General features: G+C 42.5%; 2 protein-coding genes across 2 annotated transcripts; one reads left to right on the top strand and one right to left on the bottom strand.

The window, feature by feature from the left end:
• Window positions 1–24,013: 24,013 nt before the first annotated feature.
• Window positions 24,014–48,900, bottom strand: RDH10 (retinol dehydrogenase 10). The gene is made up of 6 exons (XM_082479040.1): window positions 48,493–48,900; window positions 48,035–48,270; window positions 28,201–28,299; window positions 26,660–26,805; window positions 26,187–26,318; window positions 24,014–24,264 (listed from the first exon to the last, which is right to left on the bottom strand). Exons 1-6 carry the CDS (start codon window positions 48,779–48,781, stop codon window positions 24,141–24,143), a joined length of 1,026 nt encoding a protein of 341 aa, XP_082335166.1. The 5' UTR covers window positions 48,782–48,900; the 3' UTR covers window positions 24,014–24,140.
• A 1,899-nt stretch (window positions 48,901–50,799) lies between these two features.
• On the top strand, window positions 50,800–58,935 carry RPL7 (ribosomal protein L7). The gene is made up of 7 exons (XM_082479125.1): window positions 50,800–50,852; window positions 51,765–51,867; window positions 52,356–52,522; window positions 53,174–53,311; window positions 53,688–53,797; window positions 55,692–55,902; window positions 58,859–58,935. The coding sequence occupies exons 1-6, from the start codon at window positions 50,839–50,841 to the stop codon at window positions 55,898–55,900; spliced, it is 741 nt and encodes a 246-aa protein (XP_082335251.1). The 5' UTR covers window positions 50,800–50,838; the 3' UTR covers window positions 55,901–55,902; window positions 58,859–58,935.
• The last annotated feature ends 12,831 nt before the right edge of the window (window positions 58,936–71,766 follow it).

Here is a 71,766-nt window from a genome sequence, read left to right as displayed (position 1 = left end):
GTTGCTGAAGAACTTCATATCGCTTTTCTTAGCAGATCTCATGTCCTATACAAGGCACTAATTCACAGCTCTGAATCCAAGTACGAGAGGGCATTCCAGCTGGGTCTGGGAAAGAAAGAAGTATTGACATTATATCACTTCAAACCACTTCATGTAGAGCATTTCCTCCACTAGCTCTCCGCCACCCACCATCCCAGCTGGGTTCAGATTCATCTGATCAACACCCAATGGAATGTACAGAACACACAACGCTCACAACGTGATAAAATTCAGTTCTTATCTCCATGTCAAAGGGCCCCAGGCTGTGGATCACAAATGTAAATGAGTGCAGCTGAATGCTTTTCCATTTTCACTTTTGTTTTTACCATGGGGTTTGAAGTGTCACATTCTGTAATATAACTTCCCTTTTCTAGTCACAAACAAATGACATCTGGCCACTTTCAATAATAAACCTGAAGAGAGGGGACATTTCCTTTTAGCTTGTTGAGCCCCCTTCTTAACCTTCACATTCTTACGAGAGCTGGGGAGAAGGAAAACTTTAAAAAAAATAATCCCCTAATGATTAAACTCACTGACAAAAAAAACCAACTTTCCTTCGAGCCTCTGAGTACCGTTTTCCTTGCACAGTCTCAAACATCCCGACACAGTTAATGTTTGAGGAGCTGCTTGCTGCTCCCACTCTCGTTCTTACATCATACAGGAAACCCTTGCAGGAAATGAACGTTCAGTCAGCCTTCTTCTCCCTCAACACCTTGGGCTTACAAGCCTAAGGCAGAAAGCATACAAGGAAGAATTAAGGTGGGGTAAGAGCACCGGAGAGGCAGGCCAGACGCTGATAAATCATACACCTTGATTTTCCTGCCTGGCACAGCGCACATTTTTCTTTCCAGAGATGTTTCTGTCAAATAACCTGGGTTTCACTGAGCAGGAAGGTTTCGCTACCTATCCCACACGGGGGCTTGTCATTCAGGGTTGTGTAGGCTGAGTCTGCTTTATGTGTGTCATCTCAGAGGGCATTGTCAAAGGAATACAAAGAAATCAAATACCTCTCTTCCATTCCATGTGAAAGAATGGGCTCCCGGCCCTTGATGTATCCCCAGCCTGAATATTCTCATCACTGTAACGATGTGGTGCAGCTCTTTGTCTGGGCAGAAAGAGTGTGGTTTCGACCAGACTCGCCCAGCTCTTCTTCACCCAGGAGCAGAGAAAGGCCGAGGTTATCAAGATGACTAAAAACTGGGGGAGGTATTGTGAGCAGTGGTAAGGAAAAGCTCTTTTCTTCTTTGGTTCTTAGTCACCAGAAATACCAGACACCTCATTTTAAAGATTAGATTGTTCAGGCCAAACCACTGCCAATGGTGCAATGCGTAGTAAGTCCAGAAGTGGCAATTTAGTGACTGTATAAGGAACCACATGTCCTCCTCCTGATGAGCTACAAGAGCTTCTTTCAGAGCTAATTCTGGACAAGGGAAATATATGGTTTCTATGGTTCCTATGTTTCCTTTGGCCCAAAGAGTGGCACCATCCCTGCCACCACAGCTAGTTAGAAGTTTTCTAGATAAATGCTTTTTTCTTTCTGCTGAAAATACGAATATGCTGGAACAGATTTCTGTTGAAAATATCGAAATGCTAAATGGAGATGTACTCCATTTCGTGCCTACCCGCCCAGCCAGTTGCTTTCTCAGCTCCCTTCTATCTCCCTTGGCAGGTGCAGGACTTCTGTCTTGCAAAGTGCTCAAAAAGCACCTTTCGATTTCAAAACACTATGAAGCGCCACAGCAAGAGCAATCTGTTTTTGTCAAAGCAAATGAGGAGCTATCGCCAAAGTAAAGCTAGTGGTGACTGCAGGAACCAGACAGAAGTTCAAACCTCTGGCCTGTCACAAACACAATGTGAAACCAGAAAATATATTAAAAAAAAGTTATTAGACTCTCCCATGAACCCACAAGACAATAGAAGGCTCTCAAGGTTTCTGTGGAACAAGAGGACGGTTTGTGATTTTCCCTACTAAAGGGCACTGGCAGGCCACACCAGCCTGGGTGAGTTCCCTGACACGTGTTGCTTCCTCCTCAGGCTGCAACAGGCACAGCAGCTCTGCTGAGCTGTTGTGGGGTGCAGCATCTTCCAGATCTCTTTAAATGCAGCCCCCTCCTTTGCAGGTAAGTTGTGGTCCCCCCAGGACTCACTGGGAGCACATTTCTGTCTGGGAAAATCATAGAATCATAGAAACACAGAATCATAGAATGGTTTGGGTTGGAAGGGACATTAAAGATTACCTAGTTCCCACCCCCCTGCCATGGGCAGGGACACCTCCCACTAGACCACGTTGCTCAAAGCCCCACCCAACCCGGCCTTGAACACTTCCAGGGACGGGGCATCCACAGCTGCTCTGGGCATCCTGTTCCAGTGTCTCACCACCCTCAGAGTAAAGAACTTCTTCCTGAAATCTAATCTAAATCTATCCCCTTTCAGTTTAAAGCCATTACCCCTCATCCTATCACTACACTCCCTAATAAAGAGCCCTTCCCCATCTTTTCTGTAGGTCCCATTTAAATACTGGAAGGCCACTATAAGGTCTCCCCGGAACCTTCTCTTCTCCATGCTGAACAACCCCAGCTCTCTCAGCCTGTCTTCACAGGGGAGGTGCTCCAGCCCTCCAATCATCTTCGTGGCCATCCTCTGGACTCGCTCCAACAGGCCCATGTCCTTCTTATGCTGGGGGTTCCAGAGCTGGATGCAGTACTTCAGGTGGGGTCTTATAAGAATGGAGTAGAGGGGCAGAATCATCTCCCTCGCCCTGCTGGCCATGCTTCTTTTGATGTAGCCCAGAATGCAGCTGGCTTTCTGGGCTGCAAGTGCACATTGCTGGCTCATGTTGAGCTTCTCATCCACCAACGACCCAAAGTCCTTCTCCCCAGGGCTGCTCTCAATCCATTCTCCGCCCAGCCTGTATTTGTGCAGGACCTTGCAATTGGCCCTGTTGACCTTCATGAGTTTCACACAGGCCAACCTCTCAAGCCTGTCCAGATCCCTAAATGCAAGTGAACCTCTTATGGTGCACAAAGGAAATTCTCTGCATTGGTCCTGTCCTGTCCAACAGAGATGGCGAACTTTGACCTGTTGCCAGCATGTGTCCTCTGGGGCAGTACTGGGCTCAAGGGCCGTTATAGGTGCTCCTGTGACTAGCGGTGTGGCTATGCTGGTTTGGGTAGTCCTTAAATAATCTGAAACACCCACTGTAGAAGGTAGTGAGCTGGCAGATCTCCTGATGCTAACATCACCAGGTCACATTTCAATGCTCTTCCCCACCCATCTTATCTTGCAATGGTCCATTAGGAAGGAAAACTCACCCTTAAAAAAAGACAAGGCAACAAAACCAAGTAGTAAGAGTAAGAGAGTCATGTGCTGCATCAGCCGAGGTGTTTAAGGAACACAACAGCCATCGCATGAATCACAGCAGTATTGCGGGGATTGTAACAGTGGGGACAAGTTTATACCCAGCTCAGCATGTAACTCTCCAAAGCAGTGGTGAATTGTCTGTGCTGTTGTGCTGTCTGCAAGATTTTGGAATACTACCTGGTAATAGGTGAGAAAAAATATCTAAAGCAGGGGTCGTCGCACCTTGGCTGCCCTTGCTACAACCAGCCACATGATGCTCTGCCAAAGAGTGACCAGACCGCCTCTGCACCAGCCCCCCAAACACTGTTGTTGTACTCTGATGGTGTATATGTAGCATTTGGAAGTGAGGAAAACAAGCTGTTTGTAAATATCCGTGTCCACCTACAGAAATGTCCACAGCAGAAAAACACAACAGGGCTGGCAAGCCTACTGACATTGCAAGGCTCCCAAAATCACGCTTCAAAAAAACCCCTGAGATTTAAACCATTATTATAATGGACTGGTCTCGTCCTTTGTTGCCTTCTGAGGTTGTGATCCTCCAAGGCTTGTGCTTCTCACAGCTTCTCTCTGCCTCAAAGACTTCTAGGAAAAATAGTACGGGAACTGCCAGGATGAGTCACAGCACATGGCCATGCTGACTTCTATGGTGACATGAAGGAAAACACAGTGACACTGGTTAGAGACAGTTAACTGTAGCCCCCTGCCTCTGTCTGGGGGCACAGGAGCTCAGGCCATGTCACTGAACGTGGGTCACTGACTTCAGAGCACTTCCCATCTCCAGTTCAGAGGTGATGCTCTGGGAGTCAGCTTAGCTTTCTAGTCCATGAGAAGTTCACCCATGGTTTACATTTTCCAATATTTTCATGGTGACTAACAGTGTTATTGAACTCCAAAGAGGACGAGCTTGTTTTACAGGTCCCAACCTTGTCTCTGGCTCTCCCCGCTTGCAGCCTGTTTTCTGAATGCTCTCCTCGTCTGTGAAACCCCGTGGTCCAGTGCTCTACAGCCTGTCCCACATCTCCTTGACCTACCACAAAATCTCTCTCCAAAATCTATCATTCATCAGTTTGTTCCAGCTGAGAGTAGTTGATCAAAGCAAAAATGTGGCTTGTTGTACTTGCCAGAATCGGAGAACACCACAGCCTATCTGATGTGAGCACCCATCTTCACGGCAGCTGAGCTAACTGGCATTGCGATTAGCTGCACACTGCCTCCAAAAAAAGGACTTGGCTGGGGCTACCAAGTTAGCTGGGGGAAAAGACTGACCTTGCATGGAGAGCAAATGAATGCAGAGCTGACCCCAGCACTTCTGAAGCCTCTGAGAAGAGCCCAGAGCAGAGAGAGCTGGTAGACATGCAGACGGAGCTCCCTCCCACCCACTTACGGTGCACAGGTGGCAGAAATGTTGCCTGGCTTGGAAAGTCACGGTGCTTGTGCATTGGTTGACCAGCACAGAAAAGTTTCTGTGTTTATGGTAAAAACGACCAAAAGCAAGGCCTGAGAGGATTCTTTTATAACCAAGATCATTTTCTATCCCACAAGCAGGAAATCTGAGGGGCATTGCAAGAGAGGGAGATTTTGTTAAGCGGATTAACATATTAACTAAAAATAAAGATTGGACATATTTGGAATTCTAGGATAATCTTGCTTTTCTGGTGACAAAAGAAACCACTCGCGCCTCTCTCCTCTGCTTTCTGTAGTGCTCAAATTTGTACTAGCCAGTTAATTGATGAGTTTATCTATGTTGTGCATAAAAAGGATATGTCTATGCCTAGAGCACATACTGACATTTGGGCCCAGAGCTAGTGATTGGCATGTTTTGATTCAGCAACTACATGCTGAACAGTTTACTAGAAGATTTATTCTTAAATACAAAACTGGGTTATTTTGACTTAATTACTTCCCCCCCTTTTTTTTTTTTTTCCCATACAGCATCTCCCTTTCTTTTTTCCCAACCAAACTCACAAACCTGATCAGGCAGATTTTTAAAAACCTCCTATAGTCTCCATTTAGCCTGAAATGTCAAACCTCTGTGCCCTTCCAACAGCAGTCCTGGTGCTGTGTCTGAGCCCAGCCAGAGCCCAGAGCAGTCTGAGCAGTGGAAACATCCCTCGGGGATAACGGTGTCCGCCCTGAGCTGTTGTGTCTCATCTTCACCAGTTTCAGGCCCGGAGGTAACTCATTTCAGCTAGCTTGGGTACCTATCTGTGAGCTGTGACTTTCACGGTGTTCACTGTACGATGACCAGGCATGCACAGGCTTTTGCCTTTCCTCATGATCAAGGCTCCTGCTCAGCTCTTTCTGCTGCAAATACATGTTTGGTTAAGCAAGCTGATACATGGACCTCCATTGCACTGGTAGACAGTAAATTATCCATGGCCCAGCAATGTGCCCTTGTTGCCAAAAAGGCCAATGAATCCTGGGCTGCATAGGAAAGAGTGTGGCCAGTGGGTCGAGGGAGGTCATTCTCCCCCTCTACTCTGCACTGCTGAGGCCACAACTGGAATACTGTGTCCAGTTTTGGGCTCCCCAGTTCAAGAGGGACAGGCAACTGCTGGAGCGAGTCCAGCGAAGGGCAACTAAGATGATTAAGGGCTTGGAGCATCTGCCTTATGAAGAAAGGCTGAGAGAGCTGGGACTCTTTAGCCTGGAGAAGAGAAGACTGAGGGGAGACCTTATTATGGCGTACAAGTATCTAAAGGGGGGGTTGAAGGAGGATGGAGCCAGGCTCTTTTCAATGGTTCCAAGTGACAGGACGAGGGGTAATGGGCACAAGTTAGAACACAGGAAGTTCTGTTCAAATACACGGAAAAACTTCTTTACGATGATGTTGCCAGAGCACTGGAACAGGCTGCGCAGGGAGGTTGTGGAGTCCCCTTCTCTGGAGATTTTCCAGACCCTCCTGGATGCAGTCCTGAGTAATGTGCTCCAGGCAATCCTGCTTTAGCAGGAGAGTTGGACTAGATGATCTCTAGAGGTCCCTTCCAACTCTGAAAATTCTGTGATTCTGTGTGATTCTGTGAAAACAGAAAAGTCTTACAGGATACTGGAGGATCACCCCAGGACCTTGGCACCGGGTATTATTGCCTGGAGAAGAGAAGGCTCTGGGGACATCTTATTGCGGCCTTCCAGTACCTAACGGGGGCCTACAGTAGAGCTGGGGAAGGACTTTTTACTAGGGCACGTAGTGATAGGACGAGGGGGAATGGCTTTAAACTGGAAGAGGGCAGGTTTAGATTAAACATTAGGAAGACGTTTTTCACTTTGAGGGTGGTAAGGCACCGGAACAGGTTACCCAGAGAGGTTGCCCCATCCCTGGAGGTGTTGAAGGCCAGGCTGGATGTGGCCTTGGGCAACCTGGTCTAGTGGGTGGTGTCCCCGCCTATGGCAGGGGGGTTGGAACTCGATGATTTTCAAGGTCCTTTCCAACATAAACCATTCTATGATTCTATGATTATCTATGGCGTCCACTTAGAAGATCACCCAGAAAGCCCACAGCCCCACAGGGGTACAGGGACTTGGTGCCTCCACTACCTGTGTTACTTCTGAGATGTGTTAATGAAGGTAACTGATGTTTTTCCCGTCTGTCAGCCCCAAGGGGAGCCCCTGGGTGGAAACACTCAATGTGGGCTTGGTGACCAGTTTTACCACTGCAGCTCAAAGTGGTGGGGGCTTCAGACCTCCTTCCCCCAGTCCATTAGAAAGCACAAGAAGCCCCGTGGGGGTTTATTTTGGCTTCCCACCAGTGGCAGAGCCTGGGTGCAGTGTGTCTGCCAGCCAGTGAGTGGCCATTTACCTTCATATAGGGGCAGATCTATCCCACGACTCCTATCTATACTACTCTCTTGCAACTTAAAATTATTTCTTCTTTCAAGGCGCAAAGACAGCTGAAATCTCTCAAGAAATAATGAAAAATAAATGCCACAGCATTCTTCTGTAGGAACCTGCCAATGGGTTTATATGCATATGTGTGTGTATTTATGTATGTACACATGCACACACAGATTGCACCATTTCAGCAGGGGACTTTCTATTTTACATTCTACTCGGGCTAACACTTGCACGTTAATACCAGATATCACTGTGAGACATAATGAGGGTCATTAAATGTATTTATTAGCTTATTAAACTGAACTGCCTTCACTGTTGCAGCTGGCCTGTGTTTTATAGAAACCCCAGCAAATCCCCAAAGTCACACAACAGGAGCCCAACGCACTTTAGCTGATGACAGTGTAAATATCAAATTTACTAGGGCTAGCAAGTGGCAAACACAGCTCTGGTATGTTATTTAAAAACCTGCCATGAGGCATAGTACGTAATTCTCAACTCATAAGAGTAGAGTTGCTTTGGAAGGAAATATGAGAAGAATTTGATGGGATTTAGTGATATTTTCAGAGATTCTGTGATTCTGTGATTTCAGGGATACAGTTTAATTATAAGCAGTCAGGAAGCTCTTAGATACTAGCTGCAAGTCTGATCCAGTGGCCGTTGAAGTGAAAGACTTAAGGCGGTTATATGGGTTGGTCTAACAAGGGTTTTAATCATAACACACGAGATAGATACACTTAAAGTGCCCACATCTTTATCAAAATCTATGTGGAAAGTAAGTTTCTATTTTTAGTTATGTTTAGGCAGAAAGAGAGAGAGCCCAGCGGGTGCTGGTTGTCTGAACGGGGTGTATCTGTGTGTGCACAGGTAAATGCACTTACAGTTTTCCAGTGGGCATCACGCCTTTCTCACAGGCTCTTGACTGCAAATCAGCTTTCTGCCTGATTTTTGAGATGTGAATGTTTCTTCTTTCACTGGGGTTCCTCATCCCTCATTTCAAACATTTGGGGGACTGCAATAGCGGCGTCTTCTGGAGTCTCACCATTCTCAGTGCCCTAGATGTGGGTGGAGGCAAGTGTGGTACCAACGTGGGATGGTGTTCTGCCGTTCACCACCTCCTCCCAGGGGCTTGGCTAAGGGGAAACCCCACCAAGGAGCCTGGTTGCTGTGAAGCCCCCCAGCTGTGGGGATGGGCAGATTGAGCAGAGGGCTCTGCCCCCAGCAAAACCCCGGGAAAGCTGGGCTAACATCTCCCAGCCCTGCTGATGTCGAAATGGCCGGGATCCTGGAATTACGCAAGGGTCATGCCACCCTTTAACCCTCAGTTTCCGGTAGTCCCACACATGTGAGGACAATGGGAAAGGCTCCAGCCCTCTTGGACATTTCTTGAGCTATTCCTCCAGGGCAAAGACAAATGGGCAAGTCCCTGGAGCGGTTGGTAGATACAGTATCAGCCACAATTTCAGCTGGCGATAGCTCTGCATCACCAAAAAGAAATCACAAAGGGATTAGTCACAAGGAAGTACACTTTGTTTTTAAAAGCTCCTCTCATTCAAACAGCCCTCTCAAACCTGGTTGGGAGGAGAGCCTCCCAGGGCCCCGGATGAGCAATGCAGCCAGGTGAAGACAGAAGAGCTGCTCAGCTGCCGTGAGATAGCTGTGACTAAGAATTATGACCTCGCAAAACCGTCATCTGCCTTAATAATAATAAAAAAAATATATCCTGTGTCCCTTTTCACTCCCATTACAAGGAACTCAGAATGGTTTTGTATCATTTTCCATAAAGCAGAAGGAAAACCCCTGCTGAAGTATTTTTACTCTCGCTCTATCTCACTGTCCTGCTCTAACACCCACAGTTCTCCTGAAGATACAGTCACTGCTTATTCAAAGTTCAAGTGTAGGGGGACCTTGAGCTGTTCTTCCAAAAGCTTTCTCCTTCCCCCACCACCCCCGCCTGAATCACTGGCAGCAAACATAATGGCAAGGGGTGTCACATTCTTCTTACTGTAATTCTGTAAAGCAGACTGGGATATTTTCCGAGATTTCTTGTAAAGCTGGATGCAAGCAACTCTGTGTGTGTGTGCGTACGTGTGCGCGCACCCAGTTGCCAGTAAATCATCTTATACTCCCATGTTTGGAAAATTAATGACCAATTTGGCTCTTTTCTTATAATTAAGAGTGTGTATTCAAATTGTAATTGAAGATTTACTTCTTCAGGCTTTGTTCTTCCATGCTCTTTGTTAAATTTCATACACAAACAACACAAAAGTGTATCCCAGACAGCTGAAAGGAATGAATTATAAGTACCCCCACCCCTATACACACATTTTTATAATGGCTTAGACTGACACGAGCCAGGAGGTTCAGAGCTCGGACTCACATGGCCTTAATTCATACCTTTGAACACACAAACTCTTTTCTTTATAGGGCTATATTTTAAAAATAGCCTGTGGGACTTAACCCCAAATTTCTGCGCAGCCCTGATTATATTGGCTCTTCCTTTTTCAGCTTTATCTTTTACTGCCTGTCTTGCTCATTTTTCAAAAGATAACACTTAGAAAGAGGGATTGAGAATGGATTAATTAGTTCTCTAGAAGACCAATGTTATTTTGGAAGTAGTGGGGTATTTTTTTTTTTCATTTTAATATATCTTAAGCATGTGTATATTTTATATGTTCTTATCAACACAGTGAAAAATATTGTAATAAAGTGACCCAAGGTCTCAACACTTAAGAAATGCCGGAATAAATTGCGTGCACAAGCCCATTCACTTCTCTTATGCTTACGTACAGGGAGATGGCTTCCACTTAGGGTCAATCCCCGTTCACTCTGGCACTTGCCCTTATCAGCTCTTTCTGCCCTCCCTGTCCCCCAGGGTCCCTGTCACCTTGGCCAGCCAAGCCCAGTCCTCCAAAGCGCTCATCAGATCATGCAGTTATTTTGCATGTACACAATCACAGAATCACACAGAATCACAGAATCACAGAATTTTCAGAGTTGGAAGGGACCTCTAGAGATCATCTAGTCCAACTCCCCTGCCAGAGCAGGATTGCCCAGAACACATTACTCAGGACTGCATCCAGGCGCGTCTGGAAAATCTCCAGAGAAGGGGACTCCACAACCTCCCTGGGCAGCCTGTGCCAGTGCTCTGTCACCTTCACCGTAAAGAAGTTTTTCCGTGTATTTGAATGGAACTTCCTGTGTTCTAACTTGTGCCCATACAAATACACCTTCTATCAGCAGCTCTCCCACACACTTCATCTGCTGTCTGCCCAGGTCAGTAGAGATTACAAATAGCCCCAGTTTGCAGATGGAGGCAAAGAAAAGACATAGGGGCTAAAGGCAAGAGATGAAAGAGTTTAAAGCCAACCTGGCAGGATAGGACATTTGCTTGAGCTGAGCAGCCTGGACACACAGGACACCCAACGCCTCCACAGACCTGACTGCTCTTGGACAGCAAGCGTGGCTGATGTGCAGCAGCCATTTGTTAGGGAGCGGTGGACATCTGGTTGCCTGAGCTGCTCAGCATTTGGGAATGAGAAGATTGCTGGTCGTATGGAGGAAAAGGCTTACAGGTCGGGCTGGCCTGACTTAGGCAAAAAGCAAGGAATCAGACCTGCAAGCTGCTCTCCCCAGCCACTTTGTCCCTTGTGCTTCAAAATGCACTTGTCCTCTCCCAGCTTGCTTTGAAGGTTCATTTGGAACATAGGCCAAGAAAAGAAAGAAGAAAACTGAGTCCCTGACAAAGGGTGGGTCTTTCTTCTAGGAAACAAACCTGAAACATTTCGACTGAAGAAGGAAGCAGTCGTCAAAGCTATGCCAGCCCTGCATGAGAAAGGACCTTTCCCCACCACGCAGCTTCCCAGAGCTACCCTTGGCTGAAGCTGGGCCAGAAGACTCTTGGGCCAGCAAGGCAGCATGGACAGGACTGTGGCTCCGCAGCTAAACATTGTGGGACTTGCCTGGAAAGCAGCTAAATTCTAGCTCCTTCTTGTGTATTTTCTTTTTTAAGTCAATGACCAGCCAGTTTACAAAATGCACAAGCAGTTTAAAAAAGACTCCCCCAAAACGGGGCTGCGGTGTCATGCCCCTTCCTATGCTGCCTGGGCGATTCTTGCATTGCTAAATTTGTCCAGAAATGTGATTCTGAGAAAAGCCTGAGGAAGGGCAGTACACCGAGCAGAGCTCTGGCTGACAGCGACGTGAAACAGGGAGCAAAAGGACTGTCACCTGCAGCCTGAGACCTCCAGGGAAAGCATAGTTTCTGAATTTTTTTGTAAGTAAACAGGATTGCCTCAGAGAGACAGCTGACTCCATCTTCGGTTTCCCGTGCAACACCTGCAGCTCCACAGATTTGGCTATAGTTTGGGTCAAAAAAAGGGTAACATTAATATAATCAAAAGTACTGTAATGAATTTAACCGAGTGAATGGTTGCTAAACAGCTCAAGGTCTTTTGGACTGTGGACTGCTGGGATTCTGGACCTGAAAGCTTGTTAGTCTTTTCCAGAAATGCCAGCGGGTGTTAGAAAGGATATTGAGTATATCCTCATGGACAGCTTGATTGACCCTGTGTTTCTGGGGTGCCTAGAAGGGCTTCCACCCACATGGACACAGTTTTAGTGTCCTCAAAGGTGGTGCTTTAGGGTTCCAGCTCTGGTTCCCTCCCTCTCCCCCATTTCCCACCTGGAAGCATGGGACCAGTGCTGAACACCACAGTTCTGGCATTGCCCACTGTACAGTTGAACATAAAGAGTATGCAGGTTTCACACCCCAAAAAGAAACATCTCCTAATCATACCATGAGTATTCCCTTAACTCTGTTCTGTCTTATGTGCTTTGTCTAGTTCCTTAAGATGCATTTTTATTCCCAGCTTTGCTCACAGCATCTTCCAGATTTCTGCTGGTTCCTCTCCATCAATCCGTTCCTTAGTTTTCATCTCTCAATACAGATATTCTCCTCGGCTAAAAGGATGTCCCCTCCTCCCCCAACCCCACACCTTCTCATAAATCTTTAAAAAAACCCTGATGATAAAGAGCAGCTTGTTGTTTTTTCTCACTGCGTTGGCAGGTAAATCATCCTGGAGGAACTTTCTGCCCTCGTGCCAATGGAGGCACAGCCTCCCCTCCACCACTGCCAGCAGTCTCCAAGAGTACAGAAAACAAAACAAGTACCTCTAAAAATCCTGGAAAAAGAGACAATCTGTGTAAATTCAGGTAAAAGGTTTCTTTACACTAGTTGCTTTGTGTGGTCAGGAACACCGATGGGGTAGAGAAGCCATGGAAGCTGTTTTCTCGCCTTTCGGCAGAGGCAGCATCAATTGACCGGGTTTAATATAATACCACTTATGACAAATATATGCAAAAGTGCTGCAAGCAGTAGAAAATTGCTTGCCACGTGGACAGATTTTAGACAGAATAAGCTGTGTGGTTTGGATGCAGATTCAGGGTACTGAATGAGAGGAGGCGAGGCTGAGAGTTTTGTGGTGTGGGGGTGTGTGTCCATACCAAGTACCTCTCTACAAACCCCACACTATAAGCTGTATCATTTCAAACTGAAGAAACTCAGGAAAATATTGTCAGAAGCAACTGGTGTGTGCAGGAAATCACAGTTTTAAAAACTAAAATCTCTTTTTTATTCTTTACTTCTAGCACACTCAAGTTTCAGTTGTTTCAAAGGACCAAAAAAAGAAAAAAGGGAAAAAAAGCCTGAGCAGCAATTTGAGCTTATGCTTTGTGTAGAAGTCTCAAGCTTGAGCTTGTGAAAGTATTTTGCTTTATCTTTGACTCAAGACACAAGCTGCTCAGTTCACTAACACAGCTCGGAGCCCACAAGTTCTCACGTGGTTTGCTCCTGTAACCCAGGCAGTTAGCTGAAGGATCCATCCCACTGAGCTATTTTTATTATCCTGTTTTTTTTCTACTGGGCTCCCAGTAGAAGAGCTTTTTGAACTCATTGATACAGTTCTTGGGTGTTAGCCATTGGGACGCTGAGTGCACAGGTGCTCTGAAAGACGTGCAGTATTAGGTTACAGAATAGCTCTGATGTGATCTTTGACTTTTGGGTCTGATTGTTAAAAAAAAAAAAAAGAAAGAAAAAGAAGAAAAAGCAGCAATTGACTACGTTTCATTAGCGCTTTCTGTCCAGCTAACAGACCAGAAGAATTTCTTAATCCTATATGTTTCATTTTGGGACCTTATGTGTAATATCAAACAGATTAAATGAATTGCATCACTCCCTGATTCAGCATATGCAGACCCTTGCCGTTGAAGTTTCCCAGTCAATCCATCCTCTTCCCCCCGGCCATAAATAAAGTCGGGAGTGGAAGATTCCCTTCAAGGAAATTTATCTCTTTGACAGTCAAACAGGTGGCGAAGTTAATGCGAAGTCTCAAGAGAACTTGGTTGGTAAGAATGGCTCTGCAATAACTAACCGCAATGATTTACAAGGGACTAAATTGCCAGATTAGGCCTTGATAATTTTTCAACTCTTGACTTCATTATTACCTTGTGGATCTGGATCTTACATCACCTCTAGGAATGCCTGGGATCAAATTAAAGTGGAAACACCTGGTTGAAAGTCAGTTCAAAATACAGATTTAAGAACTAGGGGGCTATTTTCGTGTGCTGGGCCTGCTTTTCATGCATGGTAGACAGCTATAAAACTCTGTTTCCCAGTGTTTGAGCTTTGTTTTCAAATGCCACTCTGCCTTGCGTGTGTGCTTGCTAATAACCACTGCTCTTTGCAAGCACACTCACTGCTTAGACGTCTACAGATCTGACATTTGAGGCAGATTTAGTAGTTGAATGAAGTGTCCAAGTGAGGTAAACTGCAAAGTCAAAGACTTAGACCAGGATGTAAATCTGTGGTTTGATCTGACACAGCATGACTATCTAGGGAAGAAGGCAGAAGTACTCACGCAGCAAGGATTTGCGAAGAAGCGAGATGACCAGTAATTAAGATGACATGCAAACCATTGCTTTTTAGTAATGTGCGAGATCCAAATAACAATTTTTACCAGGATTTTGGAGCCTGAACAATCCAGTGGGGCGCTCAGACGCAGCATGGGCAGTGATTTAATAGCACAGTATAGCTACACAGCACTGTTAGAGAAGGGTCTCCTGCAAGCCTTTATGCCATCCTCCCCTTTGCATCTCGATTGTCCTTCTCCAGCTCTTCTGCTCGGCTGGGGAGCTGCAGCCTGAACTCGTGGCTGAGTTTATGTGAGCCAGGGACATCAGCGCTGGCACAGGATTGGCACGAAGCAGTATGACAGAACGGCAGTAGGATCCTTTCACAGGACACCAGGTGGAAAGTCGACAGTTTGTCTAGTCCAGGCTGCTGCCAGGCCATCTAATGAGAAGACGGCTATTTATAGAGTGAAGAGAAATCCTTTGGGTTTGTTCTGCTGCTGCTGGCACACAAGCAGTGGCCGTTTCAGCAGGGAAAGCCTCCACCTCCCAACTAGTTCCACTAATTTTAACTGGAGCCTGTCTGGATGGCTTCAAGTGACAGATGTGGCCTAGCAACCTTGATGCTTGAAAAAGTAAGCAGTTCAACCACGATTGGTGTGTGGAATGGCTTAACTTGATCTGGAGTCATCCCTTGAGGGTACCACTGCACATGGCTGATAGCACTGGTGGGCATGACATGCCATTCAGAGACCAGGGCACTGGTGAGGACGGGAAGGCCTCATCTCCATGTCTCAGCATTGCCTTGTCCTTTTTAATGGATGCGGTTCGCCCACGTGTGGTGGCTTTCTGTTTGAAAAAGCTGCATCTGCAACTGGCTCCTACCTGGGGAGAAGTCAAAGTTGCTCGGCAGAAAACGACTGCCCATGGGGGCACTGGAGCTACCTGCAGCCACCGCTCGGCCTGAGGGGTCAGGGGTTCCTAACCTTCTATGTAAACTCCTGTTCACACACATATATTCTCCCACTCTCTTTTTCTGCCGGGTGAAATGGGTGTTAGGATATGTGCTCTTTGCCTATGGCTTTGTGTTTTATTTTTCTGGGTGTGGAGATGCTTTCCTAGGGCTGCGGGTGGCTGGTGCAGCACAACAGCTCACAGGGCAAGTCCTTCAAACCTGGAGCAACACCAGAAGGTTGGGCTAGAAAAATCACCACCATGTGTGGTCCAGCCTGCAAGTAAGTGGCAACTATCTCTCCCATTTTGTTGTGGGCACTTGAAATTTCCCGGTATAGGCTGGAATAGAAGCAAAAGTATGAAGATGTTGGTAAATAATTTCCCTTTTCCCCTCATGAGAGTGACACGACAGATGGGGAGCTCTCACATTGCCCATGTGGTTTGGTTCCTGCCCCCATGGGGTCAGACCCATCACCCCCGACAGGGAGAGGAGGAAAGGATGCAGCACCTCAGCAGGTGAGAAACCTCAGAGCCCTGACCGTGACATTGGAATGGTCTTCAGGGAGTGGGACTCGAGGAAAAACTCCAGACAGTGACAGAACAGGAAGTTACAGCAGCTGTAGGAGCTGCGGTTAATGAATTTCCCAGTGGGGCTTTAGCTTTTGCTCTGCCTTGCTCCCTCTGGCCCAGAGTGCCGTATTAGTTTCTCCACTTCCCAGCCATCCCGGTCCCACAAGCTGTTTCGTGTAAGAATTTTCAAGGCAGCAGATTGTGTTATGAGTCCCCAGTGAGAGCATAATTTTAAGTCCGATTCCAAATATGTAGTAACAAAGGCTCAGCTTCCCAAGGTGAATCCCAGGAACACTGACAGCATCTCCACATCTGATCATTCAAGCATCAGGAGGAAGGCAAAAATGAAAATACGCATTTTTTGAGAAAACAAGAAACTTGGGTCCCACAAGCTCAAGGGTCATGAAATTTCATGTGCAATTTTGCCCCTTCAATAAAAAGGGACTGCCTTGGCTGACCTGACCATTCTTCTTAGATGCTCTAGGTCTTCAGAGGGGAACCTTCACAGGGGACTGCAAATATTTATAATACCAAAAAGCCAGGGAGAGTTAGAAGCAGCTTATTGAAGACTCTGGGAACACTTACCTCCAAATCTATTGTACTAGCTAATTTCAGCTAAAATCTCGTGTCTTTTCCAGAAGAATTTGGGCACAGCTTTTCTTCCAGTCCCTGTCCCAGTCCCAGCCCCAACCTAAGCTAGACAGTGGCTTGGTTTAAGTTACTACTGTTCTCTTTCAGTAAAGGAGAAACAAGTTATTTCCTTGAGAAAACACCATCTCACCAAGAGCTGTGGCTCAGAAATGCTCTGCCTATAAATAAGGATTCCATATTAAAATACAGTTCAAATTATTTTTAAAAACTTATTTCCAAACCTTATAACCTCTTCATAGACCTGGCATTAGTGCAGAGAGTTTGGTTTGTTCTCCCATCTAGTAAGGACAATTACACATCTTCCAATTGCTCCATTTGTTTTAGTTTGCTACACAAAATAAACATGTGAAAGAATGCTACACCGGACTGAACTATTACTTGAACAACCTGCATTCTCAGAACCACCCTAGTATTCCTCAGAAATTCCCATTTTAGCCCTGGGACTACCAAAGTCCGTTATTTCACACGTGCTAACAGATGATGTATTATGTAAGCGACACGTTATTTTTAAATGTCAAAATTGTTGGTTAAACAACCAGAGAAGTGGTCACTTCTGTAAGTTCAGAAATAAAATATAGAGAGCAATTGTTTAAATGATTTTTATTTTGAGTCACTGCAAGAAGAGGAAAGCTGGCATTTCTTATCAGGTTGTTTGGATTGTGCATACAAGAGAGAGATGAGAAAATCCATGTATCAATGTTTTTGCTGGACTGTTCTAGTTTATCATCCCTCCACTGCAAGCCTTGGTCTCATCTGCTTCGCGCTCGTTTCCCACCACTGTGAGCACTTGCTAGACAAGAAGCTGGCAATCCTCAGCGTCACAAGCATTGCAGTTCGCAGGCAAGCCCTGGGAAAGCGGAGGAAATGCTGGTCCCTTGGAGCCGTATCTGCATTTGGGCTCCCACTGTCCCTACCAGAAGTGAGGTTGAACTAGCGGGAGTAACAAGAACTGGTGATGAATCCTCCGGGCAGACACCCATAAAATGAAGAGCACCAAGGCTAGCTTGATTTGGGGATATTTGGGAGACCTTAATTCCACCCTCTCCTCCGATCCTCCTATTGACATGAAACTCCGCACCTTACATGCCAGAGGTTTAACGAGCCAGGAACTCCTTTCTAGAACAGCTGGAAAGGTCAATATTCCTGGCTTTCAACGTGGCAGGAAAACCTAACATCCTAATCACCCTGGCACGCTTCTGCCTCCCCATTAACTACTGACGTATGTAAAGACCTAACCCGTATCAAGTAAGGTTTGTTCTAAACAGTGGCTCAAAATGTTCTTGCCTGTTGAGAAAATAGAACAAGCTTAAGCTAGCTTTGCTTATCCGTAGCTTAAGTGGCTGCGTCCCAATGAAAGTTTGTAATTATCTTCTAAGGGCTTGTTTAGACGTGATAGTTGATGCTGCTGAGAGTACGACAGGCATTCAAAACGCACTGGCTAGTCCCGAATAAGTCCCAGAGCACAGAACTTCTCCCTCCAGGGCGTTGTTCTTGTTTAAGTTAGGCTGAACCAGCCTATGCTTATTGCAAAATACAAGGGTACGCACACACACACGCACGCACAAACACAGGCACACACTTAAGCGTGGTTACTCCGGAGTAACTTCTGAGCAGGGATGTGTGTAGACGAGCCCGAGTAGACGAGCTGGGGACTATGGCTGCCTGCAGCTGCGATGGGAAGCGGGGGCTGGATGTCAGCAGCCGAGCGGGACGCTGTGCATGCACACGCTCTGCAACAGAAGCTGCTAGCGCGGGGTATGGAGGGGAGATCCCTAGAGCCATCTTAGCACCCCATTCTTCCTCCCCCACTAAAAACCTGTCCCCGGATACAGCTACTAGCTTTCCTAATGGCTCAGCCCTAGCTGTTCCCCGCGTCTCACTGCCACAGCAGCTTTTATCGGTAATTGGATTAGGAAAGGAAGGCTCCAGTTATCCCAGTGCCATAGACGCTGGCCCAGGCACGTTGTTTGCCGAAATGTTTTCAGTCAAAACAGGCTAATACTTTGAAGGCAGTTTGGTCAGGCTGTGCAGACAGGGATGTGTTTAAAGGTTTCGTTTTTTCAAAATACATTGTGGCTCCTTGGTCAAGAGCTACAACTGCCCTGTTTAGGAAGAGAGAAACAAACATCTCGACAATTTAACTTACGCACACACACACACACACACACACACACACACGCACACTTGATCCTGACTTCTGCACATTCATCATCTAGCTCAAAAGCCTTTTTTTGTGGAAGAAATTAATTGTTTGTGTATTGTCAGCATTAAGCAGATAGATAAGTATGTAAGCTGGAATGTTATTTCTGCAGTTATTTTAAATATTTGGGTTGTCCACTTAAACTATGTATAAATAAAGTCAGTATGAATTTCTTCATTTCTTTGATGGCATGATAAAGCCATCCTTTCTGTCATTACATACACCAGCATTTAATGGCCAGGCTGAAAAATGACAGGCTAATTAGGATACCAGGTTTTGAGGTTTTATGTAACTACATTTCTAACTTTGCCATGGACCATCCCTAGACTTCCCAGCTTTTTTTTTTTTAGCAAGGGAGAGGAGCAGCTGTGTGACTAAACACTTGGAATTTAGGGTTAGGAGCGTCATGACAAAGCAAGCCTTAAATCAGGTGCCCTCATCAACCAGTTCTGCTTAATCCGCTGTTTCGGGGGCTGTTAGAAGACCTTATCTCTGTGATGGACAGTTTTGTTTCCTGTTTGTGGGGTATGAACTTGGCAGCAATGGAAAACTGAGCAGAGCCCCAAAGCCTCTGTACTTGGAAAACTTGGGTTTAAAGCATTCACGGACAGAAACAGACTATGAGGCTAAATACCAGATTACCGTTTGCATTATGATCATCTGGTTTTGTTGAACAGATGCTTAGGACTTGTCTACTCAGAGACACGGAGGAAAATTAGGAATCAAACTCAGAGGTGAAATTAATGCTTTTATGTGCATTAAACTTTTGCACAGATGCACACATTTAGAACCATAGTGGTCTGTAACTTAATCTTTTAATTTATGTGTGTTCGCTACACAGCTTTGATTCCTCTGAAGCTTCCCAAGTTGCTCCTGAAGTCAAGGCTCATCAGGGTTTTTCTACACACAAAAGTTACAACAGACTATGATGGTGTTTGAATGTAAAGAATAATGCATGCTCCCGAATTATTTATTCATTATGAAGCAAAAGGGTACTGTTCCTGATTAGCTACCTCATGTAGAGGTCTTCTGCACAAGTCATTATGATGTAAGCTAAAGTACGCACTTATTGTGTGTTAACAACTCTACGTACAGCACCCAAACAGGCCTAAAGTGGTGTGGGGGAAAGGACAATTTCTTCTGTATTGGTCATCTAGCTGAGGCGCTCCAAGCTGCAGCTAAATTAATACATAAAATAACCAACAAGTACATGGTACAGGAAACTACTAACACCAAGAGCAAAGACAATTGAAGCCCAAACTTGTCTTATCTCACTCCAATTACTTAACGGGTACACCCAGTTTAGGAACCTGGCAACCCCAGATTGCTTTTAAAGACTAGGGAATGGAAGAGAAGAAAGACTCGCTCTAAGAACACCTTAGATTTTACAGAGTTAAGTTTGTTCCCCCAGACACTTCTGTTATATGGGACAGAGGGAAAGTCTAGGATTACAGGCTCCTATTTATCTATATGACATTAATGAGATTAATCCAGGCTCTGTTACCCATTGGGACTGTCCATATAGGAGGTTGGTATAGGAGATGTGAATTCAGATTACTCTACATTTCCTTCCTACACGGTCAAGCTTTTGAGACACTAATTCACTTTCATAGCATGCCAACTAACCAGAAATCAGGCTCCATTTTTTCTTCAAGAATCACACAATCACAGCATGACTGAGGTTGGACAGGACCCTTGGAGGTCACCTGGTCCAACCCCCCTGCTCAAGCAAGGCCACCTATAGCCAGTTGCCCAGGACTGTGTCCAGACAGCTTTTGAGTATCTCCAAGGTGGGAGACTCCACAACCTCTCTGGGCAACCTGTGCCAGTGCTCAGTCACCCTCACTGAAAAACTGTTTCATGATGTTCAGAGAGCACCTCCTGTGTTTCAGTTTGTGCCGTTGTCTCTGGTCCTGGCACGGGGCACCAATACGAAGAGCCTGGCTCTAAAAACCTGTTTATGTAGACATTTACTTGGGAACAACACAGACAAACTCTCAACACATAAGCCCTGGAGGAAGCTACCACAGGGTAAGCCTGGTTGTGAACACACTTCTGATGTACCGGTTATATTGCAGCAGCTGCCCATGCACATATACTTACCACAGGGTAAATGTGAGGAATTTTATTCCTCAGAGAGGAGAAAGCTATCTCAAACCTTCTGAGCTTTGGTTTAAACAGAACACATGTAAACCCTTAAGGTACCATTCCTCTGACCAAGCACAGGCGATAATGTCTGAACTAGTCATCCAGACATCTTCTGTAGCAAGGAAGCAGCCAGCCTGTGTTGTGAGAGTATCTAATCATCAGATAGGAACACAACCAAAACTTGCCAAAAAACCCCAAGTCTGTAAATCAGGTATTGCCTCTTTCTCTCCACTGACCGTTAACCCTAGAGCACCGTTGTAGATGCTTCTACGTGCGATCTGTCCTGCTTACTGGGAAGTACAATGCTATAGAATGATCCTCAAACCTTGTTTACGTGATTATAAGCTTAGCACCATTAAGACAGGAGCTTTCTGAGAAAACCTTCATCAGCTGCCTATCCCATTTGATTGCTACAGCAAGACAAAGACAGGAAGGTATCGAGAGGTGCACCCATAGTGGCTCATCTGGGTTTAATGGTGAACTTTTGTGGCATCATCCTACAGAATAAAGGAAAATGTTCCTACGCCAAGTTACTAGTTTAAAGTATTAATTTAAAACTTTTACCTGAGCTACTTAAACTAAACTGGCTTTGTCCTGAAATAATGCATTCTGTCAGTTAGCCACAACCCTGAAGGGACACAGTAAGTCTCATAGTTTCTGATCACAGTGTTAAAGGAAACTCTCAGCATCACATGGTATTTGCAGCAGTTTAGGATAATCTAAACAGGGGAAACTCCAGTTCCCACTCCATTCTCAGTCACAAATCTTCTCTTCCTCCTTCGTAGGAAACACCTATACAGCTGGGAAGCCATTAAGTCAACAGAAAACCCTCGTGGACAGGTGACCAGCTTCTTTATGTGCTGTTTTTTTAAGGTGACAAGTTTCAGGATTGTTTCTAAAACAGTTCATCCGTATCAGGAAAAACTCACACTTTGAATCTGTTTCTCTGGAGGCTTGAACTGAATTTAAGCTCAGTCTCCCATTTTGCAAGAGAAGCTTTATACTTTTTGTTAAGTTTGGAGCCATGGCTGTCTCCAGGGATGTTGTGTGCAATAACTTTGATATTACTTGACAAACTAGAATGATATAAGATTAGCCTCAAAGATTCTCCCCACGAGCACTTAAGCAATTCTCACCAGATCTATGAGGTATCTAGTATCCCTGTTCTCTGATTGACTTTTGAATAGCAGACTAAAAGTTAAAGGTCTGAACAAGTTTTAGAAACACGCTCGCAGAATGCACCAGCCATGATGCACTCCTCAGCCACACAGTTCAAGAATTGAGATGGACCATGATATTTCTGGAATGGTAGTGAATTCGGAGAAATCAGGATCACAAGGTATTTGATAACTAAAGTATAGCTCCACAAGCCCTGAAACTTGCTTTTTAAGTAAGTCTGTAACCACTGTAAATTGGCATGAATGCTTTATAGAAACATGGTATTACTGGTCAGCATCTTATTTTTTCCTTTTCTGTCAGGCTAATAACTGTCTTGAGTATCAATATATCAAACTTTAAAAGTTGCTCCTTAGTCTGAGACAGCAATATAGATTGAGACATCTTAGAAAAACAAATGTGCGTTAAAATGATGCCATGTAATAGAACGAAATTTGCTGTACTTGCTCTTAGTGACTTTGCTGTAAGAACATGGGAGTTAATTTGGCCCTGGGGAAGTCATTAAGAGGCTTTTTCAAAAGAGCATGGAATTTAGAGTAAGGGTTAATGTAAACAGTTTCTTGTACTTTAGATTAATTTCTAAACAGGCTTAGTTAACAACACTATTCTCCACACAGATACCCATTTTTTTTAATTTTATATGTATGCACTATATATATATGCAGTAATGACCACAGCTGTACTGAAACTACAATTACTTTTAAATTCATTAAAACTCCCTCCACACCAGGTCATTTTTATGTAGATCTAAATGAAGCTCCATAGAAAACCAAAATGAATATTCTTCAAAAGCTTTTTGACCAGTTAATTCATCAATGAATTCAGAAACTAGAGAAAACTGTCAGTTCCTAAAGCTTAATTTCACAGTACTTAGTGATAGACTTAAGAGATGACACTAAACCACGCAGCTGACAAAGTGGATACAGGAGTTGAGCAATAAATATTTGAACTGTGTTGATACTAAAGAGCTACGGAACAGGCACAAGTAGTTTGCATTAGTTTAGTCTTCAAAGGAGGCATTCCAATCACTGTTTTAAGGAAAAGGTGGCTCACTTTAATAACCACAGTCACTATTTAACAAGACATTCTAAAAAAGTAATCACAATTTGTCCAATAGTAGTTTACAAGTGGATGGTATACATTAAGATACAGAGGTAGAAGTTCACTTTTACAATGCTTCACTAATACAGATTACCAAATTCAAGGCACAAAATTGTTCGCTTTACAAAAAATACTGTAAAAATGTCATTTGCTGTTCTACGATGTGAGTACAACTCAAAAAAATCTTTACACCCTTCCATATTCTGCATGTAGAGTTGCATCAGGCATTATTCTATTTTTCCTTTGCTAATAATTGGCATATGACCAGCACTTACATAAACAGTTTGTATCTCAGCTGAGTTGCTTTGTCTTTTAGGCACAAGTCCAGTTACAGAAATTTAATACAACAGCTTCCTCGGGGGGTGGGAGAACTCAGTCGGAAGTAAGAATGAGGAGGAAGAAAAGAAACATACAGTCCATAACGGTAGGTTGGACTCTGACATATAGAGGGAAACATAACAGAGCATATTTCAAATCAAGTGACTTGAAAAAAAGTCAGTTTAAGTCATTGACCGCATTCCTAGAAAACCAGATGCCCAGTACAAGTTTGTTTTGAGAGTATTTGAGACGTTCACTCGCCTCTGAATCGGCAGAGATTTACAAATTTCTTTTTTATCTTTGTTTAAATAGAACACACACAGTTGCTACAAAAGAGTATTACACCACAATTTGGCCATGTGTCCTTTAGAGAGCTTGGGTGAACAAGTGAAGAGATGCATTCAGAAATTGTCCTTGAATTTGCTAAAGGGTCATGAGCAGTAGCTTAAATCTCAAGATTTCCCTCCCTCCTTCTTCCCAAATAACATAGGGAAAGACAAACAATTTCTGAAACATTCCATCTTCTAGTTGGAGACAGCTCTTATAAAGCCTTGGCAGGCTGAGGAAGAGAGATCACACAGTGCATCCCTACAAGAAGTAGTATGACTAGTTTACTGTACATACAGTGATATTCTAAAGGACAATGGTGGCAGCTACATTGTAAATTCACTTTGCTTACCTATCACATTTTCCAAGTACTCTAGTCAGTTTTATTTACAGTATATAAAAAAACATTGATTTTTAGAGTTCAATACACAGGTTTAGGACCCAAGAGAATGCCACAGTAAGATGTTGACATTTGCATCTGTTAGATGCAAGTGCACTTTGCAATTCAGTCATGTAACTATCGTATTCACCCATAAATGTTAGTCCATCCAAAACAGTGTTAAATTCCGTTTTTTGCTTCATTGTTGTTTGTAGCCTGTTTCCTTTGAGCGATGAAAGGGTACATACACTTGTCTGCTCCCAAAAATCGGTACATGCATACAACTGCTTCAAAGGGCAGAATACTGTGAGAAAGAGGTTATAAAATTATTAGAAGACAACATAAAACAAAACCTCAGCTTACACTATGTACTTGGTCTCCTTAAAAGCAACATAATAGCTAGTGGAGAGGCTTCTTAAGAGACTTAAAGGATTTTTATTTCACAGGGATACTTACAGACAGAATTGAAATTCTCGAGTTCCAACCACACAGGCAAGCAGAAAGGAGGAAGAAGTAACTTATTCCCATCCCTCCATCTTAGACCAGATTTTCTGTTGCTTCTTCACAAGCAGTGTGATAGCTTGTTTTAGAGGGGGGGAGGGCAAGGGCACCACAGAAGGCCTACTATAAGTAAAGTGTCTGCTCGAAGCCACATCAGCAGAGGTCATCAGACATTTAAGATATTCTTTAATGTGGGATTACTGTTAGTTAATGCCATTCTTTGATCACCAGATGCCTAACAACCTTGACTTATATTCTAAACTTAATCATCCATCCTCAAAAAGAGAGGTCTGAAGTAAAGAGAACAATTTCCTTTTTCCCCCTCCTGATAAAATTCCAAGAGGTGACTATGTGATGGATACCTGGTTGCAGACCTTCCCCTCCTTCCCACATCCACAAAACAGTACTTTTATTTCAAGTGCTCAGGGGCTTTAGTGAAGGACTAAGATGGGATTTCCCCAGACCCTGGAAATAGCATCAGACACTCATTCAGCGGAAAGCAGTGCACAGAATCCAGCCATTAGAAGTAATGACCACTGAAGCACTGAGAAGTAGATGTCACTGGTACAGGTGTCCTTGCTGCCAGCAGGACTGCTTGTGCAGTGGGGACTGGAGGGCCTTTGATCTAAGTGCTGCTGCCTGAGGCATGGATTATGCAGAAGCTTTGATCTCCCTGTTGGAAGCTAAAGTGTTGAACCAAGACAACCCGAAGGGCCTTTGATGTGACTGTTGCTGCATAAGGCACTGCTTGTGCAGAGAGCACTGAAGCACCCTCTGAGCTTCTGGATGAAGAAGCTAGTTCTTAAAGATGCTGACAGTGGCCTTTATTTGGTGGCAGAAGAGACACATACGTACTCTCTTCCAGGAAAGAGGTGAGCGATGAAGGGTCCTCTAGTCTTTGGCAAGCCTGTCCACCATGAGACTTGAGGCAGAAGAGAACCACTGCCTTGCAAGTGGAATAAAAAACACCAAGATTCTCAGTTGCAACCATCCCTAACAGCAAGAAAATAAGACAACGCTATATTTTAAAGGCTCCTCCTACACACTACAGATTTTAAAAAAAAAACCCACAGCTGTGAAACTGTTCTTTATAAACTAGAACGCAACTGATGTTACATTAGTGGAATTAAGCCAACTCCCGTATTACCCTGCACCATTGAAATGTCAGCCTGGTTACAGATTAAACAAGGTTCCCATCCAAAAAACTGTAGTCTGTTGGACAGGACAAAGGAGGTAATTCCTTTAAATAGCCCGTCCTCCAAACTGATACTTTTAAAATTGGTTCTGAACGTGCAGATTTTCAGTTTATCTACTATAGCTGTGCAAGTCCTATAGAATCTGCAGGCAGGGCCTCCTACACGCTGGTTCTACAGATAAACAGCTAGAGCTTTCTTTGCTGGAAGCTGCCTCGTGCCCCAATCCTAAGGAGGAACCCAAACAACAGAAATAAAAATCTATTGAAAAAAATAGGAATCTAAGGAGGATGTAAGATACCAGAAGGGTAAAATAAGGATACATAATACACAGAATCTAGTTTTATGAAGCTTCCCAAGCATGCAACCTATACTCATGCAAGCCAAGAAAGAGACCTATAAATTCTAACAGAACAGGACCTATGGCCTGGGTGGGTGGGAGGGTGTTTATGTCCAGAAAGCGGACAAGTTCGTGTATTTTACTAGTACTCAGTAGACTGTATTGCCAACCAACAAGCATTTCAGCTCTTACCTTTTCATGAAGGTGACCATATACATGAGGCGAGGTGTGCAGATCATTGGCTGGTCTGTAAGGATAGCTCTCATAGCCTGCTTCACACAGTATTCTGGTTTCAAGGGTGGAAGGAAAGGCTCAATTTCTTTTCTGAAATATTTGGTTAAGACAGATTAATAAGATACATAAAGGACTGTAGATGCCAGTGTAGAGTTCATTAACTCACTTTCTTTGGAATGCCTTAGCGGGGACAAAGACTTCAATTTTTTCTATATTCACTGTTAAGTTACAAAGCCTATAGCTCAAAACTTTTGCTGCCTGAGTACAAAAGGACAGAAGACACTCAATAATTCAGAAAGTCTCTTTTCTGAGTCTAAAATATATTAAAGCAGGTATAATACTTATTTTAATATTTTTATGGTAGCAGTTTAGTTACCTTCAAGTACTTTTATGGCACTACAAACACAGAGCAGAAGGAGAATTTTACTCACCTGATCCTGCACCCTCTAAACATTCCTGTATCTACAAGATAAGGGCAGACTAAAGTTGTTTTAATTCCGTCCTTTTCAGCAGCCTTCAATTCATGGCTCAAAGACTCATGGAAACCTACAGCTCCAAATTTGCTGGCGCAATAATCCTGTGTTGGCAATGAACAAAGCAAAAAAAAAAAAGGCAACTTAAAAAGGACAGATATGAATCATGTTCAAAGCCAAAGCATATCTGAGGTGATTCTGCACAGATTTTCAAAGCAACAACAAAAGACAGCCACTGAATAAAGCATCACATCAACTCATTTATCACTTTACTTTTGAGGCAATTAGCACGGAATCATGAAAGCAGGAAAGCTGAATGTAGGAGGATATTACCTTGGATTCAAGTCTTTGAATCAGGCAGGCTCACATGGCAAGTTACTCCGATTACCAGGTTGCTTAATATTAAATGTTACAACAAAGGACTGAGATACCTAATACTACCTTGGGTCAGATTTGAAAAAGCTTGGGCAGTTGACAGGGCATAGGTGTAAAAATCTTAAATGCTTTATTTTTTAAGGTTAGTCTCAACAGAAGATATAATGGAGATTTGAGTGTATTATTTAATTTTCAGAAGATGACATAGCTTGTATATCTCACAAAAATACTAAGTTCAGCAATATTAAAAAATAATTGCATAGACAGCAACAGCATTTGAGTTTTCTGCTGGATGTGTCCACCTCTGCTTGTGGCCACACCCATGGTCTTGGAAATTCTTTGTAGTTTTCTCAAGACAATAAATACTCTAAAAAGCCCTCCGTTATATCAGCTTCATTAATTTCTGTTATGAAACACTGCAGTTTAAAGTCCTGGATTGAGCCTTACCTATATGCAAAGAAGCCTGTGCTTATGGGGTAATAAGACCATTATTCCGTTAGACACATTAATTATTTTTCACAAACTGAATGCTTTTTGTTCACACCTGCGCTTGTGCTAATGACTCCAAAAGCAAGATAATAGGCTCTAGTCCTAATGTAGTTTGATGTAGCAAAAAACTCTCACAAACTGGCGTCCTCAAACAGCTGCTAGCAACTAGACAACCTAGTGCTTATAACTGGGAGCCTAGTGAACCAGGTGAGCCATATATTCTGGAAGGAAGGCTGGCAGCCATTTCCTCACAGAAACAGGAAACAAAAAACATTACTTTTGAAAATCCTTGCCTTTGGCTTCAAGCTTAGCATCGAAGATCTTGACAGCAGTAGGTAGGTGGTCACCTTTCAGGTTCCTAAATTTATCAGGTAATTCAAAGATCATTTAGCACGCTGAAATCTTGAGCCATCCTAGGCTTCTACTCTAAGCGGCAAGTCCACTTGCAAAGTAGGTGAATGCAGTGGCTGCCTGAGTCCTGTGGATCCCACTTACCGGGAGCCATGCGTTGGTATGGTACTCAGCACCATAGCTTCCAAGTATCTTTGAAGATTTATTTTCTCTAGCTGATAATATAAAAAAGCTTATCCTAAGCAAGAAGTGCCAAATTTATTGTTAATTATAGTCTAACAAACCTCCACTCCAGCAGTACTGAACAATCCCAAGGAACTTGCAACTGTCACGATGTGTCCATGATTCATTTCCAGCATCTTAGGAAGGAATGCTTTAGTGGTCTACAAAGTTAAAAAAAAAATAATAAAAAACCTCACCACAAACATGCTACATTACTGCTAAGTGTTCAGAACCTCTATCAAGAATTTAGAAGTACAATCACTGTACAGATGTTGAACTCCTGAGTTTGTCAAAAACGCCAACAGAAAATCTACATCTTGTTTGTGAATTCAGACAGCAAGGCAGCAAGGGTTATATCTCCAGAAATCCTAAGGTTAAAGGATCAATTGAGCTCAGACATGTTTATTTTTCTGCAAGAGACTAGTTATCAGAAAGAGATAATTTGACCCTAAAATGGAAGTCACATTTTTTTTTTAAGACAGAAAAAGGAATGCAAAGTGTTTAATTACACCATCCAGCACATCTGTGTTAAGACCAGTGCTGATTATCAGTTCAAATTATTGACAGTGTGTTTTGTAAGTTAGATATGGCTAGTTTTATCCAATTAACTTATCATCTTGGGCATTTTACATTAAAAGAAATACTAAAGGCAGAACTTTCACTGATGTTACTTTTTACATATAATACAGTAAATATCTGCTAGTCTAAATTACTTTCCATCTTTATTAGTCTCCATAAGCATTGCTCTAACTGAAAGGACAAGATACACATTTCTAGTATCAATTTCTTACTTTAAGAATTTCAAAATAAAACAAATAAAACAAAAGCAAGTCTCAGGATGAAACTTTAACTGTAACCTCCAGTTTTCATGCTTTGATTATAACAAAGTTTGTTTGTGTTTAAAATCCCAAGTCAGAGTTACCACCTTTAAAAAAATTAAATTTTAAGCAACAAAGTAAAGGCATTTGCTAGATCACCCCCGCTAGAATACCTACCTTTGTCATATCTGTTTTCTGAAACTGACTCAACACTTTCCTTTTTAAAATAAGTATTAAGCAGAACACCATATACGCTAAACAAAAATAAAATCAATGAAGTAGTAAAATAGTATGTGTAGTTATGATTTACTTCAGCTTCTAGGCTGTCAGTGTACTCTACGAGATCACTTTTAAATTGCCAAAAACTTCAGACATTGCTTTTTAATCACAAACATGCCTAGTTAATATATAAGTCTATTAATGACAGAACTATTATTCTATTCTAACTCACTCAGTACCTCAAATCCTTCCAAAAAACTGGTCTTCCCATGTAATTTGGATCCAAACTCAGAGCATGCAAATGCCTCTTAAGTATTTGCTACTTGCTTAATTGTTGGTCTGAGTCGTGTCAGCTGCATTCTTAAAAAGACATGCAAGCTACAGCTGAATCCATCTAATTCCATTCTTATGCTGTCTGCATTTTCCAATCACAGACGTCAGGACAGTTTTGCTCTAATGATTTTCACATGTTCTTGTACAACATTTTTGCCTGCAGGTGTTAAATGACTAATCCAGACCTCCTAACACCACACAAAAGAGTGTTTTCACTGGACAGCTGGCAGATGATAGAAGATTAACAGACCTCCTGACTCCTTGCCTTTTCTACTGTTGATTCATACAACTCCTAGATTCTGTCATAACTGCATAACGAAGCTAATTATAAAAAATAATCTGAGAGCAAGCTGCCTTGCATTTGTTTCTTTCCTCATGGCAGGGATCTCTAAACCTCTTATATTGAGCCTTGGACAAGAATTTAGTTCACTGTTAAACTAATCTGTGCCAGGCACACAAAGTTTCAGCCTCTCTTCCCATGTTGCATGGCAACAAAGCCCAGTCATCACAGGGCAGCGCCGCCTGAAAAGGTAAGAGGCTTCGCTTGGACGGCACTGAAGTTTTACAGTGTGTTATTTCTCTGCAACCTGCCTTACGCACCCCGACACCAATGGTGTGTATGCTATCCCTGTAAGAGATCCATGCTCCCAACTCAGTCCTGCTAGCAATTTACTCCCCTCCGGAGCATTAGTCAGCTCCATCAGTTTCCACTTACGTGTCAGTTATCTGTCCACATCACATCGGAATGACTGATTGCCACTTCCCATTGCCAGAAAGCTTGATAATGCAGACTGAAGCTCTGGCTGCAAACCACAGTAACTACAGAAGGGAAAGGGCACTCGCCTTGGAGTTTGTTTAGGGGAGGGAAAGAAGTAGCAAGAAGGCTTTTTTCCTACCACTTTCAGGGCATGAATCAATGTTTTCTTCCAAGAAATAAACAACAGACAAGTGCACCAAGCTTTATTGGACTGGCTTTTCTATTATCTTTACTATGGCACTGCTTTTTCTTTTTTTTTTTAATTTAAATATGATGAACTATAACGAGGTGTCCATAAGTGTCTGTTTTTATCTACAGCTGAAGAAGACAATTTTCACAGGCGTATATATGGATACGGGAGACAACCAGAACAACTGCAGAGCAGTAAATTTCAGAAAGCCCACTCAACTATGCTACACTCCTTCAAAGCGTAAAGATTACAAATACTGAACTGTCAGAGTTTGTGGCTAAAGTAACCCATTTTCAACCAAGAGGAAATTGGCACATGACAAATAAACCCTGTTGAGGACACTTTTGGGTGACGCCTTTAGCAATCAAATGCAGACCAAACAACTCCCAGCAGCGGAACTACAGTCACTTCATGTAAGTCATCTCTTAAAAGGCCATTTATGGCCACATAGGAAAAAACACAGCTCATCTGCTCTGAAGACAATTAGCAATTCATGGAAATCTTTGCGTGAGACCTCAGTGTTCTGAAACAGCCTGTTCAGAGCAGGCCTCTGTACTTTGTCATAGGACATTATCCTGCAAATCCACTTAAAACCTGAAGCTGAGGCAGTCTATAAAGATAGCACAACTATCATATGTAGAAAACTTCGCAGTCAACTATCAACGTCTCAGCTAAATGGATATCAGAGAAAGCCATCTCGGTTGCTGCCATCCTCCAGCCATCTGCTACAGCTGGGAGACAGCACTTGAAAACAAGCCCCGTCAGAGGCAGACACACCCTATGGGGGGATGCATTTCCAGGCTCAGAGTAAAAGGCTTGCCCACTGCTCCTCCCAGCCTCCTCTTGCTGGGAAAAACAATCCCAAAGTGAAGTTATTCTCTTTCGTGGTATAAGCAATCCCCAAATAAATCAGTGTTCTTACTGAGCTTCTGGCACAGCCCACTTCCTTGATCAAAGCAGCTTCCTCCATACTCTGGTCCCCAGTTTTTCTGCCTGTTACATAAACCAGATCAACCTAGTTTCTCGTTTCTAGTTTCTTTCAGCTTCAGCTACATCTGCCTACCAGACCTGAAGTCTTCTGTGTGCTTGTTGTGCTGCTGAGAAACTAGTTAAGGGTTTGACTGGTTCAGGGCAAGATGCCGCCTGGGTGGCCTTCCCATCTGGAGTTTGTCTGAACAGGTAGCACAGCCCACATTAGTCTTCTGAGGTGATGCATGGACATGCTAATCCTCCATAAAAAAAAAAAAAGTATTAGAAGATAGCAAGCGAGAAATGTGTTTTGTCCATGGCATTAGAGGTCATGAACCAGGCCCCCAAAATAATTCAAATCAACTCAAGTGATTTAATCAAACTATATGCCTTCTGGTTTGATCCTTTAGGCTTCAGTTTTACCTCTCCCAGCTGTAGGGGAAGACATTTAGCCAAAACATTTAAGTACTTAAAGTCAGAGCTTGGTCTTTTATTAATGACAAACATACACTTTTCAACACTGAATAGAAACCAGTAACTAGAGTACAGTGGATGAAAGGAATTGTGTTGTGATGCATCAGGGTGGGGAATCAGAGAAGTTATATGGTGTTCAATGCCAAGAAATTTAAGCATCCTCTTCGCTCAGAATTAGCTTTTCTTTTTTTTTTTTTTTAGAAAAACCCAAAAGCATCATGCAAACATGCATTTTCTAACCTGTAGCATAGTTTAGACACAGCAACTAGGTAGGATAGATAGAAAATATGAAGCTGTTCTGAACAGAAAGTAGAGCTAGTTTTTCAAGTTAGTTTAACCTTTAAGCTTTTTGGAGTCTGGAGATCAATTCCTAATCTTCTAAGCAGTTTCCTCTATTCTTCTGAATATACCAGTAAGAACAAACTATTCCCAGTAGCTGTAACCAAACATCTATTTCATGTGCACACAGCTTTAATGACTTATTTCTCACAAGTGTGAAACTGAACAAGCATTTACATGTCACTTCATAGCTTTCGTAATCTGTTCTCAACATTTTGGTTTACGGCAAATTAACTTCCAACAGTCTAGCACTTCTTCCCTCCCCTTCCCCAAATTCTTTAGTTCCATTCTTAATGAAACAAAACTCAAAAGATTGTGCAACACAAAGAACAGCACAGCTGCAATGTCAAGACAAATTAGTCTAAATACAGCAAATGAGAATATGAAGAAATGCTGTTTGGGAAAGTGATTTTTTTAATTAAATTTTGGATTAATTATTCTTAAAGAAGAAAGCAAGCATCCACAGAAAACAATGTTAGCTGTATGCAGCTCAGGACAATGGATACTGAATGCAGAAAGCACACCAAAGTAGAAAAATATGTGCTACCCCATGTTTAGAGAATTGTCTTTATATCAAAGAAAGAAATAAAGCAGGTACCAACACGTAAGGTCCTTTAAGTTTCTATTTTTCAATACAGTATTTATTTTCTCATACTTTCTGCCTTCTGTCAATTTTCAACAGCCCTTTTAAACTATTTTGATGGCATAAACAAGCTGCTTTACTGTAAGGCAGAAATTCCTTTATGCCACAGAACAGCTCATCTTCCATGCAGGCCCTTCAGGTAAGGAGGACAGAGCATGGTTATTTTTCTGGGGCTGATCAAAACAGGTGAGTGTTTACATCACTACAGTCATCCACAGCAGTGGGGTACTGGTATAACAGATAAGACACTTCCTCCCAAGCCACAGCTATTCCTGACTGCCAGGACACTTACCAAAATGTTGCACTTGTTGGCACTGTTAGGCAAATGCATTGTTTCGTCTCCATGTTAAACACTATTTGGCCAGACCCAAGAAGCAAAATCGGTGTGAATAGTCAAGGACTCATCCAGATGACTCTGAGAACTAAGGTACCAGAGATCGTAACAGCCTTGCTGCCATGTGTGTTAGCTAATCCTATACTATCACGAAGCAATGAAGCCAGTTACAAGAAAAGGGTGTTTCAAGTTTTTGTTTAAAATACACATTATATCCTCTCTCCCCCTCAGCATCAACATTCAGCCGCCTTTGCCTTTTCTTCCCATTCTTCTTACAGACTGCAGCCGGGGACACTGCAGATTCTACTACTACCATGCAGGACAGCATGGGGCCCACTTACTCCACCACAGAATGAAATCCAGAGATTTCCACATGCCCTGATTTCTCTTTCCATTGCAGTAACTGAGAAGGAAGGCATGAAGGTCTGACAAAAGAGCACCTCTCGCTCTTCTGCAGGCAGGCTGTAGCAGCCTTGACTTAAAGTAGGTTTGTCCAAACTGGGTAGTATAGCACTAATGCACTACTGTATGTTAAAAAGAAATAAGAGGTGTCTGAAAGGCAGAAAAACCCCATGGCAAGCTTATCAGTAAATAGACTGAAGTTATTTTCAGCTACAGCCATGCAGCCCATCTTATTTCAGAAGATAACCACTTTAAATACATTTTATAAACATAGGGTAGAACTTCACTTACAGGAGTACAGTAAAAGTCATCTCCAAATAGTTTTAGACGAAGCCTTGAAAGTATACCCTAGAACCACGTAACTCTCAAAAGAGAATTTATTCAAGTTAGAGGCTATAATATCCAAAATTCCTTCTCATGCACCAAAGCATACAGTTACAAGCCTGGATTTAACCATTTATTTTCCTTCTAGCTTTTTTATTTGCCTCCAGTGAGAACTGAGAGTAATTACTTGTCATTTGCACTATCATCTCAATTATTTTTCCCACTTTATCTCCACATCCTTCTTAAATTCCATTATACAAGCATCTCTGAAATATTAGGTTAAAGTGAGATTAATAACTGTGCTAAGACCACATGTAAATACCAAGTACTGAGTTGAACACTAGAGAGATCGCACAGCACAAAGGACATGGCTCTGCCAGTAACAGCCTGAATACAGAATGTAGACAGAAGTCTATGACTACTGTTGACCTTGCTAATATACGGGACCAAAGCTGTGCTTTAAAGGAGCTCAGATGTCTCTGCTGACTGTTTGCAAGAAGTGCTGGGCTCCTTCTGGATAATTAGCCACTGTCTAAGTAAATATTTGAATAGCTGTGGAAATTAGTGTTATTTTTGACCTTCAGTTTCTATTCTCAAGAAATGATAATGCAAATTATGCCAGAATTACCCAATCTTACTAAAGTAATGAATAAAAAAAAGTCACAGATTTCTCTGGATTGTTGATGGGTCTACTCAAAACGGATCACGAGATAACACATGACATCCTCAAACCAAGCTTCCATAGATAGCTGTACTAAAAGCACGAAAGGAAACTATGCAAGGATTGCTCTCAAGTGTGCCTTGAACAGGCCCTGCGTTTAAAACAAAAAAACGAGACCTTTCAATATTTCATCTCAAAAGGAGTCCCTTAGTTATTTAACTCCTGGCAGGCAACACAACCTTTAATTTCTCACTAAAGCTTTATTTGTCCTTCACATAAAAACCCACTGTTTTGGGGCCATGGGGATTCCTTTAATATTGAACTGCAACAGCAGTTAATGCTTAACTTACATGCACAGTAATAACGTTACAGTTGCCTTGCAACCAGAAAGAAGCTCATGAAAGAACAAGATAGACTTAAACAGAAGTCTATAATGATGACGAGTAACAAGGAAGGAAAGCCACACACATCCCCCCAATACTTTGCATATCCTACATTTGCAGACAGAGTGAAACTACAGATAAGATCTACCCAGGTTAAGAGGTGAAGGTAACAAAATAATAGCCTAAAGAATTAAGTCACAAAGAAAAGCAACATCAGTTAATTTAAACTGTATTTGATTTACAGAGAAATAAACATATTTTTTTTCCTCTCTCAACTCTGCATGAAATACTGCTTTGAAGTACATGAAGTCTTTGCTTAGTAAAACCAGAAGCTATTACTTGAATCATTTTGTTTTTTTAATTCATTATTAATTCATGTTAGTAATTAACTTTCCTGTTTCCTCCACCCTCATGACCGATCCATACACGTAAAATCCCCTGCTTCTCAACAGACATATTTAATCAGCTGAGAAGCACCAAAGTTGTACAAAACTAGGTTAAATCTTATTTACTGACATTTGTAAGTGGGTTTGTTAGTAGTAACAAACATCTGTCATACCATTTGCTAAAGAACAAGTATGCTAGAGTCTGTATTTACATCACCACCTTGTTTAGCATTTGTAGTATTTAGGGTCCAGTTACAAAATTTCTTCAATTTTCAAAGCCAATAGTTACCACTGTTTCCTGTGAACAGTTCAGTTATTGTAGTCGTTCCTCTTACATGGAGTCAACTCATGTTGAGTATATCAGAAGAAAGCTGAAACTGAATTAAGTAGTTTCCTTAATCAGAACTTAGTGCCACAAAGCTGTTTACAATGGGTAGACAGTAAAGATAAGATAAGTAATGCTATTAAAAAAAAAAAAAATCACAGGAAACTAATACCACTAGTTATCTCTCAAACATTAATCATTGATTTCCACTCTTTACTACTAGAACTAATTATGCCATGCCTAGGGCAACTCACCATTGCCTGGCTAAATTACCTTTTGTATTGTTTGTTAACAAGGCTAAGTTGAAAAAGAGTTGTGTCTACAGAGAGTGGGATATGAAAAGTGCTTAGGGAAAGACATTGCAACAGAAACTTTTGTTATTGCCGCCTTATCATGTCATTAGATTGTCTCCCCCTCCCCTTTCTTTTAAGGGCTTCATTTCCTGTGATCCTGCCCCAAATTGGGTAACTAAGACTGGAGTAGAAAACAGCTTTGCTCTCCCTCTCATCTGAACTGTAGGTTAAGTACTCAAAAATGCTACCTAAATAATATGATTCTTGCTTCAGAAGCTTTCTTCTTGAGATTCAAGGTGGAAAAGGTATCATTACCTAAGGTTTACAGTGGTTGGCTGCTAATTAAACTCCCAGCTCTCTTACATAAAGCTTTTCTCCATCCCACACCGTTGCATCACTAGATTTTCAGTGCACCTTTACCTAGGGCAGGGGTTTAGGTACATATAACAGCCGAAGGTGGCCCTGATTTCTCCTTAAGAACATTGCACTTCTGTTTATACAGACCACTACCTTATATGCTTTCCGGGCATGAAAAAGTTCAGGTATTCAAGCTGAACTACCCTTGTTATTTCTATACCAGCAAGTGGAAGCCTTTATGTCATTGGTATGCAGTCTCCATCTTTCTGCTTCTGAGAACTTTTATGTTCTTTCTTCCTAAGAGGACACAGATTTTAGATTTACATGCTTTTTAAATTATTTCTACCCTCAGATGTCAGGCCTGTCCTTTAAAGTGTCTGATCTTTCTAATGACTACATGCCACCAATCATTTCTGTGGAAGCATCTAGCTGCCTTCGATGGGCGTGCTTGTTATACAACCATACATGCACACCAACTTGTCTACTTTCATCTGTACTTGCAGGTATCACTTTGCTGATGTACAACTGTTCATATATATGCAGAAGTATCTATAATTGTTTAAATCACTGATTGTATATTTAGACCTCTTCCCTCCAGTTATTGCAAATCATTGATTTTATATGAAAAATGAAGCACCTTGTCACAGGTTGTCCAGAGAGGCTGTGGAAATCTCCATCCTTGGATATTCAAAAGGCGTTTGGACATGGTCCTGGGCCACCACCTCTAGGTGGCACTGACTGAGCAGGGGGGTTGGACCTGATGACCTCCAGAGGTCCATTCCAACCTCAACTGGTCTGTGATTCTCCACTTAAGTATACCAAGTCCCTGCTCAACAGCCCATTCTTCTTCCTCTCACAGAGGAAGAAGTTCATAAGCCAGCAGAGACCTTGCACGCTTTGTCCCTATATTAACTGCAAGTTTATCAACACAGAATCTTAACTAACTGGAAAGGATGATGATTCCACTGCCATCTCTCCTGTATCTCCCCTACAGGAGCTCTTGCCTGTAATAAATTTTCCTGCTCTGTCTGAAACTGTGTCTGTTCTACTCCCAGTTCTACTTCTCCTTTGGTCTCAAGTCCTTGCAGCTGGAGAGAGGGTCCAATGAAGCAGTGCACAGCACCTAGGTTAATTTCCTGTGGAATTACCTTATTTTCAGCTGAGTCCAGAACACACACATACCATGCTGTTTTCAAAAACTAATGATGTCCCCCCAGCTATCAGATGCCCTCCAGTAACGACACTCCTTTGCCAGCTTCTTAAGGGTATTCTGAGCCCTCACAGACAATTCTGCCTGGTTTGAATTTTAATGACTTTTAAAGCTTGGACAGAGCAATCATGTTGAATTCTCAACAGCTAGCAATGAACAGGGAGAAAGGCAGTATCTCTGCTTAAGCAGTGTAGAAGTGCAGCACATAAGTTGACAATTATGTTTGTTGTGGATTTCAAATGCCAAGCTAATCTAAAAGCTGAGAAGAATTAGTAGTAGGTAAGATGGCATGGTAAGAGAGCTGTTGGAGGCCCAGATATGTGTTCAGTCTGCCTTACACAGCAAAACAAGCAAGATACAAGTCTAGACTGAAGTGGAACTTGGGAACAAATGTATACACGCAAGCTTCTCCAGCCAGCACACATTTAAAGCATAACCAAGCATGAGAACTGAAGCTTTCAAAGTACTCATGCACAAAAGCTGACCTCTTCCCTCCCGCCCAAAGGCATTCTGTTAGACAAGTTGATATTTACTCTCCACAAATATTAATCTCATTATACCCTCAGACTATCATAGCTACCAAACCACAATTACTATTTGATTTAAAGCAAGTATTACACAGTTGGCAGCAGCCACTGAAAAGTAACATGCAGTTTAAAGAAAGTGAATCCTTCTGCTCAGATCTGCCATGTCAGCATTTGAGCTCTCCATATACCCAAGGCTAACACAGAGCTCCAACGTGGCTGTGACAGCCCAGTTACACTCCTGTAAATTCAGGAACTTAAGTTACAACCCAAGTAGGTCGCACCACCAACCTTGTATTCTTCCACAGGCAGATCTATCAGTAAAGACAACCTACCCTGCCTTTATTCAAATGTCAAATTTGAAATTACTTTAGAGTTTGCTGGTCAAGTGATACAAGAAGTTAACACTTGGCTACTCGTTTCCACAAAAGCTAGTTCAAGCGCTGTTGAAGTCAAGCAACTAGAAATTCTACTTTGTTTATATACTGACAAATGGCCATGTCAAAGGATGTGTAGTGTTTCAGAGCTATGTTGACATTAGTGTAACAAACACATTAGTCCCTCACCTTCGTTAGCACAAGTTTGCAGCAAATGTCCAACCATTTGGAGAGCAGTTATTTATTGCCAGCTATTTGATAATCTTGACAAAAATGAAAACATGCCCCTATGAGTCAGTGAAAAATCCACATAACAAATTCATTTTAGAACAACTATTAGATAAGAGCTCAGAATATTCTGTTCAGTGAACAAGAACACAATCCAATTTTTAAATACACATTTTTCTTCAGCTTGCCATAAGCTTAGTCATCCTCTGGAATAGTTAGTAAAACTTGGTATTTTAGTCTGCATGTTTCCAAAAAATTACTAGAGGACAGTACTGTCATAACGACTTACGGAAAGTATGAAGTCATCACTCATGTTTTACAATTTATGTAACACACTTTTTAAGAAGTGGCTAAATGGAAAAAGACAGTCTCACATTTTATACATACCTTAAGGCCAGTACCTCTGTAGCACTGCAATTGCTATAGTACTTGCATGCAGATGAAAGCTGAGTCACTTTACTCATCTTCCCCAATTCAGTCACTAAGTCATTGTTTTGAATCAATTACTTTATAAAAAGGAAAGTGATTATGCCATAACTGAGTATCTCACAAGAGGAAAAACATTAGAAGGAAAGCTCCCCTTTTCACATACAAGTCTTTCTTACTGGAAACAGAAAAATAAAGAAGATATTATAGCTGAATGGAAATTTAGCTTCAAAGTTTGTTTAGGAAACAGTAAGACCCTACAAGGCTCCAACTTCTTATGAAGTAACTCACTGAATAAGAACCAACATTTTTAAAATGCATGGAGCTTAGAGGATTTTAAAAACCAAGTTGTTTCTGTTTCATACTTCTCCCCAGCCTCCCAAAAAAGGGTCTGCAGAAAACAAATAGTCTTATCAGGTAAACTTTTGCTTCATAAGCCAACAAAGGCTAAAATGACAAAAAACCTCCAGCTAATACAGCTACCAAAACAGCAAGTAATTAATTTTTCAGAGTCCACTTGCACAGGCACTTTAACCAAACAGCAGCAAACTGCTCACTTTCTTAGGGGGTGAGTTTTCAAAGACAGAGAGATACTTCCTTCCTTTGCCTGCCTATGGAAACTATGCTCATTTCCCACAAGCTGAAACATGGCTCCTGCCTGTTTTTTCCACATTCAAACAGTGTTAGCACAACTGATTTCCAGAGAAGTCAAACAGTGCAGTAGGCACAGAGATCATTGTTCTTGCAAGTACACAACAGCAATCATAGTATTGATGAAAGGCAAATAAGCTAGACCTGTTAACACAACATTATTTGATGCATTAAGAAAACTAACTTACCTTTATCTAAGGGTTTTTAATAGTGTGTAATTAAAATACTGCAATCTCTTCAGAACTCGAGTTGTTACATTCAGGCTGTTATGCCAGTGGTGCATTTGCTATAGCTTGGAACCATTTATGACTACTTAACTATTCAGAGCCTGTAAATTCTATTCCAGAAAATCTCTCCAAGAATGAGGTTTCATCAGACAGCCACAGAGGTCCTGTTCACAGCTACATGGTTTTATCCTACCCCTCCTCACCCTTTCCCCAACACCCACCGCACACACACTGGCTAGTCCAAGTCTGAAACGTTGATGAGTCTCTAAACAGAAAAACTAATCAACTTGTCCAAGAAAATGAACAGCTTTCCTCCCTGCCATCCAGACAGGTTAGTGAGCTGAACAGGCTCACCCAAGGATCAGATGAATACCAAAACTAGTGCAAGGTAAGGTGCACATTCAAGGGGTGGTCCCACACGACATCTTGCCACCACTAAGCTGTGGTTCATCCTAAGTCAACAGAAATTTTGGACAAGTTACTTTTAAACACATGCTCAAGCGCTTTTCCAAACCAACACTGAAAGGGGAGTGCTTGAGAAGCTGTTGCGCAAGTTCAAACAGATGGCAGAAGTGACCAGCACCAGGGCACATTTAGGTGTAGAATTCAACAGCCAAACAAACTTGAATTTCAAAAGGCTCACACCAAGGCAGCCACCTCAGCCCCACAGCTGTTCCTGTGTTCCTTGGCCTACCATGCCCTCCCATCCTGGCTGTGATAACTCGCTTGTGTCAAGTGTTAATTTGACTGGCATATAAATCATTATACTAATATAATTGTTTACAAGAACAAAGTCTTAATTCAGAAGTGTAAGCGCAGATGTAAATCTCTCCCCCATTTGCGACATATCTTCTTCCAAACTAAAACCTCAGAAATTGAGATTGTCAGCCTATGCCTACTCATCTACATTGTAGCTACATTGTGAAAGACACTGTCTTTAACAGACTAAGAAGCCTAAGACCACAAGCAAAAAGTATATAGTATCGCACGTAAATCAGCCGCAGCTTGCCTTTCACAAAACACAGACAGGTATCAATAACTCAGTTTTACCCTCAGAGTGAACAGCCAGAAAACCTCAAAGGTCAGGGAGCAAGGTTTATCAAGAGAGTGATGCTCTGGCTTTTGCAGAGGACTGTGGAAAGGTTTAGTACTAGAGATACACAACAAAAACCTTCCCCCCCCCCCCCCCCCCCCCCCCCCCCCAGAAAAACCCAGAAGTGAAATCAAAGCATGAGAACGACTGGGAAAGAATAATGCTTCACAGCTGATAAAGATAAAAGCAGAAAAGATTTAAAAAGTGCAGTGCTAAAATCGCAGGGATGGTGCTAGAAAACACAATATTCATCTTTCCTCAACTGTCTATTCAGAGTAATTGATGACACTGAGAGCTACAGGAAAGGATTGCTTACCCACACAGATCAGTTAAGACAGGTCTTCGGCAGTGATGCAAATGCTAGGTTAGCAGGACACTTAGCACCATCATAATTAGGATTGGTTTTTTTCCCCACAGTTGAGCACATGAATATGTCTCTCTTCTACAAGTGTGCTATAGTCGCTTGGTTATTACAGCAAGGTAATAATGTAACAAGATCTCATTAACTTAGCTGCCTCTCATAAAATAAAAGCGAATGTTACTTGTAGACAGAAGGATCTAGAACTTTAAACTCCACTGCTCTCCTAGCCTCCACAGGACAGGAGAAGGACACACATAATCTTTTAGACCAAGTACTGCACTGAAATAGTGAAGAGCTACTCTCTCCACTTCTAGTGAGGTTAGGCACCACAGTAGCAAAGACTATCATTCCATTCAAGGTTTTCCTGTCTCCCCAAATCGTTCACAATTAACACCACAATATCAGACCAAAGTCAGCACAGAAGCTTTTGCTTATTAAGCTGATCTATCTCATTCCATAAGAAGCAGGAATTTAATCATCGCGCTGATCCAGGACCATTTCTTCAGAGTAGATTAGTGATTTTGAAAGCATTCATAGGGTTTGCTGACAAGTTTCCAACTCTCAGAAAAAGTCACAGGAGATTATCCCAAGTGCCTTACCTCTGCAAGCTATGCTGCAACTCCAGCTTTATTTTAGAAGGCTGTAGCACTGCAAGCCACAAATAATTGATTAATACTTCAAATATGTTTCAATTAGTTTGAGAAGTCTTGGCATGTTTGCTTCAGGACAACTTTCCCTGTCCTTAATGGGTCTTCCACATTGCTTTTCTGTGAAATATTTTACTGTTTTCACCTAAACTCTTCAAGCTTCAGACAGTTTAGTGCATGGAAGTAACTGGCTAATCACACCTTATACTACTATCTTGGACACCAATCTACAAGCAACAAACAATCCGTGGGTCACAATCTGAGAATCTCTATTTTCTGTCATTTGAGAGTCCAAGTTCTACAGACCTTCCAAATGACGCACCAAATTCATTTCCAAAATATGTCTGAGACCAGCCACTGCAAAAGCTCAAGTGTAACTGAAGCAGTTTATTGAAAAGGTCTGAGTAGTCATTTCAGATTTGTTAACTGACTAGGATGAAAATCAAATACTTTACATTGTTAAAGAGAAGGAAGGGAAACTCATTAATTCATCCGGTGTTTGAACAAAAGCAGTCAGCATTCTCCACCACGCAAGGAAGGTGCTCTAAAATATACGGAGGAAAGTTGGTGTTGTAGGCAACGTGTTCAAAGAATCTTCAATATGCTTTTCCCACTGCCCTGATGGAAGTGATGCTAATTAAACAACTGAAGAGTGCTATAAGCTGTTTTGTTCACACTCCTTGATATGGAATTACTTATTTATCATCAAGATACAGTAGACAATGGTAACCATGACTGAACGGACCTCCAAGGACTACAGTTGAGTAACATGTGGAACAGGTACAGTTTGGTAACCAGCACTCTGGAATCCCAATTACGGGTGCTTGAACTCATATGATTCCTATGAACGAAGGGGGATTTTCATGTAAAACTAAGACCCACCTACTACCCCACCCCCACATGCTTAATTATGCTTGCTGACTCTTTGGATCAGTACATTATCTGAAGAGTCATTTTTAGCCTCACTCATGTCTACTCTGAAACTGATACAAGATTCCTTCCACAAGCAAAGCTTAGATATTTAACTAAATGGTTTGGTGGTTTTGTTGTTTTTCTTTGTTCCTCCTAAAAGGATCAGAAAATTGAAAAACCTTTAATAAAAAAACAATTTAAAAAAAAAAAAGTCACTACAACTAAAGTGTGACTACAAGGCTAGACTACAGATACATACAGATTGCAAGATGCAGGTTACAAAATTAGAAGATTGCATGCTGGTAACAACTGTGATTGACACAATGGTAGACAAACTCCTAGCAGACCATAAAATAGATCTGTGAGGAAAGCTCTGAGCCAGTAGTCTTGTGCCCACTCAAGCTCCAGAAATACACGTACACCCATTTATTTTCTAAATCTTATGTTAACTACTTCCCTCTATAAAATGCATCTGGAATACAATATTTTCTCAATTGATAGATTCCCTCTGTTTTCTCGAGAAATAAGCCCAAGAACATATGAGCTGCAGAACCATACCAAAGCACTTAAAAGTTTTAAGTACGACTAATACGACTATTTCCGTAGCTAAGAGTCTTGACTGCTTTTTGCTTCATATTCACTGCCCAGCATGATACCACAGTATATAAAACACATGTGCTGTCCAGGGTAATTTACTGGTGGCATGTAGTTGGAATCATTTTGCGATGGAAGAGTTAGGTTTGATGACACTTTTTGGATCACATGCACATGTGGTGCTTGAACTCAATCCAACTCATTTTTCAAAGAAAAAAGGCAAGAGCTAGTAGATTAAACTTTGTAAGTAAATTTATGCATCTTGGATTATGTTATCAGGAAATAAAAAAAAAAAATCAATTAAAGCAGCTAATTCAAATCATCCAAAAAGCTAAATATAGCTAGCTGGCCTGTCAGTGAAATACTGTGTCTATATTTGATCATAGACAAAAATCAAACTACTATGTTAACAGGCCACAAAAAACACAGCCTGGTATAGTTTCAAATAACATAATTTAAGCTTCTGTAGAAGATTCAGTGTGCATGCTAAGTGCAATACTTCCACATTTAAACTAAACTAACTATAGGCATAAGTGAGCTTTATTTAACACCAGAGCACATGAAGAGTCTAGAATAACAATACATAAGTATTGACACATTATGCATGACTATAAGCCAATGTTATTTTTCAGGGCTTTAGCAATCCTTACACTCTAGTTAGACTGACAACTACAGCAGTTGGATAAAGAGGCATTTGATTTATTAACTCTGCATTAACTTTCTTTCCAAGGTACATTAAGTTTTAGATTATTTATGAATGCCCTAATTACTTGAGTAGTATTTCCCTCTTTACTCAGTATTTATCTCTTCCTGTATCAATATCAGGCCACCTAAAAGATTTGTTCAATTTCTACAAAGACAAATATACCTGCATAACTTCAAAAAAATCAAGTTGTTTCTAAGCAAATTAACATAACTAGTGCAGTTAAGACAGTAGTACACAAGTCTTCAAAGTCTGGGCTGTAGTCTCTCACTGCGTGGATTTTTTTTTTTTTTTTTTTAATAAATATGACAAGGCTGGAGCTGAATGCTTTTGCTTCCCCCTTTTGGTAAATTGAAGAGAACGCCTCTAGGAGGAGAGCTTTAAGCTGCAAGATTTGGAGGATCCACATGACAGGGAAACGCTGATCATTTCTCACAGAGCTGAATACTGAAGATATGCTGTACAAAAGGACCTTCATGTCACAGAATTTACAGACTCTGATCATCACCTTGCCCCTGCCCCTCCATGAGTCCCATTCAACAACCAAATCTAGGACTTCCCAGGTACTAAAGCAGATGCACAATATTAATACCTACTTATACAGCAATAGCATTATTCTTCCAGAAAAAGTGTTAGAGGTGGTACAAGTATCTCAAGTTGTCCTGAAATAAGTTTGTACAGTAGTTTTATTAAATACAGTTCCACAATCTAAAACAGTATTTTGATACTTCACTTAAGCTTTATTGTAAAACCACAAGAAAAAAAAACAATGTTCCTATATTTGCTTAAAACTGATTCAGCACCAGCTTTATCTTATACTGTGATTCAAGATTTTTCAAATCTGAATCCTGACACGTCACAGGAAGAACATTTCCTAGTCTGTAGAAGTTCAGTTCCAGTAATTGACAAGTGCAGCCAAGTAAGTTATTATTCTTGCAATAGACTGGCAGGAAAGATAGTGTTACACTCCTGCTACAGTTTTATGCATCTGCAAATTATAGTAAACCAGAGCTGGCTTGTTTCAAACCAGGAATGGATTTTGTCCCTATGTTTTCAATATCAGAAGCATTCAAGTTATCACAGCATGAAATAACAGGTTTTTAATACTGCAGTGGATTTTATGCTGTGGAAATTGCTACATGATGCAGTGGTGACATGTTTATATAGAACACTCATAGGAAGGATTATACAAATCATGAATGTCAGCAAAATGGAAAGCATCTGTTTAGGTTGTGGCATGCTGCTAAGACTCTCTTGACTGCCAATTTGGTATGGTACACAGCCCAGTTGGAGTCACAACAGCATGTTACTGCCTACTGCAGAAGTTGGGCTGCCTTCAGATTGTAGCTGCTAATGTAAAGCAAGCTCAGATCACCTGCATTCTGCATGGAGAGCAGGCAATCAATCTTATTTCAGAGATTTCAAGGGGACAGTAGGAGACTCCCATTTCAGGTTTTTATATAGAAGCACACTGAGGCTTGATTAATGATCAAGGGATGAGGAAGAATTTTCCCTGTCACACATTAAAAAAAAAACAACCAAAACCCAGAAAGTACAAACACTTAACTACTGAAGCAATATTACATGGAATATCCATGTCTTTAAAATCCATTTACAGCTTTTTGGATGAAACACCATCCAAGAATAGTTAATAGTCTACATAATGCTCTAGAGTATTAGCTTTGCGTTTGGACCACCAGTTTAGCTGACACGGAAAAGACTAGCTATGTAAGACTTCACACATCTAGACACATTGTTCTATTTAAGTCATCATTGACTTGCATCAAAAAAGTTGGCTTCAAATCAGCTGATTCAGATGATATCTTATGAATTAAGTACTATTAGTTTAATAGAAATCCACCCACTGTTGATCAAGCCAACCTTTTCTGGGATCATGAAGGGGAAGACAAGGAAAAAAGCTCTGCCAACAGCAAAAACATAAAAGGAAAAGTAAAGCAGGACACAGGATCTGCAGGAAGTGTACATATGAACAGACCCTCAATTAAATATAAAGGGTGTTGAATGCTCCTTAGAAGCTTAAGCCAAGACCTCAAGTCCCACAGTTCAGATCTAACTATACCTTCTTGGAGTATTTTTTTTTTTTTTAATTTTAATTTTAAAAGTCACTTCACACTAACATTTAGAGATGAATGAAACTGTTATGGAAACCCAGCCATAGCAATACTAGACTCTAAGATTGGTTTTCTATTACTGTAAGAGACTCAGAACACACAGAGGGTGCTTTAAAAAGGTCTCTGAAACAATGTTATAAATAAGTGTATGACTTGGGCCTGAAGGAAGAACAGCTGGAGAATTTAGGATCCTCCCATATTTTAATTCATGGTGATGTCATAATTTAGAGTTCTTGGAAACTTTGTCAATTCGGCATTTAAACCACATCAAGAACAGTCATTGAATCTAGTGCACATCTCTGTTTGCTTAAGCATCAGTTTAACTTTTATGAAGGGGAATACGCAAAGCTCTTAGTTGTAGAAGTCCTATGAGCTTTCTCAGAACTTTTCAAATTCCCTTAAAATATACTTTCACAGTTTAAAAGAGTTTCTAAACGCACTATCTCATGTGCGCTGAAGTTTAAGCACTCTCTCTGCAAGCTTTACAATACATTGGAAAAAGGCTCTGCTATTAAGTGTTTCACAGCACAGATTTGAAGGGGCTCCTTTAGGGTTATGAAACAGCATTTCACTTCCATGTTAAAAAAAGGTTTGGTTTGGGAGGCCCTTCGAAGTTTTGAAGATGAGGCATTCCACAAAATTTTATTATGAGAAGGTAAGACCAGCCAAAGAAGGCTTAAGTTGAAGTATATTTCAGATTGCTTAATCCTTTGATTGTTATGCAAGTGTATTTCATAACCTTATTTGAAGGACCAAAGAACAGTTTTAATGCTAACAATGGGCTCAGTCTGACAGCTAATGCTAACCCAAGTGTGCATCATGCCCTCCTTCGACACTCGAATTTATGTAACTCCACACTACTGTGGGTTTAAAAATAAAAACACACAAGAAAACAAGGTTTAGACAGACAAAAAGAGCAAGATCATGTAGCTTGCTCTCCTTGATTAGGATCTGCCAGATACGGAGACAATATCACCCCAGAAACCATATTAAAGACTTTCTTTCTTCTACTGGCAGCCCTCAGAGAAAGCTATGAGGACAAATACGCAGGATTCCTGAAAAAGTGTTCTTGGCTTGATTTCTTGAGAGATCTTTTTCGCCTTTCCTCCCAGCCTTCAAAAGGAGCAATTTGCCTCCAAGGCAATTCAAGCAACATTTCCAGCAGGGGTTTTAAGTATTTTTTCCAGAAATGCGCAAGTTTGCTATTGTGACCATCAGTAAAACAGCATCTTAGAGCTGCTAACACACTGGCATAAGACTAGCCAGAAGAAGCCTGACAAGTCATTCATTAACAGAAACAGCCTTTAAGCAGATTCAGAGGTTATGCTCGCAAAGGATTTCATATCCAGGGCTACAGAAAAGGACACAAGATTTAGAACTCTGGATTCTAGGCAGATGCAATTGATTTAAAACTTTTTCTTAGTAATTTTAATATCCACCATTCCTGTTAAACAGTAGACTGAAAAATAAGAAACCCACAAAGTGGTGAGCTTGTAAATGAAAGGGAGCAAGTACAAAACTCAAGGAGACAGGAGTTAAGCAACAGCAGTTAATTTCCCCCAATTAACTGACAAAAAGGGTGGCAGAAAGGAGTTTATAGTTACCCAGAAGTGTGCGTGACAGTTGACCATCATGGTCCTCTCAATAAGCTCATCAGGACACTCCAGGAGATGGTGCCCGGAGACGACGCCAGCATTGTTAACCAGGACGGACACCTCACCAACCTCTTTGCGGACCCTCTCAGCTGTCGAGTAGACGTTTTCTCTTTTGCCCACATCGCAGGTGTACGTGTAAACCTGCAAGTTGCAATGGGGCAGCGCATCTTTTTCTCCGTCTCCAGCTACTAAAGAATACAGACAAGGTGGGGGGGGAGATAAAATTCTTACTTATATTTTGTTAATTAAATAAATAGTCGAGTGATGGGGCGTTTGATGCCTCCACTCCCGGGGGAGGGGGGGTTCCAGCCCGAGCAGGCAACCTCGGCTAACTCTTCCCCAGCCCAGGGCAAGTGAGGGGCGAGGGGCAGCGGCCGGGGAGCCGTCCCCGGCAGGCCACCGCTTACCTCTGGGGTTGGCGGCGGCCGCCTCGGCCATCTCCCGGTAGATGTGGCGCACCATACCCGCCGTCTCTTCGTTGCTCTGAGTGTTGATGTCCCACAGCACCAGCAGAGCCCGGCGCCGGGCAAACTCCAAGGCGAAGAGGCGGCCCAGGCCGCTGCCCGCCCCGGTGATCAGGCACACCTGCCCCGCCACGCTCTTCTCCTTGGGCCGCACCAGCCACTTGGCGGCGGCCAGCACGAAAGCCCACAGCACTCTGAAAGTCACCACGAAGAGCTCTAGCAGGATATTCATGCTGCCGGACCCCGAACGAGCGGGGCTGGAAGGGGGAAGCGGGGCTAAGGGGTGGGGGGGACGGACGGACGGGACGCGGCACGGCCGCCCGCGAAGCCGGAGGGGACGGCCGCCGGCGGCGCGGAGCCTCCCCGCGGCGGAGGCGGCTCCTCCTCACCGCCCGGCTTCCCCACCTGGGACCGCCCCTGCCCGGGACCTCCCGCTGCGGGCGGGAAGGGAGGGAGACTCCGTTCCTGGGGGGGTCCCGCCGCGCACGGCCGGGCTCCCTGCTCTCCGCGCCGCTCGCACTCGGAGCCGGGCTCTGCCGCGGCCCCGCGCCCTGCCTCGATCACACACACCGAGGAAGAAGCCCGGACACTGCGCTACCCACCCGCCGCCGCTTCCCCGACCCCACACGCCCGCGGCCCCGCTACTGGCAGTGAACATCTTGCTCGCTCGGCCCCCTATATAGGGCGGGCCGGGTGGCCGGGCCCCTCCCCCGGGCTCCCCAGCCCTCCCCCGGGCAGGCCCGGCCCGCCCCGCATTCCCGGGACCCCCCGCCCCCGCCCCGGCCCCGGCCCCTCCTCGCCCCGCCCCGCCGCCGCCGGGGGAGGGTCCCTCGCCCGGCGGCTCCCGGGTCTCGGCAAACAGGCGCCTCCCCCGGCGGGCGGACTACATGTCCCAGAGTGCACCGCGCCCAGCCCGCCAGAGCGCCATCTTGAGGCCGCGGTCCTGGCAGAGGGCGGCGGGTCAGTGCCCGCGGGGTTTGCCGGGCGGGGGGGAGCGGCGTGGCAGGGCAAGCCGGCAGCGAGCCGGACAGTGTCAGGTAAAAGAGTACGAACATGAGCACTAAAGGTTCGTGCTCACGGCTGGGGCCGCCCGGGAGCGACGAGCTGCCAGGAGCCGCCCGGGTCCCCGCAGGTTCCCCCGCCGAGCTGTGAGGAACGGCTGGACAGAGCCCAGGTGGCTTTCTCGGTCTGTCAGCCGAGCGCAGAGGCTGTTAATATCTAAACAACCACCGACTGACACGGCGCCTCAGAAGCGCCAGCAGGCGGAAAGTACTTTTTTTTTTCGTGGCCAGCAGGGCGAGGGAGGTGATTCTGCCCCTCTACTCCATTTGTATGAGACTCCACCTGGAGTACTGCGTCCAGTTCTGGAGCCTCCAACATAAGAAGGACATGGACCTGTTGGAGCGAGTCCAGAGGAGGGCCACAAAGATGATCCGAGGGATGGAGCACCTCTGCTGGGGGGAAAGGCTGAGAGAGTTGGGGTTGTTCAGCCTGGAGAAGAGAAGGCTCCGGGGAGACCGTATAGTCCCTTCCAGTACCTAAAGGGGGCCTACGGGAAAGATGGGGAGGGACTTTTTGGAAGACTATGTAGTAACAGGATGAGGAGTAACAGTTTTAAACGTAAAGAGGGTAGATTTAGATTCGATGTTAGGAAGAAATTCTTTACCGTGAAGCACTGGAACAGGTTGCCCAGAGCAGCTGTGGGTGCCCCATCCCTGCAGGTGTTCAAGGCCAGGCTGGATGGGGCTTTGATCAACCTGGTCTAGTGGGAGGTGTCCCTGCCCATGGCAGGCGGGTTGGAACTCGATGATCTTTAAGGTCCTTTCCAACCTAACCCAATGATTCTACGATTCTTCCTCAGCACCGCTCCCGGGCGCCAGCCGGCCACGGCGGAGGAGGAGGAGGAGGAGCAAAGCCTGCCCTGGCCGCGTCCTCGCCCCGCCGCCTTGCTTCCCCCCGCCGCGCAGCCGCCGGTTTCCCCAGAAGTTGTAGGAAGTTTGTGTGCGTGCGGAGGCTGCCTGTGGGATTTCGCATAAATTCGAATTCAAAAGCTTAGCGAAAAAGGGCAGCACCGGGGTACAACCGGTCCTGCTCCCGACGGGCGGAAGGCGGCTCCCACCGCTCTTACCTCAGGCGCTCGCCGGCCACCCCAGCGCCCGCAGCGCGGTCAGGCACCTCCGCGGACACCCAATCCCGGGGTCCTGCGGGCGCCCAGGGCCCTGCCCGCGCAGGCAGACGCGTTAAGTCGTCCCTGCGCATGCGCACGCCCTCTCTCTTCCGGTGGTCATCATGGCGGAGAAGGAGTAAGTGGTCCTCCCGCCTCGGGATAATCCGCCGCCATCGGTGGCTGCGGCGGTGTCTGGTCCCTGTTCTCACCACCGGGGCGCTACCTGCTGCCTCTCCGCCCGCCAGGCCTCCGCCCGTGACGCGAGAGGGGGCACGAGTGGCCTGGGGCTGGGAGCGGTGGGAGGATGGTTAGGGCCTAGCGCGGCGGGGCTGTAACCGCCGCCGGTCCTGTCGCTTCCGCGGGCGACGGCTGGTGCCCCGCCGGCCCTCGGTGTGGTGGGGAGGGAGAACTGGCCCCTAGTCGCCGCTTGCGTGAGTGAGGGACGCGGGGTGGCGGAGTTTGTCGCGGCCGGGCGGTCAGTGCTGCGCGAAGCGGTGTGCGGCTGGGGTGGGGAGTCGTGGCCTGGTACACTTGAGATAGGAGCTCGCACGGGTAATGCTGGTTCTATAAACACTAGTCTTGAAAGCTTTTTCACATCTAAGAGCTTAAAATCTGGGTGAGCTTAAAGGGCTGCAAAATAAATTTGAGGATACTGCCAAATCAGTTTTTCTATTAAAGCACCTGTTGAAATGTTTAACAATCTGAAAGAGGTGCGCTGGAAACAGGCTTTATTTTGTTACAGTTGGATTGTTGCAAAGCAGGGTAAAAGTTTCTCATCACTCAAGTGGTCTTAACTTTTAGGGTTGTGAAATAGGTTGTTTGCAGCTCAGCAGCCAGTCTGTCAGAGTGCCTTGTCTAGCATTAAAGGTGATCTGTCTAGTCTGCATTAAGGCATGGTGACAGTGGGAATAAGGAAGATGCCTCATTGAACTGGCTCGAGGCGTACATATTGTATTACAAGTTTGTGTTGTTACTTGTTATGTGTAACTTTAAAGCACAGTTTCTTCCTATCAGCTAAAAATTTGGGGTTTTTTCTCTTTTCATCTAGAGCAAAGAAGGTGCCATCTGTACCGGAAAGCCTGCTGAAAAAGCGGCAGGCTTATGCAGCTATGAAAGTCAAACGTCAGAAGAAGATATTGGCTATAAAAAAGGTGACTATTTCATGATTCTTAACCTTTAATTGCTTATCTGTTGCAAATCAGTTACTATTGCTGATGTAACGCAATACAGAAATTCACAGTATTTAGGTCTAGCGCATTAGTATTTGTTTAATGTTTTGGACCAAAATAGGCTTGGCTTGGGGGGAAGCAATAACAAACCAGTTCTGGGGAGAGTAAAGGCAAAGCGAACAGTTGTCTCTAAGGTTAAAGTTAGCCTTCTACACAGCAAGAGGTTATAGCCTTTGTGAGGGCAAGCTTGATGTGTGATAATAATGTTCAGGGGAAGGGAACACTGCTGTGTAACAGTATTCCAGGTTATCTAGACTATCGCTGAGAGTAAGTCTAAACTCCATTATATGGGCAGATGTTCCTGCCATCTGTGTTATTTGTGGGAAGCTCTAGAATATGCTTTGGTTTTTGAAGGTGATTGTCATTTATTAAAAGGCATTATATAATACTTAATTGTAAATTTATTTCAGTTCCGTAAGGCACAAAGAAAGCTCATCTATGCAAGAGCCCAAGCTTACCACAAGGAGTACAGGCACATGTACAGGCAGGAGATCCGTATGGCCAGGATGGCCCGAAAAGCAGGCAATTACTACGTTCCAGCAGAACCAAAATTGGCATTTGTGATCAGGATAAGAGGGTAAGACTGAATACAGATGTAAACAATTTTATGTTCGAAAGCTCTGAAATTATCTTTCCTGTTACCTCTCTGTTTCAAGGGCTTAAGTATGTAAATAAAATCAAGCCTTACACTGGTGGATTAGAAAGTTGTTGACAGAAATGGTGTATGTATACCAGGGGCTTATTTAATGTAGTGCAAAATCATCTTGCTGGTGATGTCTACTATCTTCAGGAATCCCTGAATTTTTAGAAGGTGGCAAGGCTACAACTGTGTGCATACAGTTCTGTTTTACCTTAATCTCGATAAAATTACATGCTGGTATTCTCTAATATTTAACTAAGCTTTGTTTGAAGTGTTTGTTTAACTCTCATTTGGTAAAGTGATACAGAAAACTAACAAAAGGTGTGATTATAAGATTAATGTTCAGGAGAGCACAAGGAGAGTTCTAAATTGTTTTGGTATAATACTTCAATTCTTTTTATGGAAATTGATCTGTTTTAACTTAATACTGAAATATATAGAGATAGGAAATTTATTAAGCTTGCTTTTTGTAATTGGTAAAATAATTATGCGTTTCATATGGGAACAATGCTGTTGTGGGTTTTTTTACCTGATACTTAGTGTTTTCTGGAATGTAGATAATTGAGGCTTTTTTCCTGTGTTCTCTAGTACCAATGGTGTCAGCCCTAAGGTCCGCAAGGTGTTGCAGCTTCTTCGTCTGCGTCAGATTTTTAATGGCACGTTTGTAAAACTCAACAAAGCTTCTATCAACATGTTGCGGATTGTTGAACCCTATATTGCATGGGGGTGAGTGAAATGGCCAGTTTTATCAAATCAGGGTGAAAATATTGAGTGCCTTCTGCATTTTGCTGCACTGGACTTAAAGGTTTCCCTCGTGTGCGAAATGTTTTTCTATCTTTGTGCTTTCCCTGCTTTGAATTGAAAACACAACTAAAGCAGTGCTTTAAAAGGCAATACTTGCTAGATATGATTACATTCTCATACTAGTGTTCTTAGGAACTCTGTATGAGTAAGATTTGCGTGTCTGCTGTTTTTGTCTTTACAATTGGGACATGCTGAAATGATCTTAAATTCTGTGCTATGCAAATTTCATTTGGGGATGTTAACTTGGAATGTGGCTTGCAAAGACTAATAAGGTTTTTTTTCCACTTGTTTGTTGCAGTTACCCCAATCTGAAGTCTGTGCATGAATTGATCTACAAGCGTGGTTATGGCAAGATCAACAAGCAGCGCATTGCTCTTACTGATAATTCCCTGATTCAGAAACGCCTTGGTAAATACTGCTTCACTTAACAAAACAAATCAAGAAACCAACTTGTTGTATTGGATGATTAATGCTGAGCTGGACAGCTATCCTTATTTGCCTCTGGAGAATAGTAGTGATTAGTTAATAATCTCCACTTCTGTCTTAATAATAGCTTAATACAAAGCAAGCTGGAAGTAATTTTCATTATAAAGTATTGAAAACCAGTGTAAATAATCACATTTTAGCATCTAAAATTTGTAATTTTAAATGTAAACTCCTTGACTTTTAATAAGTCAGTAGATCTTTCAGTAATGAAAAGGTGCTGCAGCAGGAAAGAAGCTAATCATACATAGTTTTAAACTTCCTGTCAGAAGAACCAGCTAGTAAAAGCCATTAGCGTATTTAGTAAAAAGAGCATGGTGGTCAGTTGTCAGGGAATACACTGCTCTATGAGGCTGCTCCCTTTTCAGTCATGCCAGGCCAGGAATGAAAGCAAACACCGATGCCTCTCCCATTTTTGGCACTTGATTTGTTTTTCGCCTCATATCAGACTGTGTCACGTTTGTTCCTTTTCCAGTGCAATATATAATCAGATTCTAAAGGTACAAGTATTATGCTATAATCACTTTCCTTTTTAGCATTGTATTTTATGAGCAGTTAACTCATGTCACTGAAGGCTCTAGAAAGGCATTAAGAAAAAACACTATCGCATTATTCAACAGCCTAAGTAATTCAGTGAATTTCCCTGAGCTTCACATAACAAGGCTTTAAGTGTATTTAGCCTAGCTTTTCTTCAAAGAACACAGTCTGTTTTCCTGAGCTTCACTAAGTGGGGTTTGTTTTTTGTTGTTCCTCATTGCTGGCTGCAAGTATTCAACAGTTGAAAATGATGCCTCTTGCTAAATGTAACAACCAAACAATGTTGAGTTAGCTGCAGCTAATACATTTTAATTGAAAAAGTCATCAGATGTCATACAGAATCACAGAATGGTCAGGGTTGGAAGGGACCTCTGGAGATCATCTAGTCCAACCCCTATGCCTGAGCAGGGTCACCTACAGCAGGTTGCACAGGATGGCATCCAGGCGGGTTTTGGATGTCTCCAGAGCGGGAGACTCCACAACGTCTCTGGGCAGCCTGTTCCTGTGCCTGTTCCACCCTCAAAGTAAAGAAGTTCCTCCTCATGTTAAGGTGGAACTTCCTGTGTTCAAGTTTGTGCCCGTTACCTCTTGTCCTATCACTGGGCACCACTGAAAAAGACTGTTCCCATCCTCCTGGTACCCTCCCTTTAAGTATTGATAAGCATTAATAAGATCGCGCCTCGGTATTCTTTTCTCTAGACTAAAAAGACCCAAGTCCCTCAGCCTTTCCTCATAAGAGAGATGTTCCAATCCCCTAATCATCTTGTATCTCTTTGCTGGACCCTCTCCAGCAGTTCCCTGTCTTTCTTGAACTGGGGAGCTCAGAACTGGACACAATGCTGCAGATGCGGTCTCACCAGGGCAGAGTAGAGGGGGAGGATAAGCTCCCTCGACCTGCTGGCCACACTCTTTTTGATGCATCCCAGGACGCCATCGGCCTTCTTGGCCACCAGGGCACGTTGCTGGCTCATGGTGATCCTGTTGTCCACCAGGACTCCCAGGTCCCTTTCCAAAGAGTTGCTCTCCAGCAGGTCAGCCCCCAACCTGTATTGATGCATGGGGTTATTCCTCCCCAGATGGCAGTACCCTACACTTGCCCTCATTGAATTTCATAAGGTTTCCCTCTGCCCAGCTCTCCAGCCTGTCATGACAGAGTGGGTGCTTTCTTACTTGCTGCAGTTTATCAAAATTAGTAGGTATGACAGTAATAACTGATAATTTTTAGTTTTGTCATTGACCAGTGGTTCTGTAGCCCTTCTGAACACAACATTCTGAATTTTAGGAAAGCTTGGCATCATCTGCATGGAAGATGTGATCCATGAAATTTACACTGTTGGCAAGAACTTCAAAGTTGTGAACAACTTCCTTTGGCCCTTCAAGTTATCCTCTCCTCGGGGTGGAATGAAGAAGAAAACGATCCACTTCGTGGAAGGTGGGGATGCTGGGAACAGGGAAGATCAGATCAACAGACTCATAAGGAGAATGAACTAATGGTGAGATATTACCAACAGTTAATGCAATGTGCTGTTTTGTCTCTGCTATGTAGGCTGCTGCCATTACTGGTTGAACATTCATATTTAATATATATTCGCTCATGCTTGGGTGGTACCTACAGTATAAAGCTACCTGGACATACAGCAATCTGATTTTATTTTTAAAGTCTTCCTAAAGTTCAAACATTTATGAAGAAATTAAATCTTAATTATAGCTGATATGTTTAGGAAGTATAAACATTACCAATAACTTATTTTTCATTTACCAATAACTTGTTTTAGAACCTTATTTGGGTTTTATGATGGGAAGCCTTGAGATCCTGGCTAAAATTTTCAGCCCTCATTAATGAATTCTTAATATGATCAAAGTCTTGGAATTGCAAGTACAGTGTTTTTTCACATTGTCTGATTTCTGCTATAAAAGCCTGTTTAGGACTGGCAGAAGTTAAATTATCAATTTAGACCATTTAACACGACCAACATGGTTATTTTGAGTTTGCCCATTTGAGTATCCTTTACAAATCCTTTAGAAATGGGAAGATTTATTAATACTTAAAGCAGTTTGACAGAAACAGCTGAGTCCTGAAGTTAGTATCTAGTTCAAACAGTGTTTTATCATGTTGTGTTGTCACTCTGCTGTTCCTGCTTTGATGAAAAGTTTCTGCCATTCAAAGCCAAAACTGTTTTTTCAGAGTTCTCATACTCCCCATCGCTTTTTCCACCTTTTTTACACACTAAACTAGCTTTGGTGTTGCCCACATCTTCTTTTCAATCAAGGATAAATGCCTTTTTGGTATGACAGGTATGCTGGAATTTAAGAAAACTTCATTGTGTTAGGATGCTTGGAAAGAATAACAGGGAAAGACCCATTTTTCCCCGAACTGATTCCTCCAAAAACAAGAAGGTTTTTTTTGTAGGTTTGTTTGGTTTGGGGTTTTGGTGTGGTGTGTGTCTTTTTTTTGTTTGTTTGTTGTTTTTTTTTTTTTTTTTTTTTAAATCAGATGTGCAGTTTACTTTGGAATTCCTAACTTGCAGAGAGTTGATTAATAAAAAAGTAGTGGGTAGTGATGTGACTACAGCTTAAAACAGGTGCAATTGCTGTTTGGATGAGTTCTCAGAAATTAAATTTTCTAAAGGGAGGGAAGTCTCTTTTTTTGTGTTGGTTTTTTTTTTTTTTTTTTTACGCCTTGTAAAAATGTTTTTATAGTCAACCAGGCATAGTAAGTTGAGCTCATTGAGGTCTGCTGTCTGTCCAAGGAGATAAAGGAGACCTATGAAATATCTTTCCATTTGACTGACAGCTCTTTTTCTTGAAGCTTTTTGGAGGCTGTTCTTCCTCAGTTTCGACTCCTTCAAGCTTCTTGCATGTTGTTTTGTTGTGTCCATCCGTGAAGCAGCAGAGTTTTAAAGCGCTGGTTACATGGCATGTGGAAACTTGCACTTTAGGAAAATAGTTGCTTAGTGGGGACAGTGTTCTTCTAAAGCTTTTTAGCTCAACTATGGGAAGAAGTGAGTAACCTTCACAAATAGGATTGTTGCAATGTTTGGTGCCTGGGGTGATGTTACATTACTTACACTAGGATTCTTACAGAAATTTTGCTGCTGGTGGCACAAACTGTTAAAAGTTCAGTACTGGCAGATATTTCCTTTAATTTAGTGCATGAGGCTTCAGAAACAAGATTAAACAAAACTACTTTCATTTTACACTCCTGTCTGGTTTCTGAGCATAAGATGGAAACTGCTATTTTTAATTGAAACCCTGCAGGTTTGCTGTCAGCATAGATCCTTTCTCCTCCATCTTCACTGACAAACGTCAGAAGTATACTGGTGGTCTTAAGTTTTCAAGAGCTTTCTTACAGGAGAGAAGCTTCTAGTTCACTGTTGCAGTGTCTATAAATGCCTGAGATGTAGTGTATTGGCAGAGAAACTAGGGATATTCAGTTGATTGATCATGCTTTTCATGGGACTTGTAGCTCAGCATCCCATGTAAGTAGCAGACATCAGGGCTTTACTCCATCTTTTAATTTAGGAAGTGACCTTGCAATTTCTTACTTTATAAGCAGTTAGTTATTCTGTTTGGACTGCAAAAAAACCCCTCTGGTGTAAAGTGAAAATAACCGTTCTCATCTTCTGCACTTTCTATTCCTGCTATTTTCCTACTATTCTGAATAGAGTGCATCTTTAGAATACAAGTAACTTACATGTAGAAAATAGAAGAATGTTGTAGTTTGTACTGAGGTAATGGGTGACAAGAGCAGTATGTTCAGATGAGGTATCGGCAGTACTCTTAAGTGCTTTCTGAAGGGCCATGTATCTGAAGATGAGTATTTATTCCTCTGGTCTATATGTAGATGGTTTCCTGCTGTTTGTCTTTATTTCTTATTACTTAAGTCGTAGTCTCAAATAAATTAAAAAAAAAAAAGACTTTCAGTACCTATTCCTTCATATAAATGGGGGAAAAATAGCATAGTACTTGATATCGAATTTTGACAATTCAGTATTGGCAAGATACTGCATTTCGTTAGCTCTCAAGCAAACTTTGCAGGAACTAGTCTGAAGTCTTCTTTTTGCTTTCATTTTTGTAAACAGTCCCTGAAATGTGCTGAAAACAGTCACTGCAGCAAAAGTTAGAATACGCACAATGGCTCAGTATGTCTTCAAATAGCAATTTTCCCCCAATAGGCTTTTAGACAAATAGGACAATAGGTACCAGTACATAGAAACGTTTATCCTGTTAGTTCTGGCACTTGAAATCTGTGTTTTGAGTGAAGAGATGTTAATATAGAAGTTAGTTGTTGTGTGCAAGACTATTGAAGTCTTAAATCTAGTGAAATAAAATACTAGTATTCGCAGCCCAAATTATAAGTTGTAGAAATGTATTAATTCTTTAGGCTGCCAAAGTAGTTTCAGATCTACACATATCTAATTATACTTTTTTTTTTTTTTTCCCTTTCAGATTCAGATGCCCAGCTGCAATCTTTCAAACTCTGGTCTGTTAATAAAACCATCTTGCACAAAACTGTGCCATCTCAATTTGTCTCTTTTTGTGGTCCTCTTCTCTAGTGGTGGTGGTTGTCAAGTCAACTTTGGAGTAACCTGTTTCAAAGAGCCATGTATAGTTTGAATTAGCAGCATATAGATAGTACTGTTTCACCTTCATTTAGTGGAAGAATATTTGGAAGGATTCATGCAGGTAGCAGATTCGTTTTTGAGTGGCAACAATTATTTATTTTTGTTGTGATTAAAAGGACAGTAATGACAAACTGAGTTGTGTGCTGTTGAGTGGACAGATTGTCTACTTAGTTGTAGTGCATCAGAAAGCTGTGTGAGGAGATTTTTTCTGTGTAAAGAAGAGGCAAGGGTAAATCAGTTCTTAACATTTTAAGATCCTGATTTTAAGTCATAATTTCTTGCAGCTCTGAACACCTTCAGGTATTTTTTACCAAAGGAAACATGAAATACTTCACAAAATAGCAAATTATTTTCCACATTTTAGATAATTACTCAGCTTGGCATAATTTGTTTTTAGTGGTTTATTTCCGATACTGTCGAAGTGGAGACCACAGGATCCATGAGGATGTGAACATTTGTTGATAACGGGTAGGTCCAGCAGAACACAGATTAGAAACCCAGGGATGGGTAAAATGCGTAACTCAGCCTGCGTTCAAATTGACAACTCATCTTAGGAGCACTTGGGGTCTGAGCCTGCTGAGACATTTGGTACAACAGATCAACAAGTCACATCTGCTCTGACTGAAATGCTTTTCTCTGGTACAGGCAAGCTGTGTTTACATACTTCACCAATGAAGGATGTCCATTTAAGAATCACTGGCATTGATACTATTTTCTTTTTTTCCAATTCCTGCAAAGGCTTATTTCTGGACTTTAAATAAAACTTTTTAACAGCAATTCTAGTTTATTAGAGCTTGTCAAAAGCTAGTTTTGTTTTTAAATAACTCGGGAAATTATGATAGTGGCTTAATGGAAATTGCAAAATGTGTGTTTGTTTGTTAATGTGTTGGGACATTGGGAAGAGAGCCGAGTGTCAGATTGTTCAGTGTTTCCACAAACTTGAACAACTGAATTCTGAAACCTTAAGTGACAGTTCCCCTATTGTGAGTCGAGCTCCAAAATCTAGTAACACAGCTTCTTGTGTCTAAATACAAAAGTAGAAACACCTTTGTCCATTTAAGCTAGTAACTGCACTAAATCAGAAGAACTTGGCAGTTCTTTACAGCTGTTCAGTGCAAGTAATTAGGTTACTGATAACATGCTTGAAAAAGGTTGAATGAGGTGACAACCATAAATGTACTTAATTTGTTAGGCATCTTTGTAAAGTGATAAGCGGTATGATTTACAAGGAAAAAGCATATTCAAGAAGTTGCTGGAAGAAGGAGGAAAAAATCCTGTGGTGAAAATTAAAATAATCGCTGCACTGTTAATGGGAAACCTCAGTTTTCATCTTGATCTTGTACAAGTACAATCTGACTTTTCAGCTTAAAACTGCCAGTGGGCAATGAAATTCAGATACTGGGGAGGGGGCTGTACCTGAGAAAAGTTTTGTTGACTTAAGTGTCCTTGTTTCTTTCAGTTGGTAGAGTTCTTCCATTACTTTGCTATGAGGTTTTCAGCTATTTCCCTTTGACTCATACGCATGTTCTAGTATATTCTTAACAGAAAAGTGTATCATGGATATAATGAAGCCATACAAATGGGTAGCAAACTTTGTACGGTAGGTATAGATAATAAAAATTAACTCATGAGGTTACTCAGTGCTTAGGACCTTGCTTGTTTGATAAGAACGTCCCAAATTTTTTGAATACGTGTACTGAAGTGTTGGTGAAGAGAAAGTTAATTTTGTTTTCGTGGTACTTGAGCAACTCCTTTGTCTTACGTGCCTCTAAAAAGTACTTTTCAGCTAACAGCTGCAAAATGTTAATGCATAGTGTGGGAACTAATATTGAAGCGTAGCTGTATTTAAGCTGGTAATCCTGGGTGGTTGGTCACCTATACTAGCGTAGCTTTCAGGATTTTTAGTCTTGTTCTTCAGGCATGTCCTGTAGTAGGCGATTACAGAAACAGCTCATGAGCTGATAGTTAAGGTCAGAATTTGCACTGGAAATGAGGCACGATCCATTTATTCAATGCAATGAATAGTACATTCTGGATCATTTATGAGGTAATTCAAGTTAAAAATGTAGCTGATGAAGACAATCACTTGGTCCCTAAACAATAAATAATGCAGATCCTTTGTCAACATTTGATGATAAAGTTCAGGTTCTTGCAAACATGCTGTTATTTTCTCACTGTCCGTAACTGCCAGCTGCTGACACATGCTGGAATAAAATTTCTATGAACTCTTATCCTCTTGCAGAATGACCATCTTCCTTTTTTTTTTTTTCTTTTTTTTTTTTCCTCAGAACTGAAGCCAAGAAGCTTTACCTAATAGCTATTGGAGAAGCAACAGGAGACTTTGAAACGCTAACAAGTTTACAGGCATGCGAAGGTTTATAGGCTTTACAGTTAATTGGTATTCCTTTTTTTTTTTTTTTTTTTTTGCTGGTGTCCAGCTCATACAGCCTGTTTCGCTATCACCAAGTGTAAAGTCATACATCTGGAAACGGAATGGGAGCCCATCCCAAGAATCAGTGTTCTGAGAGAAAGTTAGGAGACGTGATGGATAGTCAGCTGAGCTGAACATAAGCTCCCACTTGGCCAAATGCAATTCTTGGATGCATTAAAAAGGGAATATCAAATGGTATGGGGGAGGTAATACTACTTTTTGTTCCAGTAGTGCTTACACTAGTGCCAAATGCAGTATCCAGTTCTCGTGCCAAAAATCAAGCACATGCCTTATAATAGTCAGCGAGCTAAATTTACTCAGTTTAAAGGCAGGCATGGTTATGAAATGAGTATCTACCTATAATTACCTCCATGGAGAAAAGTAGTTTGATAATAGAGAATTCTTTGATCTAACAAAGCTATAATAGGATGAAGTGTCTTGAAATTGAAGCCAGATAAATTTTTACTTTAAGCAAACAATTTTAATGGCAGATAATTAGACACTGGAGCATTTAACCAGCTGTGTGCCAGATTCTTTGTCAACGGTCATTTCTAAATTGAGGATTGTTTTTTTTAATTCCTTTAAAGCATATGCTATACTTGTAAGAGATTTGTTGAGGGCAGTCCCGGGTCCTCTGTCACTCAGCAGAAGTTACTAAATGCAGGCTCTTCGGGTGCTCACGGGGTACGAGTTAGAGCCTTGTTTTATGATGTCTGGCCACCCAGAGAGAAATTCAGAATGATGGTGGTGGGCATTACGTGCTTCACAAGGGAACTTGGACTAATGCAGCACACAAAGTGGCAAGTCACCTAAACCTTAGGAGAGAGGTGGTAGGACTTCACATACCTTTTATGGGCTTTGCAGCTTCTGCCCATTTGGAATGCAGATCTCGCAGCTCTCTCCTGAGGGCTGAGACCCATGTATTTTTTAGAGAATTGAGCAGGGCTCAGAACAGTGAGTTCTGAGTCCCCAGCAAACAGAGTGGTGTCCCTGCTTCATACAACTGGTTTGCTCACACCGAGGAAGCTCGATGCACGCGTGTGTTTGGTTCAAACCATTCCTTCCATCTCGCAGTTTCCAGAGGACTCTCCTTTCCACAGAACCACAGGTGAGAAAATCTCTGCCTGTTGCTCCTTATTGAAGCTGTGCCAAAGTCTAAGGCGGGGAGAAGATCCCAATTTTAGATTAGGAAACGGCAGAGCAGGCAGGGATAGGAGTCTGAAAACAGTTGAGCTTAGAAGGGAACAAAATTTTAGTCTGCTAAATCCCAGGCGAAATGTTCTGCTTGACTAGTTTCATGAGGGGTAAGTTGTAGTGGGAATTTCTTTGTCTTCAGAAATCTTTAACGTGATTGTGCCAGTTCTTTTTGGTGAACTTCCCATTCTTCTTTGCATACTTGTTTTTCCTAAAAGGTTTTGTTCCCTACCAGACTACTCCAGGCATCTAGGATCCCAAAAATATCTTTGCCCTGCCTAAATATGGGCTTAGATGTGAGTTGGCTGTTCCGTGGTGCAGTTTTTCGTGACTGAAGAGTCTGAAAAAACAAGTACTGAGCTCATGAATTGCAGGTGCTAAAAAAGAACAAGGATATTCAGAAACAATTTTCTACACAAAGCTCCCATCGTTTTTCAGTCTGTCTGTAGGTGATCACACCAGCCATTTCTAGCTTTATCCCTGAAAATGAGTACTTGTGACCTTGGTCATATTGCAAAGAAAAGCAAATTTTCAGAGTTCAAAGCTGTAAGCAATTTTCCCTGAATTATTTTTCTAAAGATAAAAAAAAAAACCTGCCTTTGTGGAGTTTTTTTATCTGCTAAGCATTTCTTCATACTCATTGCACCAAATATCTTTCATTATGAAATAAGTAGGTACTTGGTTGGAGGAAAACAATGAGAAATAAGGGAGCGTACAGTCGTAGGGCCATGGGCTGTACATGGGGAATAGGCCACATGCAAAGTAAAATCTAGGGTAGAGAAGGGAAAGGGAGCAGCGGGAGGTGTAAGCGGCAGTATTACTCTTTGCTTGCGTAGCGCCGTTTTGGCAGCGCAGAGAGGCTGTAAATCCAGTTTAACTAGCCAGCATGCCACAGGCTTTCCACACTTCCCATCCCGAGCTGCTCTGGCAGTCAGAGGCGTTCGGTACGACTTCACTAGTCAGCGGAGTCTGGCCGGAGCACCGTCCATCTGCGGCGAATGCGTGCTGCCCCGGGCCCTGCGGCGGTGTCGGGGAGCTCTGCCCATGGCACGTTTCCACTCCCGCTGTACTTTGTCAGGATCTGGGTGAGGATTACCACACTCCGCCATATCTGATGGCATCTGTTATCTACCATATTATGCTCTTTTTTTTTTTTTTTATTGCATTATAAAATCCAATTGAAGTTTTCAAGTCCCGATCGCTTGGAATATCTCACGTATAGAATACCACAGTAGTACCTAATAATTTCAACACAGTGCATGTTTAAATTTTTGATACTAATACTGTATATCACACATCATTGTAACAAGGCCTCCAAGCTAGAAAGAAATAAGATTTAGTGAGCCAAGACAAATAGGAAAATGGGATTCAAAGAAGGCTCTAAGCATCCCCAGTTTTAATTTGAAAAACAGCTTTTTTTTTTTTCCTTTAATTTCTTTTGCCAGGTATTATTTAACACAACTGAACTGTAAGAGAACAAGTTTAACTAGTAGAGATAATACTGGCACTTTTTTGTCCTAATTTTATAATTTTAATGACTTTTTTCAAATTTTTTTTTTTTTTTTTTTTGCTATGCCCTCCTACTATTGAAATATATTTTTGTGAAAGGAGAAAGAAAAATTGGGTGAGGCTTTTCTTTATGCAAATGGTCTACTAATATACACACGCACTCCCTTTGTGGGAGAAGCCATCAGAACTGAAAGCAGCATAAATAGTGGGAGACGGTTCAGTTGGTTTTGGTTACGCATAGGAAGTGTTAATTATGTGGTAAGAAGAAATTAAATTAATTATGTAGTAGTGTCTAACTCTATAACATTCTTTACTTTAGAAGACTAAAGGAGCCAGCATGTAAATGTTGCATTTATTACCCAAAGTGTTGAAGGTGAGGGGGGTTTAGCTCTGACTTGAGTAGAGTGTTAACCGGTAGATGATGTTACTTTTATTATTATTATGGTTTAGTTTTGATGCTGGCTTTGTCACTTCAGAGCCTGGTGGTTCTTTGAGGCTTCTGCATGATCTTTGCTGTTTTACTTCTCACGACTATCTCTGAAACTATTGCTCTCAAGTAAGTGTTTTGAGGACATGGAACTTGGTGGGCAAAAGCCTTAGGAAAAAAAACCCACAACACTCCTTTAATCCTTTATTTGCTTTTACTTACTGTATAAAACTAAAATTCAGCTGGCTCGGTGTAGAATGAGGTGAATGACTCCAGGGAATGTATATTTCGAACAGTCCTTGCAGGCTAGCTTGGTTCCGGTACCTTATGAAGGAGGACTGAGTTAACTGCCTTTTAGCCTCTCTGTCCTAATATCTGGCTTTCTGCTGTCACGGTGTTCATTTCTACTCCGTTGGATTGCAATCCCTGGCTCTCCCAAATGAAGGGTAAGTGTTTCTAACTACTGCTCTACAGCTTCCGTTTCTAAAGCCTTTGTGTGACGGCGTTCTTCCTAGCAGACTTTGAAGTACTTCACCACTGACATCAGGACTACACTTTTCTTTCCGTTGGGAGAACAGACCGACGCAGACAACACGGCTTGCCAAGGTTCACCCGGCAGGCTGGCAGTGGAGCCAAGACTCAGCCTGCAGGAGTGGGAAGGGCAGCTACAGCCTGGAAGGACACCTCTGAGCGGTGTTAGGGAGCCAGGGGCTATGGCTGGGAATGGGATTTGTGCCAGTCGGTGTACCGTGACCAGGGAGGGCTCTGAAGCCAAGTCATGACGATCACAAATGGGGGGAGATGCACCTGAGAAACTACCATTATAAAACTGTGATTGCCATCTCCCTCCCCACAGGGTTGGGACTCACTCTCCAAAATCCTGCCCTGGATTTACTCTTCTCGAACATGAATCCCTGACTGAGGTTTTCAGAGGTACCTGGAAAGGTGGTAATAGTCTGCGCTCTTTTTAGCAGATTAGTGTAGCACACTTACCTGGGAAGAGGTTGTCTGTGTGTACTCAGTAATCTGTGATTGAGATGGGTTCAAATTCACATCTATCAGTCTGCAGCAAAAATGGCCTACACTTCTTACAAATTGAGTTTTTCTGAGTAATGGCTATGTTTTCTTTTAAACTCAGCGTTACATATGGTCTGAGTTATCCTACTGGCTCGAGTATCTTTTGGTCTATAGACATCTATTGTGGATGTTAAATAAATTTAGACTTGATATAAATACAGAGATTCTTTGCCCTGCCAAAATGTTCATTATTCTGGACAGGCACAGTAGGAGAATTTTAGGAGACAATTTTGGCTCCTGTAGTTCTGCAGGACTAAGCTTGTAGGTGCCCTTTAAATACCAGTTAGGGTATTGCAAACCCTAACCTATGTGCAAAGGGAACTGGGTCCAGAGCCAGGTCTGAGCCAGCAGAGTTTTCAGCTGGAGTGAGGGCTGGCTGGACTGGCAGAGGGGCAATATCCTTGGACTCCTCCCTCTGAGGTCTGCTCTTTTTCATATACCCAAATAAGCAAGGCCCTCTTTTGAAAGTCATTCACTACTTCCATCGTTTTATCTAACTTGGGTTTTTTTCTTACCGTTTTTACCCGTGGGTCCTGTGAAAACTGAAGCTGTGAAAAAACAGGGAATGAGAATGCAATAACACTTTAATTTCTATCCCTTCCTGTAACGTGCTGCTTTTCACCAAGCCCATTCTCCGCTATACAAGTAATCTAGTTTAGTAATCAGTTGTGTTGGAGTAGCAAGCCAAGACCCGAGATAAATGTGTAGAGTTTTTGTTCTGGATGCTGTTCTAGCACTTTCTGGAAGACTGTAGTTGTACTGAGGAAACTATAAAATGAATGGAGCTTGTAAATCAAGTAATGGCACATACGTGTAATCTTTAAAATATAATCTTAATGAACCGTGTTGCATTAAAAACATTGATGTGTAGTTTGATTTAAATGTACTTTTTGTACATTTATGCTAAATGCCTGGGCTATTATTGGTTTCCTTTGTTCCCTTGTCTCTTTGTTTTCTTAGAAATTAGATCCCACAAAACATGCGTGCTTGAGCAGAAGGGGCTATTTCTGCCTGAATTATGCTTTTCAGAATGCAGATTTTGATTCTAGTATTTAGTTTCTTACCATGTTTTTACTCTGAGAGTTTCTGAACCAAGATTTTGAAATGGGAATAAACTTCTCTTAACTGTTGCTCAGAAGCTGAGCTTTTGAAATGAATATAGATATTTTTTTTTTTCAATGATAAGATTTCACTTTTGAAAAAACAGTAAAGTTACTAATTTTTTTTCCTATTTTTTGTGACATACTTTAATAGTATAGATAAATGTGTGTGGGTTAAGTTTTTATACATGGGAAAGGGATGGAAATCTGTAGGAAATGTCTATGTGTCCCTGAAGAAAAGCAGACCTTTTCTCCAGCTGGGAATCAGGATGATGAAGTTCACCCTCCACAGATTATTTTTGCCAAGGACTCTTGTTACTTAACCATCTGCAGTGTCTCCTCTGGAAGTGCTGAACCTGTGTATTCATAGTACAGAAGTACTATGAGTTGCTTCTGGGTCTCTAAGACCTTCAGGATCCTATCAAGATGCCAAAGTTAATAGCGCTGACAGCTCTATCGGACAGAAAGGCTCCTTCTGCAGGAACTTGCTGTGGAAATGTTCCTCCTGGTAATGCCCCTGTACAAAGCTACACATAGCTGAAGGCTACAAAGCGGCAATTGGTCTGGTATGTTGAAACTGTTTTATTTCAAGCAGTCGTGCTTAGACTGAGATCCAGCAATACTACTGTTAGTTACATGACATTTCATTAGAATTGCATCCACAGCAGACTTTGGATGGGAAGAGAAAATAGCCCCCAGTCCAAAAGCTGCCCAGTATCCAGCTGGAGCCTTCACAAGCCGAGTACGGTTCCTATAATCAATATATGGTTTTGGATGCTGCTGAATACCTAATGAAGTAGGATGTATCGGAGCACGTGTCAAGCTTTAATGTCTGCAGAAAGTTTTGGTCACTTTCTGAAAGTTCACTTAGACAAAAAGAGTCCCTTTTAAGCATGCGTTTTTTGTGGGGTCCACATTCTAGGAATAGCTGGGAAAGGCAGGGCACGTGCTTTAGAACAAGTAGTAATTTAAGCATTAAAAATAGTTGTAGGTATTTAAATTCACGCATCTTGGTCTCTTACACAAAGCCTGTAGGGACATGGCAGGTAACTACCACAGTCGATTTGTAAATGAATCTCTAGATGGAGCCAAAACAGATCTAATGTATGAGTTTTGCAGACAAAGAAATTGTCTAAGATTTTCAACTGAAGCTATGAGAAAACATCTAATTCCATAATAGATCTTTATATCCACCTGAAAACCACTGAGGTTCGTTACTGTTTTTTTTACTAGGGTTTAAAGCCTAAAGAATTGCAGTGCTCATAGGCTAAACAATAGCCTATCAGAGCATTTTATTACACATTAATGGTTAATGCAATGCTAGAATCCTTTATTTCAGAGTAAATCTGTACCTGTGCATCCATTACATATACAAAACCAGTATGACAATCTCATGGTAGGTCCTCCAACACCTACCTGAACATTAATGATTTTCTGAATTGTCAGCATTGACAAGTGCCAGTCACACATGCTCCCTTTTGGTGCTGTATTTATGGTGTGATGTCTGGTTTGCCAGTCATTTACTTGCCCGCTGTTTTAGAAAAGCACTTACCAGCTGTGTGATATGTACAGGCTTAAGAATCCCAACGCTGTTGTTGCCTGAAGTGCTTACCGATAGTTGAGGATAGACCAATGCTTGAAACCCTTCTTTTCCTTGAGAAAAGAAATTGCAGAGTGCAAATATAACACTGAGTAAAAATAACCCTTGATTAGTTTTAGATGTTATTCATAATTATTCCCATAATGTAGACCATATTGCAATAAAGAGACTGTCTGAAGTTGCTTTTGCTTTCCTTTTCTCCTCATACAACCTTATAGAAATGTGTGGTTTCACAGACTCACAGTGGTAACTGCTGTATCGGGAAGAGCAGGAAAGCATCTATGTTAATATTGATCAAATTAAAACCAACTTTATGAGCTATCAAGGTCCTTTTTGGCACAGAACCTCCTCTATCCTGCTGCCTCACTGGAGCTGAAGGCAGCTGTACTATAGAACACCACCTGTCCAGCCAACCCTGTAACAAAACGCAGTGAGATTGTGAGTTCCTGCCGTATTGTGCTAAGACTAAGAGAAAGCTACAGCTGTCAAAAATACAGCTTTCTGCACTGTCCCTGAACAACTGCTTAGACCTCATGATCTCGAGTGGATGCTCCCAGCCTCGCAGTTGCTTTCTACCTTGGCAAAAAGATAAGATCCTGACAGCGACTGTGCTCGCAGATGCCGCAGAACGTCCAGTGAAGTAAGCCGAGAACCATGAGCGTTGCCTTACGTGGAAATAAGCTTGCACTAATTCATGGTAACTGCTCCTGTGATGTTGCAACTGATGGCCAGCAATGGCTCTTGCAGAGACTACAAGTAACCCTTGGTTGCTCAGTCAAAAGTCCCACACCAGCTCATTTTATTTCTGACTTCATTGCATGAGGTAACTCCTCCTTTCAGACAGCAATACTCACATGCTGAGTGACCCAGAAACTTTTTGCCCTAATTAGTAGATGATACTGACACATAACATGTGACTGACGGAAGAACTGCAAGTGTGTCCATCACTCTGCGGATTCAGTTGCAGGGCAGGAACTGTCTTTGCTCAGTCTGTTGCTGATGAAAGGTGTCCATCAGACCCAAAATGTGAAAGAATGAAAACAATTATGGGAACTTTGTCAAGGTAATAAACCCACACACTGTTTCAATGATTTATTCCTATCATAGTGACCCGCAAAGAGAGAATGAGGTAGACCTGGTTAATGTATGCAGAGAGCATCTTTGCCATTATCTGCTGTTGAATGTGGATAACCGCACTAGGTGATGTGGCAGCTCTAGTTCTACCACGATATTCCTCTGTGATCCCTGGCAAAGCACCAAGAGACAGATGAACATTCATAGTGAAATGTCAAATAGTAGAAGTTTATCTCTAGCCTCAGAGCAACAATGAAAGGTGATTTATGTGAACAGAAAAGTGTGCTCTGTAGTGACAAGGAGCTAACTTTAAAGCGAATGTGAACTTGGAAAACAAATAGAGATGAATCATGGAAAAAAATAGGTTGGAAGGAAGCTCTTGAAGTCAATTACCTGCTCAAAGTACAGTAACTTCGAAGTTAGGTCAGGCTGCTCAGACCCTTGTCCCTTGAGTTTTGCAATTCTCCAGGGATGGAAATGCTACAGCACTTGCTCCGTGATACTCAATTACTCTCATGTAAATCATTTTCCCTCTTGCAGCTTATGGCAGTTGCCTCTTGTTCCCTTTGCTGTGTGCCTCCATGATGATGGAGTCTGGTTCCATCTTCTCTCTAACCTCCATTTAGGCATTTCAAGATTGCAATTAAAGTCCCCTCTCTCTTCTCCTTTAACCTTCGTTTCTCCAGGCTAAACAAACCCGGTTCCTTCAGTCTCTCACCATGTATGTGCCATCCCCCTGAATAGCTTAGTAGTCACGTAGATTTTCTCAGTTTTGTTGGCATACCTCTTGGGAGGACCAAAACTGGACACGGTACTCCGGATGTAGCTTCACCAGTGCTAGGTACAGGGAAATAATCCATTTCTTCAGTTTACTTGCTGTGTTTTAGCTAACATAGGCCAGTATGCAGTTAGCCTTCACCAATCAGTGCAAGGACACTTTGGTGAGCTCATGGACATCTTTTTCTGAAGAAATGCTTCTTCAATCTAGTTTAAATCCCTCCTCACCAGGTTAGAAGATCTGTTGAAAAGTATGCCCTTGGCCCACTTTTTCAGATGGATCCTGTCTTTCCTTGGAATTTCTCATTCTTCAGACTCCCACGGTCACAGAAGCCAAACCCATTCTGATGACACTGGCCAAACAGACAAATACTGAGCTGCATTTCCATTCATGCCTGAACCGTTCCCCTTGATCAGCAGGGTTGAGAGGAATGCCATCTGGAGCTCCATACCCTTCACCCTTCCCCCCAGAGGACTTCAGTAGTGTCCTCAAGGTCTGCATTAGTAGTATACCACCATTAGTGCCCGTGAGGAAGAGCAGCATAATATTCCAAAGACCAGATTACTCAGCAATTTACCCACAGTGTCCCAAATCCAGGCCCTGGGCAAGCAGCAACCTTCTTGAGACAGCAGCTCCATGCAAGAGACGGGTGCTTTTGTATCCCACAAAAGGCCATATCCAAGCACTATCATCCATTGCTTCCCTTTTTAACCCTAGTTCCCATCTGTCAGTCAGGCATGGCTGACCCAGATGCCTCTTCTCTCAGAGCTTGTTCCTCCTCATGTCAGGGCCCTGTCATTGCTCTCCAACTGTACAGCTGCAGTTGGAAAAAGAGAGCTATCTTGCGTGGAAGTCACCAGTATCCATCCCATCTTCTACCAGAAGCATAGCTTATGCCTCTTCCTTCCTCTGCACAATGTGAGGCCTGGGGTCCTGTCTCTCCTTGCAAAGGTCCTATCTTCTGTTCATCCTCTCTGATGCTACTCTATGCTCAGCTCCTCTGTTGTTTCTTCAGCTGGTTGCTCACCTGGTGACTTGACCAGCACCCACTTCCACCAGGTGACACTGCTGTAGCCCCAACTGTATTCTCAGGGAGGAGCACCCAGCACTCTTTGCAGCCTGGGGCTTGTATGGCTACATCCTCCTTCCAAGTTCTGTCTGGAGGTGGGCCTCTCATAAATGCATCTCATAACTCCAACTTCCCATAGTAGGGAGACAGATCACATGTTATGCACATGACTGTAGACAGTCACCTCCCAAATACAGCTTCATTGCAACCCCTTTTGAATCACGTTGGTCTTCGTGACGTGACTATATGCAGTGGCTTGCCATTCTGTGTCAAAGGGACCTCAAATTTCTGCTGTGTGGCTTCCTGCCCTTTTTCCCCATGTCTTCTCTTCTGATCCCTCTGGTCTGTTCATAGTCCTTTCCTCTAGGAATGAACCGAATTTGTGTAGGCAAGGACACTTTTGTTTTCAGAATCACTATGTGTTATACTGCTGAAGTTTAATGACGGTGAGTAAGATACGCGAATGCTGGGAG

Source organism: Vanellus vanellus (assembly GCF_965231255.1).
Source record: "Vanellus vanellus genome assembly, chromosome: 2".
Classification (NCBI taxonomy): Eukaryota; Metazoa; Chordata; class Aves; order Charadriiformes; family Charadriidae; genus Vanellus; species Vanellus vanellus.
Note: the sequence above shows the minus strand (reverse complement) of the source record. Positions and strands in the feature narration are given on the sequence as shown.

What these genes read in the sequence shown, in the direction of transcription:
- RPL7 (XM_082479125.1), top strand. An exon ending in GAACCCTATATTGCATGGGG is followed by an intron (nt 53,312 to 53,687) that starts GTGAGTGAAATG and finishes TGTTTGTTGCAG; the next exon opens with TTACCCCAATCTGAAGTCTG. An exon ending in CCTGATTCAGAAACGCCTTG is followed by an intron (nt 53,798 to 55,691) that starts GTAAATACTGCT and finishes TCTGAATTTTAG; the next exon opens with GAAAGCTTGGCATCATCTGC.
- RDH10 (XM_082479040.1), bottom strand. Translation starts at nt 48,781, where the DNA reads ATGAATATCCTGCTAGAGCTCTTCGTGGTGACTTTCAGAGTGCTGTGG. An exon ending in GGCCGCCGCCAACCCCAGAG is followed by an intron (nt 48,271 to 48,492) that starts GTAAGCGGTGGC and finishes ATTCTTTAGTAG; the next exon opens with CTGGAGACGGAGAAAAAGAT. An exon ending in TTTAGAGGGTGCAGGATCAG is followed by an intron (nt 26,319 to 26,659) that starts GTGAGTAAAATT and finishes CAAATATTTCAG; the next exon opens with AAAAGAAATTGAGCCTTTCC.